Here is a 72,089-nt window from a genome sequence, read left to right on the forward strand (position 1 = left end):
TCTTATGGAGGCCGGAGTCCCAGCCTCAGGACATGATTGGGGGTTGAAACTTCATCCCCCAGTACACACAATGGAGCTGTCGGTGCCAGCCGTCAGTCAGCACGTACTCAGTAGAATCAGCTGTGCCAGATGGAAGAAAGAAGTCCCGGCTGCGGCACAGTAACTATGGACACCACCGATATGCCCCTATCAACCAGCCGGGCAGGTTGTCAAGGACGCCATCAGCACGTCTAGGAGGCGCGCAGCCCTACTCATGACAGTTGGTCTGGGTTTCCCTCTATGTACTAAGCAGAACATACTGTATATAACTCCTTTCCTACCCACTAGACTTATAACTGTAACCAAACAGTGTAACAAACAAAGAAAATAAGCTATTTATAATGACTCTTAATGTAAGCAGCAAAGCTTTTGCTTACTGACAAGCAGGGCCAGACCGGGACCAAAATTTATCCCTGGCATTGAAAGGCACAAAGGCCCACTTGCTGCCTGTTTTATGTTAAAAATATTTAAAGGGGTACGCACAGAATTCCCTCAAGAGTCCATCAAGTTCAACATACATAACGTCTACTGTGTTGATCCAGAGGAAGGCAAAAACCCCTATGAGGCAGATGACAATAGCCCTATCACAGGGAGAAAATTCCTTTCTAATTCCAGATGGCAATTAGAATAATCCCTTGATGAACATTCTATCACATGAAATCTAATGCCCATAATCCAACTTATTTACTAAATCAGCCATGACAACATCATGTGCCAGAGAGTTCCATAGTCTCATTGCTCTTACTGTAAAGACTTTGCACCTGTTCTGGTGGTGAAATATTTTCTCTGTAGAGAAGGTGAGGCCTGCTGGGCACCTGTAGAGGAGAAATATCAGGGCTGGATACAGTGTGATGGCTGCTCTTACCCTGCAATGTCCTGTCTCCACTACACAGCTAGTGATTTACTAGGCTGTGAAGTGCAGGGAGCATTGTGCAGGGGAAGAGAGGAAAGGCCCACTCAGCACAGCTTTCCCTCTGGCATTTACCCGAACTGCCAGATAGCTAGTCCGGCCCTGCTGACAACAGACACAGATTTTAAAATGGGAGGGTTTGAGACACAAAGTAGATTAGAAAGTTGCATAACTAAGGGGATAGTAATTTCTCAAAAGGTAAGATATGATACCTCTATTTTGCTTCTCTCACTGAGAACAATAAGGCTATGTTCACACACGTAATTATGAGGTGAAAATACAGCATGTATAAAAAATACATGTATTTTCAGTGTACTAATGCGCTCCATTGAAGTCAATGGGAAACTGACCATGGCTATGTTCCCACAATGTTTTTTCTTGTCCATCATTTTGAGTTCAAAATTACGTCTATTATTTTGCTGTTCGGCTGCCCGTCAGTACAGTGACGGCTGTTGGTACATTATTCTAGTTTAGGTGTGTCTTTAATTGAAAAATCCATTAGATTTAATACTAAGGCCAGTGAAAGGACGGTCTGTGAACAATTGAAAATAAAGTCCGTTGTATGAAAAAAAGTCTGAAAATAATTGTCATGATCATTATTTGATGTTCATCTCAAAAGACATCTCATTACTGTCCTACATCTGCTTGTAACTTTTTTTCTGTGCCCCATGGCACATGTTTGTATTATTATTTTTGTCTTAAAAAATTTATAAAACCCAGATTTGACAAAAAAAAGACATCCATCATTCCATACACTGTGTGCAGATGATTATCCGTTATTCCATAGACTTCAATGCATTTCAATGGAGTAAATTATACTGTTCTAATAACAGACTTTTTTTGTTTTGTTTAAATACCTGAGCATAGTAACAGAATGTTATTTCTGGATTAAAGGGGTAGTGCGGCGTTTAACTTTTATTAACTAAATAACACACATTACAAAGTTATACAACTTTGTAATGTGTGTTATGTAAGTGTATGGCCCCCTTCCCTGTGTTCCCCCCCACCCCGAAAGTGTTGGTGCATTATACTTGCGTGTTCGCTTTCGACCCCGGCCGCCATCTTGTGTCGATGTCTTGGGTCGACAGCGAATACGTAAGTATAACGCACCACACTTCCGGGGTGGGGGGAAAACGGGGAAGGGGGTCATTAACTTAAATAACACACATTACAAAGTTGTTTAACTTTGTAATGTGTGTTATTTAGTGAATAAAAGTTAAACGCTGCACTACCCCTTTAATGTTTTGCAAGGAACATCTGATTGTCAATCGAAATCTTTACATCATATGTAGATTAACCTCAAGATGAATGGCATCATATTACTTTGTTTTGTGTTGTTTTCTCACTGAAACAGCTGCTTCTTTTTTCTATAGGAGTCTGATGAGTTTTTACAATTGGTAAGAGGAAGAGAACAGTTTTGACCCATACTATCACTGGGATGAACATCTCCAAACACAGAACAGTTGAAGAATTCATTCTCCTTGGGCTGACCAGCCAGAGGAACATTCAGATAGTGTTATTCGTTGTATTTTTATTCTGTTACATTGTATCACTAACTGGTAACATAATCATTATTACTCTCAGCAGAATAAGCTCCCGGCTTCAGACTCCTATGTATTTCTTCTTGAGTAATCTGTCTTTTTTGGACATCTGGTTCACATCCAGTATTGTCCCTCAAATGCTCAAAAATTTCTTGTCGGTGAAGAAAAGCATATCTTTTACTGGTTGTGTGGCTCAGATGTTCATTGCTCTCTCTTTAGGAGGGACAGAGTGCTGTCTCTTAATGTCAATGGCCTATGATCGATATGTAGCTATATGTTCTCCATTACATTACACTAGTATTATGCATCCTGTCTTGTGCACTAAGATGGCAATAGGCTCATGGGTCGGAGGTCTAATAAACTCACTTATACACACAGTCTTTGCAATGCAATTGCCTTATTGTGGTCCTAATGTAATAAATGACTTTTTCTGTGAGGTCCCATCAGTGTTGGAGCTGGCCTGTACAGATATATCTCTTAATAAGACTATTGTTTTCTTCTTTACTATAATAGTGGTAATGGGTCCATTTTCCCTTATCCTCATCACATATGGTTACATAATTTCTAGCATACTGAGGATCAGCACATCTGTGGGGAGGAGGAAGGCCTTCTCCACCTGTGCTTCACATATTATAGTTGTATCCCTGTTCTATGGCACCATCATATTCATGTACATGAGGCCACCATCAGTCCATGTAGCCAACCAAGACAAAATGGCCACTTTGTTCTACAGTGTTATAACGCCAATGCTCAATCCCTTGATATATACTTTGAGGAACAAGGATGTAACAGGAGCATTCATAGACATCACAAGGAAAAAGATTGCAACAGACAAAGGATATGGACATTGATATCACAAGCATTGTATTATTTTACTAAGATTTTTTTTTATTACCTTCTTCAACAGGTACATTAATAAAAGAAAAGAAAATACCTTGTTAGCTTCGGGAAATGTCAATCTCTGTTGTCTTTCTAGTCAGTCCGGCTTTGCATATTTTTATACTTTTACAGCTAATGAAACCTTTGTATCAGAAATTTCCAATAAATCAAGCAACAAATTCATTTTCAGTTTTGGCTATTTTTGGCAATCATCATTTTACTTACGGTTTACACTTGATCCTTTCATGATGCTCCGGGACGGTAGTGTAATAATGTGGGGATTTAGTGTTAGCCATTCTACAGGCTAGCACTAAGTCCCAGCTTAAAAACTGATGCGGTCTATCAGACAATCTCTACTACTAAAGTAAAGAGACCACAAAGAAAAAAAACCACACCAAAAAGAAAAAAAAATGCAGTAAATTTCTCCCAGTCGCCACTTACCACCTCTTTCTGGATATTCAAAAATACCTAAACAGGCCGGGCTACCTTTTTGAATGGTGCATGTGCCGAATTAGCAGCCCGTCTCCATACATACACATGCGCAAAAAAGACCGACCTGAAGTAGACGTGAGCATCGGAGACAGCGGGCAGAATGGTGCACTGGGGGGGAGGGTATGGGAATCAAGGGACGCTTCCAGTGCACCAAAGGAACTAGTTTACATATTTTTGTTGAAAGAGGAGGTAGGCAGCTCTCCTGGGAGATATGAGCAGGTTAATTCCCCTTCAACACTAAAAGCCCTATTTCACCAACAGATCTGACGACAGATTATCTGCTAAAGATTTGAAGCCAAACCCAGGAACAGACTATAATCAGAGAACAGGTCATAGAGGAAAGACTGGATTTCTCCTCTTTTCAAATCCACTCCTGGGTTTGGCTTCAAATCTTTGGCAGATAATCTGTCGTCAGATCTGTTGGTGGAATAGGGCCTTTACAAAATGTAGAAACACCTAGCCTAATATTTACCTCTCCCTGCTCCTGTCTGTATTGCATCTTCCTCTGCATGGCAGCCTCTAATTATTTCATTTTCATTTAGCATAGTGGGTGGGTGGCACTGCACCCAACCCAGCGAGGAAAAGGGTCAAGCGGCTCAATCTCTTCCTAGCTGGATCAAGCGCTCAGCACAGCAGGTAGGGGACTGTATGGCTCCAAAAGGATTGAATAAGTTAAGTGCAATCACTTCCCTGCAAACTGGTCATCTCCATGCAAGCTATTTAGTATACAAAACAAAATCACGCAGCACTCTTGGAAAATATTGAAGGTTTGGTGCCAGCCGCCTCACCGTGATCCTCTGGTGTGTATTCAGACAATCGATAAACGACCGTACAAAACATCCGTGGATACAAGCTTGTATCCACGGATGTTTAGTTGAATAAACTTCTTCACTAGTTTACTTCATCTTCATCTAAGTGCTGCGGTCGTTTATCAATTATCATGCAAGCTATTTAACTATTAAGATGCTGATGTCAAACCTGACAGTGGCATTTAAATGGCCTTACAACATTACATTGCTGGTGCAATAGTCAGGATAGGCACCTTGAATCAAGATCGTGGGGAGCCAATCCATTGTCAGGGTAGCCAGAGGCTGCTACTTGGCCTCCCGTGCCTCCAGTGCTCTGTGTCCCTCAGTGCCCCTCTGCCATCCTCCTCTCCAGCAGCCACAGCCCGCACAGCTCAGGGAGTCAGGTCCCCATTGACATCCCCATTTCATCCAGGAAGTAAAGCCCTGATGCAGTAGTAAGTACAGGGGAAAAGCACTTTATAAGCATTTCCCGTAATAAGTGTGTGTTGGTGATTTATATAACTTTGGAGGGCAATACAATATTTTAATAAAAATTTTCACCGAACTTCTTCTTTAAGAAAGTACACTGCCCGCGCCATGTTTATCTACCCCTCTATCAAGAGAACAATAGAGCTGTCACTCTGACATTCTAATCCCCACTAGTGATGAGCAAAGACGCACATCCGAGCTTGGTACTTGGTTCGAGTATTAGGGTACTCGATGGTACTCGTTACTCGGACGAGCATCTCGCTATACTCAAGAAAATCTCATCATTCGTTTCCTGTAAGTTTGGGCGCAATTTCTCAGCCAATAAACATGTAGGAGACTCTTTGGTACATCCTGCGATCACGTGGGACCCATACATGTCGGTAGCAGCGATTGGTTGGCCAGATCAGATGACCCTGCCATATAAAAAATCACAGCCGGTAGTGCTCGCTTCAGACGTATGCAGGAAGAGATCAGGGACAGAGCTGCTGCTGGTCAGGGAGAGTGTCAGTGTAGGATTTAGCATTCCAGTAGGCAGGGAATACTAGAGAAACAACCAAACAGCCCTTGTAAGGGCTTCAAATCATTTTTAATTTGTATTACTACAGACTGCTGGCTGGGACTACCACGATTTCAGCAGCACATTGTGGTGATCGGCTGCTGGCAGAAAGGGGATGTTAGGTGTTGCATACAGACCCTTAAGAAGTGCTCAGTACTCTTTTATTATTTTGTGGCTGGTGGTGCTGCTGCCGTACATTGAATTGCTGTGATTTGTAGTACACCTGCATAGAACTTCACTGCTCATTGTCCTGTGTAACAGGTGCCATAGACCACCCACTTATCCACCACCCAGTCTTCCATGCAGTCCACCCAAGGGAGTGGAACCCTTGCTCCAGAAGCTCAGCCTCCTTCTCCACAGCCTGGCCCCTCTAGGGAAAGGAGGGATTCAGAATTGGAGGAAGGGCTGGTGGATGAGGACGAGATGAGTGACCCTAGCTGGGTGGGTAAGCCTAGTGATAGTGCTTCCGAGGGGAAGTCAAGTTCAGCCACAGGACAGGTTGGAAGTGCACAGAGGGAGAAGCAGGGCCAGAGCAAGTAGATCAGCAACTGTTTTACGGAGTCAAACTCCCGTGGGCAGGCCTAGATGTTTGCAAGTCTGGAGGTTCTTTAAAGAAACTGCGGGTGACCGACAGACTGTAGTGTGCGATCAGTGCCACGCCAGGATCGGCAGGGGAGCCACCACTACCAGCCTAACCACCTCCAGCATGCGCAGGCATATGAGTGCTAAACACCCCACTCAGTGGAACCAAGGCCGTTCATTTAGTTAGGGCTCCTTCCCCTGTGTCACATGCTGGCTCTGTCAGTCCTGCCACCAAGGCCCCAGGCACGAGTGCCTCCCACCCTACACTCCCACCCTACACTCACCCCTTCACCTCCAATATGCTCAAAGTCAAACTCAAAGTCAGACTCCAGACTGCTGGCTGGGACATGCAGTGCAGCTACCAAGATTTTAGCAGCACACTGTGGTGATCGGCTGCTGGCAGAAAGGGGACAGCAGGTGTTGCATACAGACCCCTAAGAAGTCATCAGTACTATTATATTATTACTATTATATAGTATATACCACCATCTTTCACAGGGCAATTAGCAGTGAGCTTTGATGTGACCGCAGTCATAAATGAAGAAATAAGAAAATATACCGATTGCACTAGTTTCTGGAGGTTGTCGTATACAATCTGTGGGTAACTGCAGCTATATAGTTTATGCCACCATCTTTCACAGGGCAATTAGCAGTGAGCTTGGATGTCACTCACCACTTCTCCCCACCACTGATTTGATTTTGAGTTTGACTTCCCCATTGACTTCAATGGGGTTCGTTACTCGAAACGAGCACTCGAGTATCGGGAAATATTCGTCTTGATTAACGAGCAACCCAACATTTTAGTACTTGCTCATCACTAATCCCCACCCATTATTACAGTATCTCAGTAAGTACACCCCTACCATTTTTGTAAAAATTTTATTACATCTTTACATGGGCCACAACTGAAGATATGACCCTGGGATACAATGTAAAGTTGTCAAAAACAAGACCAAAACACTTTTTTTTCACATTTTTGACCGTAACTTTGCATCCAAGTGTCAAAGAGGAGTACTGGTGAGGCATTTGTGCCGCACTTCAGCACGCCTCACCACCACTTCCTCCTCCCTGTTTGCCGCCCCGGCCTTCTGCTTCCTGTTGATTTGCTGGCTAAGGCCGCGCGCCGACCTGCCAGTTTGCACATGCACTCTGGATCTGCCGGGTCATGCGTGCTTCTCGGGACCAGCCAAGGTGCTAACAGATTCCCTTTAAGCTGTCATTAACTCACCCCACTGTCTGCTGAATCTGTCCCAGTCTGCAGAGCAAAGCAGACAAGCAAGCTGTAGAACTGGGAAAATGCCAGCTTATTGTGCCTACACTAGTGCTCAGTGTGAAATTCACAATACTTCAATATTTTTAAACCTTAGTGAACAGTGGCCATACAAAATAGCCTGTGCACACAATGTAAAGTATGGCTCCTGGCCATCCTTTACATTGTGCAGGTACACCCGAATGTGCTCATACATCAATATGCAATGTACATATAAGAACTTTTTAAGAAGGTCATATCATTATTAATTCTATTCATCTCTGACAATGTTCATTTGAAAATAAAATAACAAAAAATAAAGTTTACTTTTAATTTTGTCACCCAATCTCTTAATTCATCAGAGACAAAAAGTACAAAGCCTTCAGGGAGAGCAGAAGTGTTACAAATGGTGCCTGTACAAACCCTGTTCTGCTTCTACCAACATCATCATGGCTGGGGAAGGACCTGCTTCAAGCTCTGATACCACAATACTTGGCCGGACTCTATTCCTGTACAGCTCTACTAAGATATAGAAACTAGATTACTGATTTTACGTCAAATGTTACTAAAGTAAAAGGTGAGTATAATCGTCTGTGTCTGGGGAACCATTGCTTGAGCAACTGTGGAAGCAAAATCTGTTCAGTATCAGTTCTTTTATTGTGCTAGTTTGGTTCCTTTCACCTGCAACATATTGATGCACCAAGAATGTGTTTCATATCAACACAAGTTCACAAATAGCAGATGTGTGTTGGCTTGGAGAGATTTATAATAAGGAGAAGAAGAAGGAAGAAGCGCTATGGCTCTTAGAAGGCGGGGAGGAACGTTGCATTAATTTGACCATCAATGGGCTCAGTCTTGAAGGGGTTAATAAATATGGATTACAGACACCATGTATTAAAACAAATATAAGTATTATAGCCACAACACTAAGGACTCTCAATACTGCAGTATTGTGGTCTGTATTTGGTATCAGTATTTGTAAGCCAAAAACTAGGAATGGATCCAAAATATGGTAGAGATGCAGATCCTTTCATTATATCTTCCCTGTGTGTTTATTCCTCTCCTGATTTTGGCTTACAGATATTGCTGCTAAATACTGACATGTAAAAGAGGCCTTAAAATAGTGCCTGTCATTGATCCATCATGGTTTCTGCTGACTTCACAGCAAGAACAGTACTTCATACCAAAATTCTTATTGACAGTACCTTCAACTTAAGTGTGCTTATTGTCCCAAAGTAATAACTTTTATTAGTATTTACATACATTTATGCCTATATATAGAAGAATCAAACACACACATCAGTATATATAAATAAAGGATAAAAACTTGTAGAAGGAACATGCCATAGTAATAGAGAAATGTAAATTACATATTGGAGTGTAGAATAAAAATATAAACATATGTCTGCACTAACTAACAATAGTCCCCCAGTCGCTGCAGCTGTTTGCTTACTCTGCTATTAATGCTTAAATAATTAATTTATCTTGCAGAAGATTGTCACAGTATAGGGTGCCTTTACACACACAGATTTATCTGACAGATTTTTGAAGCCAAAGCCAAGAAAGGATTTGAAAAGAGGAGAAATCTCAGTCTTTCCTTTATGACCTGTTCTCTGTTTATCGTCTGTTCCTGCCTTTGGCTTCAAAAATCTTTCAAATAGATCTATCTGTGTAAGGGTATGTTCACACGTACCGTATCCGCAGCGGATTTTACGCTGCAGGTTAGCAGCTAAATTGGCTGCGGATACTTGCCTTTTCACTTCAGTGGGCTGACATACCGTTGTCATCCCGCTGCGAGTACGTCAAACGCAGCGCCATTAACCCCCCCAGCCCAGAAACATACTGTACTGGGTCCCCGCTCCGGCTTGCTTTTTACTTGCAGCATAAAATCTGCTGCGGATATGGTACGTGTGAACGTGCCCTAAAGGCATCCTTTGTTCACACATCATAATATAGCATCAAACTACGGCCACCGTATTACATGTTTCTGCGGCTGACACTGCCATACTGGCTCCAGGAACATTGGGAGTAGAATTGTCTTAGTTGCCCCTAGCAACCAATCAGATCCCACCTTTCATATTCCAAAGAATTTGTGAGGAATGAAAAGTGGAATCTGGTTGGTTTCTACGGGCAACTAAGACAATTCTACTTTACACCAGTTTGATAACTCTCCCCCATTATCTTTTTCTCATTTGGTTTGCGGGAACCTTTGCGTGTGTCCACAATCTAATTAAGCATTGAACACAATGTAAAGCATGGCCCGCAGCCATACTTAATATTGTGTGCACAACTATTTTCTACAGCTGCTGTTGCCAAACATAAACATAGAAAATAGACCTTAAGCCCAACAAAGACCCGCTCCTTCCGTCCTCCTATAGACCTATCTCACTCCTGAATATAGACGTGAAAATCCTGGCCAAAGTCCTTGCCACTAGACTTAATGGGGTAATTCAATCAATTGTCCTCCCGGACCAGACGGGTTTCATGCCAGGGAGGGCCACAGATATTAATTTGTCTCGGCTGTATCTGAATATTACGGCCAGTAAAGATGATCCTGTTCCCGGCTGTGTGCTCAGCTTGGACATACAAAAAGCCTTCGACTCGGTTGAATGGCAGTATCTCTGGTCCCTCCTTGGCAGACTCCGCTTTGGGACGGTCTTTCGGGCCTGGGTACGTCTCCTTTACACTACTCCTACTGCTAAAATCCGTACTAATCTGGACATATCAGCCTCCTTTCCGCTTGGTAGGGGAACGAGGCAGGGGTTTCCACTTTCACCCCTCCTCTTTGCTTTCGCCATTGAACCGCTGGCGGCGGCCGTGCGTGCCTCCTCCTCGGTGGTGGGTATCTCTCGAGGGTCCCTGGTGGAGAAAGTCTCCTTATACGCTGATGACACCCTGGTCTACCTGGCTGATGCTGGCCCCTTCCTCCAGTCCCTTATGGAGCTTATAGGCCGTTTGGGGTCTTTTTCAGGATTGGTGGTCAATTGGTCTAAATCTGTTTTGATGCCCCTGGACTTCTCCCTCCCCCTGCCATGTAACCTGCCAGGGCAAGTGTCAGCGGCACGGCAATTTAGGTACTTGGGTGCTGAGGTCACAGCCTCTGTAGAGGACTATATGTCTCTTAACCTGACCCCTCTCCTGACGTCTGTGGAACGGAGTCTCCGCAAATGGGAAACGCTCCCACTCTCTCTCCTGGGCAGGATTAATATTTTTAAATTGATCTTCCTTCCTAAATTCCTCTATCTTTTTCATGTCTCCCCAGTGTTTCCCCCTAGGGGATTCTTTGCACATTTGGACGGGTTACTGAGATCCTTTTACTGGCAAGGCAAGTCTCCTCGAATAAGTCTTTTCTCTCTTCAAGCACCCAAGCATCGGGGAGGCCTGGCAGTCCCAAACATGTACCAATATTTTTTGGCCTCCCAGTTAGTATATGCGCACTGGTGGCTTGACTTGGACCTGGGTAACACTGCGGTTGCTCTGGCGGGAGCCTTGCTGGGGTCTTATGAAGGCCTTGTCAATGCTCCGTACAGATTTACACCTTCCTCTCGTTGGCTAACCCCTATCCGTACAGTTCTCAGAGTTTGGTCGGTGGTGCACAGGCTTCTTCCTTCCCCTCTACCCTCCCCTAGAACTCCCCTGTGGCTTAACCCGTGTCTTCCCTATCTGTTGAATTTACCGGGTGCGGTGCTGTGGGGTAAGCATGGTGTTCGTTACCTAGCTCATCTTTTTTCCCCTGATTTTGAGTTTTATTCCTTTGACATGTTACAGGATAAATATGACATCCCCCGTACAGCCTTTTTCCACTACCTTCAGTTACGCCATGCAATTAAAGCCCAATTTGGGAACCTAAATGTCCCGCAAAAATTTTCCCCTGCTGAGGAGCTCCTGGGCACCACCGACCTCTCTAAGCCCCTGACCCAGGGTTATTTATTGTTAAACCCGCAAGAAGGTTCTTTCCAAAAGGCATTCCTCCAATGGGTGAAGGACATCCCGTCTCTATCGGAGGAAAGATGGAAGGAGGTGGTCCACACGTATTACCCCACGGTGGTTAGTGCCAGAGACCACCTTATCCAATTTAGGTATCTGCAGAGAACCTATTACACCCCAGAACGGCTCAGGAAAATGCGTGTGTTGCCTTTAGACTCCTGCTTTAGATGCCAGGAAACGGTGGGAACATTTATGCACGCCGTCTGGGATTGTCCTAGGATCCAGCCCTTTTGGCGTTCAGTTCTCCGCTTCCTGTCTGACAAGTTTGACTTCCCATTAGTTTGTACCCCGGCAGTGTGCCTGTTAGGTCTAATTAATGACATTACACAGAATAAGTATTATAGGATGTTTATTCGGTTTCTCCTCTTTTGTGCCAAAAAAATAGTGGTTATGGAATGGAAGAGCGCGGAGCCCCCTGCCTTGAGCAGGTGGATTCAATTGGTCAACACCTACGTTCCCCTATGCCAAATAATGTATGAAAGTCGTAAATGCCCAAAGAAACTTAAAAAAATATGGATACACTGGTTGATGCTGGATGCCACAACAGATTGAGTGCCTAGGTGGTTGGTGCTGGGGGGTAGGGGGGGGTGTGCGGTGGTATGAATGTGTGGGTGCCTGTGTGTGTCGTTTGTCCTATGTTTGTTTTTTCACTGGCTGGGATACAGCGTCTTCTTGTAAGTCTGTTCCGGACGGACTTGTGCGCATAGACTGCCCCTTATACTGATGCTCACTTACAAGACTCCTGTGTTGATTTGATGTTCCTGGTACAATGTCAATTGTTTACCTTCCCAGCTTGTGCATGTCTATGGTCTCTGTTCTTTCTATGCAAAAGTTGAAAAATAAAATCTTTAAAAAAAAACAAAAAAACATAGAAAATAGACATGCTCATTATTTTCTGCGGCCACAGTTAAACAACATCTATATCCATATTTTTAAGGCAGCCTTAGGACTGCATCAAACTTCTTCAGACACCAATAACCAAATGCCAAGACTTCTGGGTTTGGACAAACAGCATGCTCGAGTTGTGCTCATCTCTACTACTAAATAATGGCGGTAAAAAGATATAGGGAAAGGTAAAGGTGCCCATTATAGGTATTTGCCTTTTATATAAGATCAAAGTAATATACGTATAACATGTTCTCATAGTGATGTTCTTTCCGCTGACAGAATATACAATTTTGCTTGGTAAAATGATCAAAAGTAATTTCACCACCGTGGAAGACTTTATCCTTGTGGGACTAACCGACAAGGAGGACATGCAGATAGTACTATTTCTTATATTTCTTATATGCTATATTATTTCTTTGTTTGGGAATCTAGTTATCATTTGGATCAGTAACACACACCCGCGACTTAACACTCCAATGTACTTCTTTCTGAGGAATCTCTCTTTGTTGGACATCTGGTACACATCAAGTGTTGTTCCCAAAATGCTCCTAAACCTCTTATCCGTGAGGAAAACCATTTCATTTGATGCTTGCTTCGTGCAGTTGTTCATCCATCTTTCTCTAGGAGGAGCAGAGTGCTACCTACTGCTGACAATGGCCTATGACCGCTATGTGGCTATATGCAGCCCCTTACACTACACTACTGTTATGCATCCTGTCTTGTGTATTAAGATGGCAACTGCATCTTGGGTTGGTGGGATAGCAAACTCAATATTACAAACACTTAATACGTTAAAGCTTCCCTTCTGTGGTCCCAATGTCATTAACCATTTCTTCTGTGAGGCTCCCATATTATTAGAGTTAGCCTGCACGGATACATCTTTTAATAAAATGATCATTTTTCTATGTGCAGTAGTGATTGCCGTGATCCCTTTTTTCTTCATTCTTATCACATATGTTAATATCATTTCCAGCATCATAAAGATTCGGACAACCACAGGACGCAGGAAAGCATTTTCTACTTGTGCTTCCCATGTTCTTGTGGTGACATTATTTTATGGTACCATTTTCATCATATATTTGAGACCCGGGAGCGTCCATGTCACTAACCAAGACAAAATGGCCACCTTGTTCTACAGTGTTATCACCCCGATGCTCAATCCTCTCATCTACACCTTGAGAAATAAAGATGTAAAAATTGCTCTAAGGGAGATCACAAGGATGAAGATTCTAAAATAGTATTTGTTAAGATGATATTAAAGTGATATTGTCACCTGTGTTTGCAGGGGTGACAGTCACAGTGGCAGACACTTTTTTTTTTTTCCATCCTTTGTGTCACCGGGATGACAGTGTCATCTTCTGCTTCTCTGCAGTTGAACTCACTTTTTCCTTCCTGGTCTGGTGCTGTAATCCAAGACCAACCTCTCCCTAGGCAATCCTAGTAAAGCAAGCGCCAGACTGAGGCGGGGAGAGGGGGCTCAGTGGCAGAGAATCCCCCCTCGAAGTCATCCTGGTGGCACCGATGGTTAAAAACCAAAAAAAACACACACAACGCTAATAAATTTACAATGTGGCCATTTTTTCACAGCTGCTGCTGTCACTATCAACTGTGCAGTAGCACTTTAAGGCCATGTTCACACAACATATATTTTTGTAAAAGTACTTTTTACGAAAATATACGTTGCCTTGCCTTATATGGAATCCCAGCCGGAGCATATACATATAGTATACGCTCCGGCCAGGATCTCTCGCGGCGCCGTAGAAAGCTGACATGTCAGTTTTCTGCGGCCACTGTCAGTGGGGAGTTCTGATGCGGGCACGCACAGATCGCCCGCATCAGAACTCTGCGGCGCTAAAGATCATCCGGCCGGTACTGCAGAACTAGTCAGAATGATTTTTCCTGAGACTGGCCGTCTCTTACTTAGTGTGAACATAGGCTAATGGTGTTTGTATTAATTCCTTTACACCATTCACACAAAAACGGTGGAAAAGAGATGTTATTTCAAGTGAAACCCACGTCGTGATCGCTGCTTGAAATTCTGCCTTTCCCATTGTTTCAATGGAATCTCATGCAACAAGAAATCTCATTGAAACAATGGGACAGACAGAATTTCAAGCAGCGATTGCTCCGATTGCAATTCCGCCCTTTTTTGCTCAGTGTGAATGAGCCCAAAGGCTATGAATTGGCTCTTGCTTATATGTGTATGTATGTGAGACAGAGGAACTAGTTATAGGTGATAGCTGATGTACTGAATCTACTGTATTTACAGATCCTTAGAGTATATAGGCATAATGTAACTAGTAACCAAATAAATAAACCTGTACAACCTATTGGGACGTTTAACTGCACAGTTTTATAATGTGATAAATTTGTATTTCTGATGGAAATGGTATGAATGGTAAGAAACTTTGGAGGACTCCAGTTGCTGATGTTTGAAGATCACTATTTTTGGCAGAGGTGTAACTTGAAGCTCCTCATTCCTACTGCAAAATCTGTAACCCCTAGCTGCCACAAACCCTTTTTAACATTGGCACCTTTGTACGTGACACAGGAGCCTTTTGCATCCTTTTTGAAACAGCAAAAATGGGATGGCTTCTCCTCACTAGAGAAGAGCGAACAAGCTTGTTCATGCTCGCTATTCGCTCGAGTATTGGGGTACACGGAAGTACTCAAAACTTGAACGAATACTCGTGGTGCTCAAATAAAATTGATAGTCTCCTTCCCGCATGTTGGGGAACTTTTATTAGGCAATAAACATGCAGGAGAGGGTCTCCTGATGCTCGATTCACTTTAGGTCTGTTAGCTGATAGGGAGAGCTACTGGAGCAGGGAAAAAGGTAGTAGGCTTATGCTAAGTTTACACGAGGCGATTATTGGCCCGATCGTACGATTAACGATTTCAAAGTAACGATTTTTTTTTATAACGATCAGCGTTTAGACGGTACGATATATCGTACGGAAAAATCGTTTTGCGATTGCGCGCCCGCAGCCCAGCCCGCCCGCAGCCCGCCCCCCACACCTCCCTGATCGCCACCCCCGCCGCTCCGATCGCCCCCCCCGCCGCCGCTCCGATCGCCCCCCGCCGCCGTTCCGATCACCCCCCCTGCTCCGATCGCCGCTGCTCCGATCGCCCCCGCCGCCCCGCCAAAGAGCATACGTTACCTGCCCCCGTAGCAGGTCTTCAAATCCCCGACTCCACTCTTCAGCGCATTGATTGGCTGAAGAGATGAGCCGGAAATTTCAAACGGCTCCTCTTCAGCCAATCAGTGCTCCTCTTCAGCACTGATTGGCTGAAGGAGAGCCGTTTGAAATTCCCAGCTCCCCTCTTCAGCCAATCAATGCACGGCAGCACTGATTGGCTGAAGGGGAGCCGTTTGAAATTCCCGACTCCCCTCTTCAGCCAATCAATGCAAGGCAGCACTGATTGGCTGAAGGGGAGCCGTTTTAAATTCCCAGCTCCCCTCTTCAGCCAATTAGTGCTGCCGTTCGGCGATCGGAGCGGTGGCGGGGGGGCGATCGGAGCGACGATGGCGGGTTGGGGTGGCGATCGGAGCGGGGGCGGCGGGGGTGCCGATCGAGCCGGCGCAGGGGGTGGCGATCGAGCCGGCGCAGGGGGATGCGGATGAGCGGGGGGCCAGGCTGCGAGCGGGGGGCCGGGCGGCGGGCGGGGGGCCGGGGGCGGGGCTGCGGGCGGCCGGACTATCGCGCGACGACTGTTTACACTGAACGATCAGTGAATTTTTTGCGAACTACGAACGACAATTTGTGAACATGTTAAAAGATCAAAATGAACGATTTTTAGATTGTTCGCCGCGTTTACATGTACGATTAACAAAGCCAGGAATGGATTTAAAAAAGGAGAAATCGCAGTGTTTCCTTTATGAAATGTTCATTGTTTATAGTCTGTTCCTGGCTTTGGCTTCAAAGATCTGTCAGATAAATCTCTCTATGTAAACACACCATTAGTGTGGTTAGTCAGGCAGGCGATAAGGTTCTCCAAACACCCAACAGTCCTTTTCAGGACTAGTAGTCTGTGGAAAAAAGCTATCTCTGTACCAACACTGCCAGTGACTTCCTGGCATTCTAGCTGTGCTCAGCTTCTTCTAAGCTTCAATGCTCAGGGTTGCAGTTATTTATTTATCCTCTGTTGTGGCGTAGGTTATCTTAAACTTGTTTCAATCAACTTGTTTTACATCTATATAAGTTATATAAATTTGAATTTTTTTATTTTTTTTTAAATCTCAGGTCTTCCCATACTAATCAGCTGCTGTATGTCCTGCAGGAAGTGGTGTTTTCTTTTCAGTCTGACACAGTGCTCTCTGCTTCCACCTCTGTCCGAGACAGGAACTGTCCAGAGTAGGAGAGCTTATCTATGGGAATTTGCTGCTGTTCTGGACAGTTCCCATCTCTGACAGAGATGTCAGAAAGGACTAAAAGGAAAACACCATTTCCTGCAAGACATAGAGCAGCTGATAAGTATGGAAAAACTTAAGATTTTTAAAAAGAAGTAAATTACAAATCTATATAACTTTCTGAAACCAGTTTATTTGAAATAAAATCACAGAAAATGGGTCATTTAGTTCAATATGTGAACAGAATTAAGTCAGTATTAAAAATTGTTTTGTTTTGTTTTTTAGAGAGATTATTATTACTTTAAGGGGAAAAAAGAAGGGTTGCTATTACTTTGTGAGGGCCTAAAAGATAGATTAATATTTTGGAGGCCACTATTAGGGTATGTTCATACCATGGAATCAGCGACGGACTCTGCTTGAAATTCCTTGCCGTTTCCGTAGTGTGAACATACTATACTTACTATATCAAAGAAACAAAGTAGAGCAGAAAGAATCGTACTATCTTTCAGCACACAATGACACAAATGATTTGTGGGGGATTATACTTACAGTCTGGGGGCACAAAAAATGATACCAAGGATCCTGTAAAAATAGACAGGGAGCCATGGAGATAGCCGAATACTTCAGAATGGAAATGAACATAGAGAAGGAATGGGGCGGCAACACGCATGCATTTCCCGCCTCTACATTCTGATAGGAAACTCTGGTCCCCATTCTCAGAAATGGTGGGCGTCCCAGTGGTTGGATAAGCTGAGAAGGGAATTCCCCATTGACTAATAATGACAAAATATATTATTGTATAATGTAAAAATGACATCATATACAGGTAAGGTTAAGAAGATCTCAGAAGGTCACTGTAAGCAGTAATCTCTGATACTCTTTCAAAGGAAGCCAGTTTGATAGAAATGACTGGGAATCCTGCAGACTTGCTGTCAAATATCCCATATACACCAGATTATTGACCTTCTATATCTACAAAGCTTCTAAAGGCGGTTCCTTATTTTTGTAAAGCAATGGAATTCAGGCTTGGGCTGCCATAATCAGGAATCTAGGAAGAGATTGTAAACCTTTAGGCAGATTTCACGGTTAGAGATAAACGCAATCAAATGCCACACGATCGGGTTCGGACAGACCTGAGCATGCTCCAGTTGCATTCTTTTCTAATCACAGTGATGGAGCAGGAAGAGGGCAGGTTCAATAGGGATTGTGACCAAACACATTACATGGGTCACTTTGGGCCAGAGAGAAGAGAGTAGGGGACAGCACCACAAAAATATATAAACTGAATCCCTCAGCCTTGCCATAAGGACAACGTTTTTGATCCAGCTGAAGCATAAATCATAGAGACGAGAAGGATCCCTATACACTCAGGATATAATCTTATATCCCTACTCCTCGAAACAGGGGATGATAAGAGGATTTATGCACAATGAGTAACATTCATGTCGTGAAGATGGGTCACCCATTGGTCACCTTGGGGTTTGGGTCACTCATGGGTCGCCTTGGGGTTTGGTCCTGTGACAGTAGGGTTGCAGGACCATTCTATGGCCCCCCTTCCCTGTTTGTGCTCACTTTGTGGGGTTAACGGTCGCTGACTGACACAGTGTTGAGTAAGTGTAGAGAGTCATGTGAACCAGGAGACCTGCACGTGGTACATGAGACAATATGGTTTGAACAAATTATATACCAACATCCTGGCATTTTTAAAAGGCTCTAGTGTCAGCCATAGGTGTGAGGTGCAGTGCTCCTTTCTCTTTTTGTCCATATTTTACGTTTCTCTCTTTTCTGAGTGTTAGCACTTCTCCTGGTAAGACCCATGTGACCCCAATTAGCAGGAAGTACCTGTGCACATATGACAAGTACCTCCTAGTTTTCCCATTCTATCTGAAGGAGCACTGGTGAGTAGTAAGGCCACCAAGATTGTGTTGCTTGGTGGCCTCTTTCTCCGCCGGCGGTGCCTGCTGGGTTTTGGGGGGCTTGGGGTTTGGTGCTGTGACAGCGGGGTTGCAAGGCCATTCTATGGCCCCCCTTCCCTGTTTGTGCTCGCTTTGTGGGGTTAGCAGTCGCTGACTGACACAGTGTTGAGTTAGTGTAGGGACTCATGTGAACCAGGGGACCAGCACGTCGTATATGAGGCAATATGGTTTGATCAAATTATATACCAACATCTTGGCGTTGGTTTTTGAATGTAGCCGAGAGGCTCTAGTGTCAGCTATATGTGTGAGGTGCAGCGCTCCTTTCTCTTTTTGTCTGTAATTTTATAATAAAGATGTAACTGTTGTCTTCCTTAATAATAAAATTATTGATCTCTACATTACAGGAAATGTTGGCCTATCTTGCAGTTTTAGCAATCAGTGTGAAAACTGCAATATATGGCTATGTTCACACATCTCGATTCTGCAGCTGTCATTGCCGACGGCTGTCAAAAAGACATCCGATATTTACCTATGGTGGCTGTCTATAATGATCATAAACAAATTTCTGACATATTTTTGACGGTCGTCAGCAATGAAAAATTCCATAACGTGAACACCAGTGTATTTTATATTATTGGTGACAAAAAAATAAATAAGTAAAAAAAATGTTGAAGAAGAGTATAAACTTTATTTAAACTTATTTAAACAAAAAGTAATTTTCTAATAAATAGTCTTTAATACAAGTTCACAAACTTTTAATGACTTCCTTAAATTTGATGTCTAATCCCTCAGCTCGATAAAGTGATAAACAAATAGAAAAAAAAAGAAAGACATCTCCAGGGAGGAGCAAGTAATTACGCATGATGGTTCCCTAAGCAGATAAAAGAATCGCTGTTTGGAAGTGTTGTACTAGAATACAGAGAGAGAGGAGAGAGTATAAAACATTGATTGGCTGTTTGACCTTTGCTTCCTTTAGTAATTCAGAATAGGTACAGTAATATGACGATTGTGTTTAGTTAAATGCTATGAAAGTAACAGGTAAGGAATCGAATATCTGTTTTTGTTTTTTGTTTTTACAGTTTTATGCCTGATGCAAATATAAACTTTGTCCATTTGTGTAAGCACATTTTTGAAGCTATGTTCCCACAGTGCATTTTTGCTATGTTTTTCCAAAAATTTCATAGAAAATGGCCATTTTTTTCCTCATCTTGCAATATCACACTGCGTGAACACAGCTTCAAAGATCCAGCCAACCAAAGACCCATATCAATCTGGGAATCGTAGATTCACAACAAAGAGACAATGGTTGTTTGATGGGGAAGAGACAGATGAAAAGTTATCTGGGTAGGCTCAGTGAAAAGATTTCAGGATTAGTTTATAATATCCATAATATGGAAATGGAAAGTTAGATAAAGCATGACCAAAAATTCTTAAAATCTTTAACATAAAATATTTTTAACATAAAAACTTAAACATTCCTTTTAATTTGCCTTTTTTTCTTAGGGTCTATTCACACATCAGTATATTTTCCAATCCGCAATTTTGAATCTGTAAGCAATCCGCAAATTTTCATCCGTATTGCATCCGTATTGCATCCATATTGCATCCGTATTGCATCCGTAAAATATGGACCCCATAGAGTTGTATTGGGTGTGTCAGTTACTGTCTGTACTAAGGCCTGTCCTTTTTTTTTTGCGGAACAGATGTGTGTATGGGTCCATTGAAATACATTGGTCCTATTTTTTTGCGGATCCGCAATTGCAGACAGGAACAGGATTGGGAGCACAATGATAACAGAGGCGGATGTGATTACTACCTGAAAGGAGGCTACATGATATTTTTTTGGCCTCTGTCAGATAATAGGCATCTGTGAATACATTTATCTAGTAAACCAAGATATCTCCTACCCCCATCCATTCCAACTGCTAATACAGCGTTAAAACTGCCTTAGGCTATGTTCACACAACATACTTTTTTGGAAAACAACAGCCGTTCTAACTTGTTTACAAGCTTTTTTTCAACCTCCCTTTGCATTAAAGTGAATGGACTTTTTATTTTAAGACACACCAAAAAGGGGCAGCAGTCAATGTTGAACTAAAATAATGTTCCTACAGCTGAGATTGCAATGTCAGCTGTAGGAACTTGCTAAACAACGGCCATTTATTAGTATGTTGTGTGAACATATCCTTAAACTGTATAAATTATTTCGGTTTTACTATTACTGTATAGTAAAGTAGGGAAATTCCAACCTAAATGTTTTTTTTTATTCATACAGAATTGAAGCTTAAGATCCTGGAATCAGAATGAAAAAAATTAGTATATTGGTTTAGTAATGACTAGTGTTGTGATGGTCGCATGGAATTCAACCAGCGTTGAAGAGTTCATCCTTCTGGGACTAACTAACAAGCAGCACCTGCAGATAGTACTATTCATAGTATTTCTTTTATGTTACATTATTTCCCTGATAGGTAATATAGTGATTATCGGTGTTAGTATTACAAACCCTCGCCTCAATACCCCAATGTACTTCTTTCTGAGAAATCTCTCCTTCCTGGATATCTGGTATACATCGAGCATAATTCCAAAAATGCTGAACAATTTCTTATCAGTAAAGAAATCCATATCATTCGTTGCTTGTTTCACCCAAATGTTCATCCACCTGTCTCTGGGAGGAGCAGAGTGCTTCCTGTTGTTGATGATGGCCTATGACCGATACGCAGCTATATGCAGCCCCTTACACTACACTACTATTATGCGTCCTGTCCTGTGCATTAGGATGGCAATCCTATCGTGGGGTGGAGGCATAGCCAACTCGATATTCCAAACAATCCTTACATTACAATTACCTTTCTGTGGTCCACATGTTATTAACCATTTTATCTGTGAGGAGCCCATCTTGTTGGAGCTAGCCTGCATAGATACATCACTTAATAAGCTTCTTATTTTTATCTGTGCCATAGTGATAGCTGTGATCCCTTTTTTCCTTATTCTTATTACATACTTTTATATCATTTCCAGCATCATGAAGATCAGCACATCAAGCGGACGTGGAAAAGCATTTTCCACCTGTGCTTCACATGTTATTGTGGTCACATTATTTTATGGAACCATTTTCTCAATGTATTTAAGACCTGGAGCAATTCACGTTGCTAACCAGGACAAGATGGCCACCTTATTCTATAGTGTGATCACACCGATGTTAAACCCACTCATCTATACTTTAAGAAACAAAGATGTAAAAGAATCATTGAAAGAAACATTAAGGAAGAAGAATGGGTAACTTGCTGCAAACAAGTGACATGCAGGGTTTTGAGAAGTCAAACGCTGTTGTGGATGCAGAAAATCAGCGTACTTCTGCATCCAAAACAATCTGTGTATCTAAACATACCCTAAGAGTAAGCTCTACTGTGCTAAGTGTGGCCCATTTATATATATGGTCAATCTTTAAATAACCAGCCAATAATACTTGGATGGCTAAATCAAGCTTTCTGTGGTGATAACAGCCATGTAAAACCACAGTAAATAAATGCCACTCTTTACTGCACTGTGTGAACAGTGTCCAATAAATGCCTAGTCCCAGTATAGAAAAATCCAATAATAATAAATATAGGACACATGGGGGTAGATTTATCAAACATGGTGTCAAGTATAATTGGTCAGATTCCACCTTTCATTCCTCACAGACTCTTTGGAAAATGAGTTTCACTTTACACCATGTTTGATAAATCTCCCCCATGGTTTCTATGGAAAAACCATTGTATAAGAAAACACACACCAACGATATGCGTCACATATTTTTTCAACTTTTAACTTTAACTTTTAAGGATACAAATACAAAGGTATATGCACCCAATTTGGGCTCAATAAAGTCCCGATGCTGTATGAGATGAAAATAGTCCTTTTTAGCTCAGGTGAAAGTGGAAGGTGAAATGATGTCTGCGACGTTTCGCGGATCACTCTACTTTCTCAAGCAAAGACTTCTTTGTTAGAACAAATACCAATGCAGACAGTTCATCAAATTCATAATATAGGTATATAACATCACTCAAGTGCAAAGGATGGCGGACCAGGTCTTCACCCTGCAACTGCAGTGCTCTTTATGTCCTATGGTCCACGGAGACTCTAAATCTCCTGGAGAAACTTGAAAGGGGGAGCTTACCCAGAAACACAATGTGTTCTCACTTCCTTGTTTCTCCAGGAGAGTGAGAGTCTCCATGGACGATAGGACTTGAAGAGCGCTGCGGCGTGAAGACCTGGTCCATCATCCTTTGCACTTGGGTGCTGTTAAATACCTGTGTTATGAATTTGATAAACTGTCTACTTTGGCATTTGTTCTAACAAAAAAGTTTTTGCAAAGAAGTCATGTGTCCCATATTTTTTACTATCGGAGGATAAGAGACATGCGTCAAGGCTTCTAGGAGTCATACCTATCGCAAATGACTGATTACAGAGGTGTATTTTTTTAAGAGAAGGCTTGATGAGACAACCCTCAATAGATGAGTATGTAGAAGAGAAATACACTACACTGTCTATTATCTGACACAGTGCTCTCTGCTGCCACCTCTGTCCATGTTAGGAACTGCGCAGAGTAGTAGCAAATCCCCATAGCAAACATCTGCTGCACAGGACAGCATCTCCATGTTCTGCCCCCTATTTTATTCACCCATGAAGCTGTGTGATGGCTCATTTCTTGCACTACTATCTTTACTTGTTGTTGGTACTGTATTTGCAAAGATATCATTTTTTGATCACTTTTTATTCCATTTTTCCTGTGGTGTGATGCAATTTTTTACCTTTACATCATTAACCATGCAGGGTCATTAATTTATTGATTAGAACAATTCAACAAGTAGCAATACCAAGTAATTAGACTTTTTGACGGGGGGGGGGTATCTTTTTTTACATTTAATAAATATATTTTTACTTTTTTTAACAATATTTTTGCCTCCCAGGGGCTTATTATTAGCAACCATTCGCTTTCTTCCATGGAACTGTTCTCTGCTGGTAAAGTCATAGGCAGATTCTATCAGCAGAGACGTCCCAGCAACCCTGATAGGGCCACTGTGCCACCAATGACATCTGTCAAAACTGTTTAGATGCCACAATTGCTATTGATAGCAGCATCTGAACAGTTAAATGACAGACATCGGAGTGACCACATGTCATGGGTTGGAAAGCTGTTAAATATAACACAAAAAAATACACTCACCGGCCACTTTATTAGGTACACCATGCTAGTAACGGGTTGGACCCCCTTTTGCCTTCAGAACTGCCTCAATTCTTGGTGGCATAGATACAACAAGGTGCTGGAAGCATTCCTTAGAGATTTTGGTCCATATTGACATGATGGCATCACACAGTTGCCGCAGATTTGTCGGCTGCACATCCATGATGCGAATCTCCCGTTCCACCACATCCCAAAGATGCTCTATTGGATTGAGATCTGGTGACTGTGGAGGCCAATGGAGTACAGTGAACTCATTGTCATGTTCAAGAAACCAGTCTGAGATGATTCTAGCTTTATGACATGGCGCATTATCCTGCTGAAAGTAGCCATCAGATGTTGGGTACATTGTGGTCATAAAGGGATGGACATGGTCAGCAACAATACTCAGGTAGGCTGTGGCGTTGCAACGATGCTCAATTGGTACCAAGGGGCCCAAAGAGTGCCAAGAAAATATTCCCCACACCATGACACCACCACCACCAGCCTGAACTGTTGATGCAAGGCAGGATGGATCCATGCTTTCATGTTGTTGACGCCAAATTCTGACCCTACCATCCGAATGTCGCAGCAGAAATCGAGACTCATCAGACCAGGCAACGTTTTTCCAATCTTCTACTGTCCAATTTCGATGAGCTTGTGCAAATTGTAGCCTCAGTTTCCTGTTCTTAGCTGAGCGGAGTGGCACCCGGTGTGGTCTTCTGCTGCTGTAGCCCATCTGCCTCAAAGTTGGAGGTACTGTGCGTTCAGAGATGCTCTTCTGCCTACCTTGGTTGTAACGGTTGGCTATTTAAGTCACTGTTGCCTTTCTATCAGCTCGAACCAGTCTGCCCATTCTCCTCTGACCTCTGGCATCAACAAGGCATTTCCGCCCACAGAACTGCCGCTCCCTGGATGTTTTTTCTTTTTCGGACCATTCTCTGTAAACCCTAGAGATGGTTGTGCGTGAAAATCCCAGTAGATCAGCAGTTTCTGAAATACTCAGACAAACCCTTCTGGCACCAACAACCATGCCACGTTCAAAGGCACTCAAATCACCTTTCTTCCCCATACTGATGCTCGGTTTGAACTGCAGGAGATTGTCTTGACCATGTCTACATGCCTAAATGCACTAAGTTGCCGCCATGTGATTGGCTGATTAGAAATTAAGTGGTAACGTGCAGTTGGACAGGTGTACCTAATAAAGTGTCCGGTGAGTGTATATAGGTGTGCTTTACATGAATCTGTAGTGGTCTGCTGTGATCCATGCACTGATAAAGCTGGCCTAAAGCATACCTGTCATAGGACAATCTTTGAAACTTCCACATGCAGATGCAGCTTTGAACAGGAGTTTGGATTGGCGTAGAGTTCCATGCACCAGTCATGTTTCAAAGATAACAATCAGGGTTATTGTAGACCTGTACTGATGCTCCTCTTACAATGGTCTTGTCCTCCATGTTCTGAATATTTAGGCTATAGGTTTTATATCTTTCATATGTATTTTAATTATTCAGATATCATATAGTAAACACCATTGACGTAGACCTACAGCCCTTGGGTAAAAACACCCCTTATGCATGGTTCTTATATCACTATATAAAACTTACTGGCTATAATAGAATGGTAAGCCTTAGCAACGCAAACACCTAGGCCACAGTTGTGTAATATATGTTGAAAATAATACTTTGATATCAGGGGCGTAGCTAGGGGTTCAGCCTAGGGGGGGGCGAGTGAGTCTCAGTGGGCCCCCAACCAATTATGTTACCCATATGGAACCTCAGCAAATGATACTGCTTTTCGAATAATAAAGGGTATTTTCTACTACATTATTCATAGTGAACAGGGACTGAGAACAGTGGAAAAGACTTTCTACATTTCATATATAACCATGTTTAATAATTAAAGTGATAATCCAGCATTGCAAAAACATAGCTGTCTTTCTCCAGAAACAGCACCACTCTCCTCCAAAGTTTGAGTGTGGTAGTGCAGATCAGTAGAGATGATCGAACAGCGTAAAATCTTAGGTTCTATAGAACTCAAACCTTGTTGAACCTTCCGCATTTGATTCCCAATGCCTTCCCGGTCTGTGGGGAAGGAAGAGATAGCCCGGGTACCTCCTAGAATCCTGGAATTCCAGGCGGTACCCGGGCTGTTTCCTACTTCCCCCTGGACCAGGAGGGCATCAGGATTCAAAAGCGGAAGGTCCGACAAGGTTCGAGTTCTATAGAACCTAAGATGTTCTAATGTTTGATCATCTCTACAGCTCAGTTGCACTAAAAGAAAATGGAACCAAGTTGTAATACCACAAACAACATAGGAGCAGCTATGGCGCTGTTTCTGTTTACGAATTAGCCATCCATCCATCCATTCTTCTATCTCTTTATCTCTGATCTATCTGTCTTATATCTATTGGGCAGCATGAGGACTACACCATAGCTGATGGTCACTGACTAAATAGGCAACACCAGAAGGGGATACCCACAGTACCAATAGAGTTAATGTATAGTACAAATGCTGGGTAATAACAATAAATAGTCCCATGCAGTTCAAGGCCACTATACTTAATAACCTGTATACAAAAAAGCCAGACTACTGTAACATAACTAAATGCTAATAATTATTTTATAATATCTATTTACTATAGATTATTTACCATAGCGGATGGGCCTAGCATGGCGCACACACAACAGCTAAAGGCTACAGCAAATTTTAGGATGTGTAAAAGATAATATATATATATATATATATATATATATATATATATATATATATATATATTGTTAACATAAGACAACTTTATGAGTAATACCTTAACACCATAACACCATGACTTCTATCATCATCACAACCTAATGACTAATACCAGGGGTGTCAAACTCATGGCCCTCCAGATTTTTCAAAACTACAATACCCATCATGCACATGTATAGAGAAGGCTAGCGGCACTATAGGTATAACATGTGGGTATAGCCAACAATGTATATCGGTTCGGATTTGGCCACAACAATTTTTACCATTTATGCAGCAATATACCCGTTTTGTAGACGACATATTCGTCGTATGGACTAGCACACAGGAGGAGTTTGAAAATGTTGTCACCTGGCTAAATGGATGCAATGACATGAATATGCTATTTACCCATAAGGTTAGTTCAGACCAACTTGATTTTCTAGACCTAATTATACATAAAAAAGGTACTATGATTGAAACCTCTGGGTACAGAAAACCTACTTCATCCAATACATTATGAGAGCTACCATACGGAATCCACCAAGAAGGCTGTTCCGTATGGTCAGTTTCTCAGATTACGCCATATAAATAGTAATCTAGAGCTATTTGAACAACAAGCAGATAATTTGTATCTTTGTCTACTACATAGGGGTTATCCCGCGGAACTTCTAAAGGAAGCTAGGGCAAAAGCAGCCAATAAAGATCGTATTACACTACTTAAATCTAATAAACAGAAGAGTAGAAATGAAAATAAACGATTTGCTTTTGCTTTTAAATTATCCGCTATGGCAGTACCAATCCGTAAAGCTATTGCTAAACATTGGTATCTGTTACAAGGAGATACAGATCTAGATGAGTGGACAAAAGAAAAACCCTATGAAGCCTTCAGACGTAGCTCAAATCTAAGAGACATTTTAGTTCATACTAAGTTTACATCCAAAGAAAAAAATAAAAATAAAACATGGTTAAGTAATGATCTTAAAGGGAATTATCAATGCGGTTCCTGCAACTGGTGTAAACATGTACAAAAAGCTTCCTCTCTAACATTAAACGGAACAGATATATCTATAAAAGATTTTATTTGTTGCAAAACACGTTCAGTCGTTTATTCCATCTTTTGCTCGTGCGGCCGTTTTTATATCGGCCAAACTAAAAGACCCCTATGTACACGCTTCAGAGAACATGTTTATTCTCTGAAAACTGGAGTAGGCGCCCCACGTTTGATTGAGCATATGAGAGATGCTCATGGAGGCGATTCATCAGTAGCTGGTATTGAAAGAGTGCATAGTAAAAGGGGACAAGATAACCATCGTATGTTACTAAAAACAGAATTATAGTGGATAATAAAAACGGGTGCAGAAGGAGCGGGAGGCCTTAATGAGCGTGTTGATAGGAATTATTTGTTATAAATTTTATTATACTCATTACTGTATTGTTTTTAACTTTATGTGTACCTCACTATATGTTCACTTCACATGCCCCGTTACGTCATCATCTGACTAGGCTATTTGAATAGCGTGTTGACGTAACAGAAGGAGGAGGTCCGTAGAAGCGCCGTGAGCGTGAAACAGACTGTCACCACTCCTTTCACTGAATGCCTGCTCACCATATGCCCGCACCATGTCCGCAGAAGACAACTTCGGTGAGTGCAATTGGCTTTCATTCTCTCCATTTCCACAATACCCATCATGCTTGGACAGACAAAGCATGAATTGTGACGTGTTTGCTAGGTGGTTTACTTATCTTTCCTCTATCTGGCTCAGCCATCATGAAGACTTCTCCTGGCGATGCCTCATCTCTGCCAGACAAACATTTAAGGCATGTGACTAAGGCACCATCCCTATGTGTATTGCTCCACACTGTTGCCTACTTTATGCCCTCATGTAGTATTTAGACCCAGTTTTAGCCCTCATATAGAACGCAGGGTCCCTCTATGCTCACATATAGTAAAAAGGTCACCATCTATACCCTAAAATAGTAGATTATCAACCCCTTTACCTCTATATAAAAGACAGATCCTCCCTGTGCGCTGCCCCATATAGTAGTCAGGCCCCTTTGTACCTTCATATTGAAGTTCAACTTCTCTGTGCATCTGTGGTAACCCCCGGTGGTGTTGTGTCGGAGGAGCGGCTGGTCACTTGCTAGGTGGTAAGGTGTGACGCCACTCCGGTGGTGGTTGACCGAGATACAGCCGGACCTTAAGATGTTATTTGGTGACGCCAATGCCGGTTGAGCCCACAGGTGTGATGGCACGCCTGCTTTTAGTTTAGAAGGCCGGTTGTACCTTGTTCCCCTGTGGACAGTGTCCTGCCGGGTTGCTACGGGGTCCCTTGGGTTAGTGTAGTCACAGTTGGCCGGAGTGGTGTAGTGATCCTCCCAGACTATAGGAACTGCCACCCACAGAAAGGGGAAATGTCCCAAGGCTGTAGTGTACACTGTGTTGGTGTGAGGTGAAGAATCACAGAGTCTCTTTATCATAGAGAAGCTTGTTTTTACTTGAAAAGTACTTGTGTGCAGCAAGTTATACAGCTTTGCTTTGACAGGGTGCAATACACTTGATAAATCCCGTAATGAAGCACTTGATAAGACACTTGAAAATACAGCAACCAGATCTGTGAAAGGAATACAGTGAGGAGTACAGTTGTGCTGAGTAGCGTGTTGAGGGATACAAAGAATCAGAGTAGCAGAGATTCTAAATACTCCAGCATTACTTATGCTGATGAAGGAACTTTTTGGACAGGTGTATGAAATACAAAAAGAAAAGAAAAAGAACCACCGAGGTGTGACACCACATATCCATATAGTAGTTAGGCCATCTGTTCCCCAATATAGTAATTATTTCCCTCTGTTTCCATGTAGTAGTAGTTAGACTTTCCTCTGTGCATCTATATAGTATTTAGACCTCTCTGGACAGGCAACTCTCTCTCTCTCCCCCCCAAAGGTACTTTAGTATCCTCCATGTAGGCATCCCCTCAAGCAGCATGTCATGTAGGTAATCCCCCTGGCATGTATTCCCCATGCAGCCACCCCCTTTCCCAGCAATAATCTCCCTGGTAATCCTCCTGGTGGTTAGACACCCCACCACCAGCACCACTGTGAGTAGACTCTACCTCCAAATTAGGTACCGCCTTTTCAGTTAGCCAGCACATCCCATACCCCAACTCCCATAGATAACATCCTTCCCAGGAGTTAGCCCCACCCACCCACACAGGTCTCCTCCTCTATAACTAAGAAAACACAATCCATACTTACCTGCTGTGCAGCTGCAGTACTGTAGTCTTCTCATGTCAACTCTCTCCCTGCTCTGTGAGCACACGAGTGACATCACTCATGTCCCACAGCTCTAAGGGAGGGAACGGCCTCTTGTGGCCATAACAGTGATTGGCAGGGTGGAGAGCCTTCTTAATCACCCTGCCACATTCAACCGTATATTCTCCTTGCACAGCATTTGTTAGCCAACTACAGCCAATAGACATTTGTTAGGTCTGTCTGCAAAGCAATAGCTTTTGCGGACAGCATTAACTGGTGAAATCTTCAGTGGGACCCTGCCTGTGTGGGCCCGGGAGCGGCCGCCCCCCTCTGCCAACACCAAATTATGCTACTGTTAAACATATATCTAATGTGTATATCCATCCATAAATGTCTTGCAGCAGTCCAGAAAACTGGACATATGCTATGTCTCATGGCAAGTTCTACAACTGTACCACCAATAGGAAACAAGTCCCAGCCCTAACTGCAAAGTCCTGTGGAGAGGGTGCTCAGTGTTACGCTATGCTGAGTTCTTATTTCTAAAAGTTTCTGAAAGCCAGGCTATGGTCTGCTTAAGTTAAAAGTGGTTAACTACCACAGGCGAGGGGATCACACATGACCATATTGAGTGGGATTGTTGCACTCTAGTTTTCCAAAGTGCTACAAGTGTGAACAAGGATGTATTCTAAGCAGTTGAAAAAAATGCTATTTGCTGACATGCCCCACTGTTTTCTTGCTCAGTTTTCTCAGCATAAGTTGAGGCGCTAGCTCTGGTCAGTCATGCAAACCTGGGACCCCTACTACTGGACCTGCCACTCTGTGTACTTGGTCAGCATCGATGGATCAGTCATAGCTGTGAGTATGGGTTTTTCTCTATGTCTAAAGTTTATGGCAACTGTAGCCAATGTTGTCAGAATCCCCCAGGAGAGTGCTGTGTGTATATGGGCAGGTCACCTCCAGGTAGTTACCTCACAAGTACAAGTCTTCCACTAAAGGACACAGAGACTTTGCAAAACCTAAGTATTATCTATTTACAGGCTAAACTGTTAAAGGGAAGCTGTCACCCGGCATTCTGACACTGAGCCTGCTCGACCCCCGATGCAGCCCCTGGATACTTACCCTTTGCTGCAAGTCCCACTCCTGGAGCCAGTCCCGGAATGGAGATATCGCCAAGTCATTCTGTATGGGCATCGGACTCATCTAATGTAATTTGCATACAGCGCGTGCTCACCTGCTGACGCCAATATCTCTGTCCGAGGACCGGGTCCAGGAGCGGGAGTTGCAGCAGAGGGTAAGTATCCGGGGGCTGCACCGAGGGGTCAGGCGGGCTCAGCGTCGGAATGCCGGGTGACAGATTCCCTTTAAAGCAAAATTCACCCAAAACCTCTTAAAGGGTGCTCCCTGACAAAACTACCTCTGAAGCAGAACGGGAACTTGTGTACACAGTCATTGGAAAACACTGTACTGTATCTTTAAGAGACTGCCAAATAAAGGCTACCATTGTTTAAGTAATTCTGGAGTCTACAGGGGAGATTTATCAAACATGGTGTAAAGTGAAACTGGCTCAGTTGCCCCTAGCAACCAATCAGATTCCACCTTTCATTCCTCACAGACTTTACACCATGTTTGATTAATCTCTCTATGTGTTTCTGTATTGCACCACCAAATTAAAGATGGAATACCAGAGACACCTTTAACAGGTGTTTGTTGGTATCCAAGGGGAACTACTACCACTCCGAGCCCAATGACAAGTGCCACAGTGATACCGCAACATTAGCTCCTGCAGTTGACACCTTACACCCCTGGGTCACCATGGGTGCTCACCCCTCTTTGTTGGCTCTCCATTGTCCAACTTTTGTGTTTCTAAGCTCCAGTAGTCAGCTTGCATTAAATAGGAAAATCAGCCTATGAATATTGGCCTCTTCTCCCCCACCCTTCTTGTGGATGGGTATAACATTGGCCATTCTTCAATCATCAGGAACATCTCCTGTTAGGGCAGAGTGGTTATACAGATCCATGGGGGGGGGCAGCAATCACAAACCAGAGCTCTTTAAGAAGACAGTTTTCTTACCTTCATCCTCAGCCCTGTTGTTGTTAAATCCTCCATTTTATTAATATGTGCACGGTTTGGTGCACTGCGGGCCACATGGGAACATACCAATAGATAAGAGGCTTCTAATCTGCTGTTAGTTTCTTTTTAATAATTAGACCCACAGTCTTCTGTAAAAATTGTACACCCCTGCAGCTGACGCCTAGTATCAACTGGGGGAAGTACTCTTTTTTCACTCAAGGGTAACTGTTTCACTCACCCAAGGGTAACTGTTTCTCTGCCACACAGGGACTCTTCAATTTTTAGGTGGTATTGACCATATATATATTATCATGCTGTTATCTATATTTTGATTTGCATGTATTTCTGTATACATTGTCATAGTCCCTCCTTAGCTTATTGAGCTTGTATGTGTAGCAGTGAGCAACCTCCTGCATTTTAGGAGGATGGAGTTTTGGGATTTTAATGCTTTTAATATAGTTTGTAGCTGGCAATAATAAAGCTATTTTATATTTTGCAATTACAGGTGTGCACCTTACTTTTTTATCCTATGTTCCACTTTCCCTTCTTTTTGTACATGTATTATAGTTTCATAGGGTAGTAGGTTGCACCCTACTTTTTTGGACCATCAATTATTTTTGTGGTGCCCACCTCTTTCTTCACTATTAGTCACATTCCAAGTTCTGTGACGATCTAGATCATCGTCCACATCCACACTGCTTTATGGCAGTGGCAAAATTAGCATACCTGTCGTTAGGCAGCTTCTCTGTTCTATGTTCTGTTGTGTGTGATATTACAATTCAGTTCCATTCATTTCAATGAAACTGTGCTGCATCCAAACTGAGGACAGGAGGGGTGTTATTTCTGGATGAAACTGGCAATGGTTGCCTAAGCCTGGATAACCCCTTTAAGACCTCCTCAATGATATTTAAACAATGGTAGATTCCAGGGGTAACTACAAACAGTTTATCAATAAAACAAGCAACCTCCCCCACCCCCACCCCCATCATTGGTGCCCTACGGAAGATGAGGTTCCCCTGCTCTGTCACACAGAAATACTTAAAAGGATATCATCACATCAACTTGAGTTTTTTTTTTTTTTATATCTTAGTTACGCTCTATTCCTTGCTCATTACTCTTCTTTGACATTCTCTTTTCTTTTTCTTAGCAACCCCAAGCCTTCTAACCTATTCAATGTGGAGTAGAAAGCCCATCTTTTCTTGGCCCTTGACCTGAGGATTTTTTACGTTATCCTACGGAGCGTTTCACTAAATTACTTACTAAATTAGCTTTACTCTTTACTCTTCTGAATTTACTCTGTTCTTGTTTACAGCTGTATGAAATGTTTATGTACATGTTTATTCTGTACTATATGTTCAACAGTTATTGCATTCCTGCTTTTTTTGTAAAAATTGTTAAAATAAATAAAAGTCTAATTTGAAAAAAAAAAGCCAAACTTGAATACTATGAATACTATGTGACGTGTACTGGGGCAAACTTTTGCTTTCCCTCTTTTAATTGCAGTCTGGCACATAATCCCTTAGGATCTAAAAATCCCTGAGGGAATGCAGAAGGATTATAAATGATGGTGGCATTTTGAAAGCCTGTTCTGCTTGTACTGACAGCAACTGGAGCAACGACAATGCACGCTCATAATAGTATAGATGTTAGGACGTGCTTATTCCTATATATTACAGCAAAATTATAGAAGAAGGAGGTGAAAAGTCCATTACATTATAGTTTTACCTTAACTTGTCAATTATCGATCAATAAGACTTCAAAACTATATGGCATTTTTTAAGTAATGAACTGGAAGAGGTAAGAGGATAACAATACCCATTTGCACCTGGACATTATTAGATCATTTTCAGTTATGGAACATATCCAAAAAATTCTAGTCAACTAGAGCCATAGATAGATAGTAGAGACGAGCGAACCTCGAGTATTTTTTTGAAAGAGAAATGTTTCAATGTGACAAATGGTTATACTTGGGATACATCTGGAAGGGGTCAAATATGGCTGTTCTGTATATCCCACATAAATAGACTGTCATGTAACCAAAAGTTGTATTCTTAAATTAAACTATCTACAGTACACTGTACAACCCATGATGACATCATACCTGTTGTTAGATCAGGGATATTAAGGGCCCTATTTCACCTGACGATTATCGTTCAGATTATCGTTTAATCGTTCAAATTTAAACGATAATCGTTCGGTTGAAATGCAGTTACCGATTAACGACCGAACGAGAAATCGTTGATTGCTTTATAAGACCTGGACCTATTTTTACTGTTGCTCGTTCGCAAAACGTTCACAAATCATTCGCATTGAATAAAATGTTGTTCGGTCGTTCGCAGTAGATACGAATGCAAAAGCGAAGAAATAGCGAAGAAAAAACTATCGCAAATACCATCATAAGTAACGATTATTGTTCCATGGAAATGAGTGAACGTTTTCAGGTCTTTCGCAATAGCCGTTGTTTGAGATCGTTAATCGTTAACGATTATGCAAACGATAATCGTCCGGTGGAATAGGGCCCTAAGTTGTAGGGTAGATGGATCTGATAGTTAAGCTTGTGCAATACCATGTAGTTAAGGCATTATCCACGTTTGGAAAAACATAGCAGCTCCACTCTTGTCCTCTTGTGTGTAGTAGTGCAGCTGTGTTCCATTGAATGGAGCAAAACTGTAATAATAAAATCTACTGTTTGTGCTTTACTATATCTTAATAGTGGAGTTTTTTTTTTCTTCACACAGCCCTTCAAATGCCCTGCATTCACTTATGTAAAAAGATACTGTTCTGTCTTCCTCCCATCTGCTGCATATTGTTATACAATGACACAGTATGAAACAGTATGGAGTAAGCATATATGATCCCTCTAAGTGGCAGCTGCTGGAAACCAGAATCTTATCTGTTAAAGCGACTCTGTACCCACAATCTGACCCCCCCCAAACCGCTTGTACCTTCAGATAGTGGCTTTTAATCCAAGATCTGTCCTGGGGTCCGTTCAGCAGGGGATGCAGTTATTGTCATAAAAACAACTTTTAATCCTGCAGCACTGAGTCTAACGTCCGGGGCCTACATTTGTATATGTATTAGGCTGGAACACCCTCTCTGTCCTTCCTCCCCACCCTCCTCATCATTAGGAATGCTCCAGGCAGATTGCTTCCACCTGTGTGTATAATGAACATGGGCTGGATCGTTAATACACCTGTGAAAAGCTCAAACAGCAGTAAATGTTCCTGGATCATTCCTAATAATGAGGAGGATGGGGAGGAAGGACGGAGAGGTGGTGCCAGCCTAATGCATATACAAATGTAAGCCCCGGCCGTTAGACACAGCGCTGGAGGATTAAAAGTTGTTTTTAGGAGAATAACTGCATCCCCTGCCAAACGGACCCCAGGACAGGTCTTGAATTAAAAGCAGCTATCTGAAGATACAAGTGGTTTGGGGGGGGGGTCAGATATTGGGTACAGAGTTGCTTTAAAGCATGTCTTTACAGAGGATTTGTGACTAGAGATGAGCGAGTACTAAAATGCTTGGGTGCTCGATACTCGAGACGAATATTTCCTGATGCTCGAGGGCTCGTTTCGAGTAACAAACCTCATTGAAGCCAATGGAAAACTCTAGCATTTTTGCAGGGAACCAAAGCTCTGCACAGGGAAGGTTGCGTGAAAACCTGGAAACCTCAGAAAATGATGGAAACACCACAGAAATATACAGGAAACAGCAGGGGCAGCATATATGGATGGCTCTGGGGCTGGTTAATCGCAACATTACGCCAAATTATGGGCTCCAATCTCTTTCCCCCATGTTCCTGTACCTCCTCCCTCGCTCCAACTTCTGTCCACTGTCGGGCCAGTAATCTCCTGAGTTGATTGATGTCTATCAGGGGTCAAAGTACAGTGGAAACACTGATGCAGTAGCTGTACTTCACTGATCCCTGTCTCTCTTACCACGTGCACAGGACACAGCACAGTGAGGATAGGTATAGCTGAACTACAGATCCCAGCCAGTCAAGAGAATGTCAGCAACAGGACAAATTGACTACTAACAGCAGATTTGAGGGTAGTCGTATAGATTATGTGTGTAACTGGTGCTTTTTTTAAGGCACCCGTTGCACAGGACACAGCACAGTGAGGATAGGTGTAGCTGAACTACAGATCCCAGCCAGAATGTCAGCAACAGGACAAATTGACTACTGACAGCTGCACTACAAGTCCAAGCCAGCAGCCAAGAGTAGCAAAAAAAATATATATATATTTTGAAAATTTTAAGCCCTTGGAAAGCCTGTTGGGTTCTTTGTGTCAGATTCCTGCCTAACCGCACACTAATTCCCTGCCCAACACTCTCCCTGACAGACAGCAGCTCTCTCCCTAATCTCTTCCAGCCTGCGTCTGACTCGAGCACCGCGGTACCTGATTCTTATACGCCCAGGTCATCTGATCTGGCCAGCCATTCACTGCTATCAACATGTAGGGTTCCCACGTGATAATACGAGCTCCCAAAGCCTCTCCTGCATGATGATTGACAAAAAAAAAAAGCCGCCAAACATGCAGGAAGAGGAAGATGCCACTGTCTCGAGTATCATGAGATGCTCGTCCGAGTAATGAGCACCATCCAGTACCCTAATACTCGAACGAGTACCAAGCTCTGACGAGCATGTTCGCTCGTCTCTATTTGTGACTGTGGGAGAAAAACAAAGCTCCACCTACTTGTAAGATATTTTATGAAATGAACAAGCTCAGAATTGCTAACATTATTAGATGAGAGCAGTGAACGGAGAAGTCTGAAGCACCCAGCCAAACACGCTTCTCCCGGCTCTATGTAAAGATAGGTGATAGGTTTAAAAACCCAGACACTGACTGATGAAAACTTTTCACAAGTCTGTTTGACGTCTCAAAAGCTTGTTTTTTAAAGTGACAGTAAAAGCCCTACAACACGAAGCGATTATTGGCCGTATTCAGGGAACGAAGAGCAAATGAGCGCTGACAATGCTCGTTTGCTTCTCAATATCGCCCCGTGTAATAGGGGCATGATGCTTTCATGGAGTTGTTGTACTCTGATTTGCAGTATTATATGACACACTATACAACCTTCCTTTCAGGCTTCTGCCATGGTCCCAGAGAATTCCAGCACTGTGGTGGAGTTCATCCTTGTAGGACTAACCAGCAGGCAGGATATGCAGATATTGCTCTTCATTGTATTTCTGGCATGCTACATCGCTTCCTTCATTGGTAATATGTTAATAGTTTGGCTCAGTAACACAAACCCACGACTCTATACTCCAATGTACTACTTTTTGAGAAATCTTTCCTTCTTGGACATGTGCTATACTTCATGTGTAGTTCCCATAATGCTCCTGAATTTTTTAGCAGTGAAGAAAACAATATCTTATACTGGCTGTGTTGCCCAAATGGCTATGCATATGTCTCTAGGGGGGACCGAGTGTTTTTTGTTGCTATCGATGGCCTATGACCGCTATGTGGCTATATGCAGCCCCTTACACTACACCAGTGTCATGCATCCTGTCTTGTGTATCAAGATGGCAACTGCATCCTGGCTTGGAGGCCTCATAAACTCCATAATAAATACAGTGTATACCTTACAGTTGCCTTTCTGTGGCCCAAATGTTGTCAACCATTTTTTCTGTGAGGCTCCCACATTGCTAGAGCTGGCTTGTGCAGATACATCCCGTAATAAGACAGTCCTTTTCTTCTGCGCTATGGTGGTAGCTGTAGCCCCATTTCTTGTCATCTTTTTTACATATATCAATATAGTATCCAGCATCATGAAGATTCGGACAACCACAGGACGCAGGAAAGCATTTTCCACTTGTGCTTCCCATGTTCTTGTGGTGACATTATTTTATGGTACCATTTTCTTTATGTACTTGAGACCTGGGAGCGTCCATGTCGCTAACCAAGACAAAATGGCCACCTTATTCTACAGTGTTATAACCCCGATGCTCAACCCTCTCATCTACACTTTGAAAAATAAAGATGTGAAAATAGCACTGAAGGAAACCATAGGGAAGAAGAGTGAGTTACAGAATAGCCAATGATTTCATTATATTTGCCCTATCTACAAATAAAAAACATAGTTTCCTCTACATCCTCAGTATTCAGTATCTGTGCATGCGGCATGGGAGAATTTGGGGATTATTTCATGTCCCTCACTGGTATCCCTAGGTATTGAAGAAAAACACTGGGGCCTGACCTGCAGCAATACATTTGTCACTGCAGTAGCTAGCTGCACATTCATGCTTGGTGGCAGCCTCTTTATATGTTGTCCATATTATTACTACAGTTAGGGATGAATAAACTATGGCTGTATCCATTTTTTCCAGGACTCCCTAGGGCAGCATCCAACTTCTTCACAGCCGAGAGTCAAGCTGAGTGTTGGGGTTTGGACAAACATTGTCAAATCGGAACTTTCAGCTAGTTTGCTCATCACTAATTACAATAGCAGGTTCACCGCTTGTCTAGTGCAGCAACAAATGCAGCTAGGGCTTCAACAGGATGAACTGAACCTCTATATCATAGGCGCAGTGGTGAGAGAACTCCATATGTGATATCTGACGCTTCAGACACACAGGGTAGGGTGAAATTATTGTGACTTTTTTTTTTTTTTTTTAGCACAATACATTTTGTCCACCTTACAGGGACCTTCATCAGGCATAAACACAACTGCAACATGACAGGAGATATATTTACAAATATTGTAGTCCTACAACAGTCCTAGGGGCAACTAAGACAATTCTACTTTACACCAGTTTGATAAATCTCCCCCATAGTGCTTGAAAAGAGCGCTGCTTTAACAGTGACTTCCCTTTTAGAGAAACTTTAACCCTTGATACCCTCCCTTTAAAAGCGACTTGGGTACCGTCCCTTTAAGAGCGACTTGTGCACCTGCTCTGCTACATTACTGACTCATCTCTGCTACATAGCGCGGGTGTCGGCTCTGCTACATGGCTGCCTCAGCTCTGCTGCGTAGTGCGGATATCGTCTCTGCTACATGGCTGGCTTAGCTCTGCTACTTATAATAGTAAAGATCATTGCTCGGTTACCATGACATTCTTACTCATGTCAGTGAGAAAAATATTTAAGGACCTTCCATCTTCTATTGGCCAATAGTGGACATGTGACTGTTTGGATGTTGTGAGACATTGACTGACAAGACCTTAGAATTTCTATTGGCTGCTATATTTCAGCTATTTGCATATGTGCTGTAATTGGCTGTTAGCATTTACAGTGTGGCCATTATTTTCAATGGGCCATTATTTCCCACAGGAAATTAGGGGTCTTTAAACGTAAATTTCTTAAAAACGACAAATGTGATCGGAACCAAAAATAGATAGCACACCTGTCACCGCCAAGGGCTTCGAAGTGCAGTTTGAACGGAGTCTGTGCGCAAAGCGGTTTGGGCTGTATTAATTGCAGAAGAAAGGCTGGAAGAAGAAATGGAAGAAGAAGAAGAAGAATGCGGATTACAATATAGTGCTTTTTCAAGCACTATTAAAATCCATCCCATATTAAATGTCTTAATCATCTCCTTTTTCTATTTTTAAATAAATAAAATAGACACATTTGGTATTGCCACATGCCGAATCGAATGTTATTCAGATTTGTAAATTACTTGTAATTAAAAATCTCCAGTCTTCCAATACTTATCAGCTGCTGTATGGCCTGCATAAGGTGGTGTATTCTTTTCAGTCTGACACAGTGCTCCCTGCTGCCATCTCTGTCCCTGAAAAGTACTGTCTAGAGCAGGAGGGGTTTTCTATGTGGATTTGCTACTGCTCTGGACAGTTGTTCCTGTCACTGACAGAGGTGGCAGTAGAGAGTACTGTGTCAGACTGGACAGAAAAATCTACTTCCTGCAAAGCATACAGCAGCTGATAAGTACTGAAAGACTGGAGATTTCAAATTAGAAGTAATTTACAAATTACAAAATTTCTTACACCAGCTGAGTACCCCTTTAATACCTTATAGGCAGACTTACAACAAACTTAAAGGAGTTGTCCAGCGACATTTTTTTTTTCTTTCAAATCAACTGGTATCAGAAAGTTAAATAGATTTGTAATTTACTTCTATTTAAAAATCTCAAGTCTTCCCATACTTATAAGCTACTATATATCCTGCAGGAAATGTTGTTTGTTTACATTCAGAAACAGCGCTCTCTACTGACATCTCTGGCGGAGTCAGGAACTGTCCTGAGCAGGAGAGGTTTTCTATGGGGACTTGCTGCTGCTCTAGACAGTTCCTGACTCCGCCAGAGATGTCAGTAGAGAGCACTGTTTCTGAATGTAAACAAACAACACTTCCTGCAGGAAATATAGTAGCTTATAAGTATGGGAAGACTTGAGATTTTTAAATAGAAGTCAATTACAAATCTATTTAACTTTCTGGAACCAGTTGATTTGAAAGAAAATTTTTTTTCGCTGGACAACCCCTTTAACTAAACATATCCATAGTCCCTAGATTGCAAGGCTGGATTTGGTATATTAAGAAAGGTTACTCTGAATTAGTGAACCATACCACATAGCGAATGAAGTAATAAGTAATTGCACACCATTAACACATGCTCACTTACAGATATAGCAGAGCTGACGTAGTTTTTACAGGATCTGCTAAATGACATAGTATGGGTTAAGGGGGGTTTCCCATCTTGTAAAGATATCTATTTTCAACATGATACGGAGTAGCTATCTGATCACAGGGGGTGCGACTGTTGGAGGTGCCACGCCGTCTCGATAATAGGGATCAAAGTGTGCTGATTCTCTATGCGTTCTCAGTGGGAGCCTGTGGATACTGTTTAACATTCTCAAGTTGGAAAAACCCCTTCACGTGTGAGATCTGATGCAGGTTTAATGTTGTAGAGATTTTATGCTGCAGATATCAATGTAACTAAACAGCTGAACACCGCATGAAATCTGATGCAGATCTTGTACCTGTAAATGGACCCTAGTGCTGTTTTTACACACAGCAGGTTTTTTTTTTTTTTTTTTTTTTTTTTTAACTTCCACTGCAGTTTTTATGCCAAAATCAGGTGTGGATTCAAATGGGAAGGAAAGTATAAAGGGGGAACTTGTAATTCTCTTTCCTGATGGATGCACTTCTGGTTTTGTTACAAAAACGGCCATGCGCGATTCCACATAAAGGGACAGCATAAGTACAGGTATACTTGAATGTATGGCATTATGTCGCTTCAACTATTCAGGATAAGCTGTTGTGTGTACATGCTGAGTAGCACTACTTTTAGTTATATAGCTTGTATATGGCATTTGTGCTAGGCAGGCTTAATTTCTGATTTTCAGTTGTCCCTAAGCTACTGAGAGTAGCCTAGCCTAGCAAATCCTAAATACCAGCAGAATAGGTGGCATTATACAGCAATACAGGGCAGTGTAAGCTCTGAATCAAGCACTGAGGTGAGATCTAATACTCATACTAAAACTTACACATTTTCACTGCAGCCTATTTGTATCTGGCTCTCTCACTCCACCACAACATGTAACCGTTAGTGAACTGCTAGGGAATCTGTCAGCTAAAATTAATGTACCAAAATGCTGAGTGTTAGATAGCTGTTGGGACGAGGAGACACATTGTACCTTTCATATATCTGTCTGTGCTTTGAGAATGTAGGAAAATGCTTTTAATTCTAAGCTCATGAGGTGCGGCAACCCTCCCATACCCGATCCTGCTAGGGACTTCAGGTATCAATGAAACAGGGAGAGAGGGGGCATTCTAACTATTTAGCAGCTCAAAGAAGCCTCTAGCAGGATTCACAAGTTCTGTGTTCCACACGGAACACTGACGTGGAATGCCTGTAACAGACTTCTCCCCCTGCCCGGGCAGCATCTGTGATAAGATGCTGGGAGCGGGGGATCTGTACAGATATACGCCTCGCTGTAATGATAGTGCCGCACGGTTGCTTCATTACAGCATAGCGCATATCTGTACAGTTCCCCCGCTCTCAGCATCTTATCACAGATGCTGCCCGGGCAGGGGGAGAAGTCTGTTACAGGCATTCTATGTCCGTGTTCCGTGCGGAACGTGTGAATGCAGCCTCTGACTCCTACCTGAGAACTAAAGCATTTTTCTACCCTCTGAAAGGACAGATGGATATATGAAGGGTGCCATGTGTCTCCTTGTCCTAACAGCTATCTAGCAGCTTGGAACCTAAATTAGAACTGACATTTCTTTAAAGCGACTCTCTACCCACAATCTGACCCCCCAAACCGCTTGTACCTTCAGATAGTGGATTTTAATCCAAGATCTGTCCTGGGGTCCGTTCGGCAGGGGATGCAAATATTGTCATAAAAACAACTTTTAATCCGGCAGCGCTGTGTCTAACGGATGGTGCTTACATTTGTATATGCATTAGGCTGGCACAACCTCTCTGTCCCTCCTCCCCCCCTCATTAGGAATGCTCCAGGCAGATTGCTTCCTATTCCCCACCTGTGTGTATAATGAACATTGGCTGGATCGTTAATACACCTGTGCAAAGCTCAAACAGCAGTAAATGTTCCTGGATCATTCCTAATGATGAGGAGGGTGGGGAGGAAGGATGGAGAGGTGGTGCCAGCCTAATGCATATACAAATGTAAGCCCCGGCCGTTAGACACAGCGCTGCCGGATTAAAAGTTGTTTTTATGACAATAACTGCATCCCCTGCCCAACGGACCACAGGACAGATCTTGGATTAAAAGCAGCTATCCGAAGGGACAAGTAGTTTGAGGGGGTCAGATTGTGGGAACAGAGTCGCTTTAAGTTGCTTTTGTGAGTCAGTGTTTTTTGTATTCAGATACAAGGACAAAGAAGCATTTTTCTCTAATACGATACACTTTAAAGTTTCTTATGTTGACTTTTACTACAGATTCATGGAGTTAGCTAAAAGGACAATGCCTACTTAAAATATAGATATCTTTTTTGTTGTCCAGAAACAGTGCCACTCACTCTTGCCCATGGCCTTTATCTTGAATTGCAGCAGATTATCTGCCAAAATTTGAAGCCAAAGCCAGGAATGGATTTGAAAAGAGGAGAAATCTCAGGCTTTCCTTTATGACCTGGTCTCTGTGTAGTCTGTTTCTGGCTTTGGCTTCAAATCTTTGGCAGATAATCTGTCAGATAATCTTCGTGTGTAAATGGACTCTAAATCAATCATATTTAACTTTATCACACTCTAAAAACGCTGGATCAATGTTAGTTTTTTCCCTATTTCACGGCTCGATAATGTTGTGCAAGCCCTAGTTTAAAGGGGTATTCCAGTGTTTATAGAAAATAAAAAGTTATGCTTACCTTTCTTGCTACCCCCCCCCCCCCATGTCCTCCTTCAGTGTCTCCGAGCCCCTCAATAACTGCTACTGGCACTGTCAGTGTCGCAGCCTGTGATTGGTTGAGCAGGTTGTCACTACAGAGATGGTCGGTGGTGGACCCAGAGACACAGCAGAAGGACACCAGAGTAGTGTGAATGGCAAGCATAACATCTTAATTATTTTCTAAAAAATGGAGGGTGTAGACGGCACTGTGCGGCAATAGCTCCGGTGGGTGCACAGCCCTTGTAGGAGTTAGACTGACTCCTGCTGAATTCCAAACAACGTAGCGATGAGGCGGCACTCCAGATATAGCGGCTTGTTCAGTTGTACTGGGTGAGATACCGCCTCTTTTCATTAACCCTTGATGATGCTCTGGATGAACTTTCTCATTTATTATAAGGGCTACAATGAACTGCTATAGATCAGACACTTTCTACACTGTGATTGTTATGCACAGCATATGATGTTATGAATTCACTTACTTTATTTATGCCGATATGTAATTATGATGTCACAGACTATGGGCTGAGCTTATGGACTTTAAATACCAGCCCCTTCCTTCACGTGTGTATGTGTTGCTTGAAAAAAGTTTCATTGAGAAACTGAAACGTATTGCACTTGCTTTATTCCCTATATCTGGAGTGCCGCCTCATTGCTACGTTTTTTAATCTTTTTTCTATATACCGCTTGAGTTCCCCATTAACCCTCCATCAGCCACACATCAGCTATTACACAGATTGATGCGTAGCCGGCAGCCAATGATTCATAAACATGTAGAAAGATAACAATTAGCCTTTGAGCGAATGACTGTTTGCTCCTCAGCTGATCTTTATTACATATCTGCCCGATTCGATAGATAATCGCTCCCTGTAATAGGGCCTTAAAGGTACATTGTACAATGGTAAAATAAATACATTAGATGCAAATATAGAATTTTATTTTGCTGCAATTTAATTATGAAAGGTGTAAAATGATGCATTACAAAACAAAAACTAGTTTATGAACTGCATATTTTAAATATCACTGTACAATTTTAACAAAAAACAGTAAATTGAGGGAAACCAAGAAAACTTTGCTTCCGACATGAGAAGATGAAATGGACCAGAACTATTATTACCATTGGTGGGGTACAAATACCGCATGGTACAAGGAATAAAAATGGACGTTCAATGCTTTAAGCTATTGGCACATTAAGGCATTAGTGAGGTGAGCAGCATTGACACATTCCCTGCATCTAGATAGGCCCTGTTCACATCTGCATCGTGGTTTCCTCAATAAATAGAAATCACACGGAAGTGCCAGATCCGCACCAGATGTACCCCACAGAGGGACAATAGGGTCTGTTGGGTCCCGTCTCCTGACTAAAGCCTCTATGCAGATGTTAACATACTATAGCTTACCAAGTGAACTGAGCAGACTTGCGTGACTGGTAAAGAGAAAAAAAACAAGGAAACCCATGCTGTGATAAAATGGGAATTCTAGATCTTTTCTTCATGGGCCAAAAAGGACATTACTGCGCATGTACAGTTCTGTGTTCCCAATATAAACTGGCACATTTACATTAGGATTGTATTAAAGCAGGAATACCAGACATTACATTGCATGTACCTTTATTTGTTACACCAACAAACAATAATCTGCACTAAAACAAGTCAATTTTAAGCAGATTTAACTGTGCAGTGACCGTCCAACCTTCGCTGAAATGACTGCTGATCTACTTGGGCAGGAATGGCTTCAATACACGTAGGAGCAGTAAAAGTGACAATCATCTGAATCAGCCCGATTCGGCCAATAATCGTTCTCTGTAATATAGACATTGATCAGGTGATGAAAGGTTCATCGGTTTCTTTTGGCCCTGAACTAAAATCATTGGCCGACAACTGTGCATCACTACGTTTAACAGCAATGTGCAGTCAATGGCTGACGATTGCCCAAATAGTTAATACTTTACAGGTCCTGCGCTCTGTATGCGTTCCGCCAATGCGTGCCATGACAGTCCCGGCCAGTGATTGGCTGAGTGCCTGTAAGCTCAGACAGGCTGCCAGGATGCATACATAGCGCAGGAGAAGACCAGGAGCGTGGATAGGTAAAGTATTACATTTTTGAGCAAGGACTGCCGGGATATCGCTAATGATGTCCATGCAGCCCTTGCTAAACAATAATCGGTCCGTGTAATAGGCCCAGTAAACGAGCGCAGATCTAGCAGATCGGCACTCGTTTATAATAATGATCAGGCCATCACAAGCCCTGGTAATAGGACCCTAAGGGTAAATCTCTCTTTAAATGTACACTACTGTTGGTGCTTCACAAGCACCGGCTGTAAATGTGGTAATGTTTATATTCTAGATCACACGTGTCAAACTCAGGCCCTCCAGCTGTTTCAAAACTACAATTCCCATCATGCTTGGAGAGCCAAAGCTAAAGCTGGAGGGCCTGAGTTTGACATCTCTGTTCTAGATTAGAGATGAGCGAACCGGGTTCGGGTTCGAGTCCATCCGAACACGATCATTCGGCATTTGATTAGTGGCGGCTGCTGAATTTGGATAAAGCTCTAAGGTTGTCTGGAAAATATGGATACAGCCAATGACTATATCCATGTTTTCCACATAGCCTTAGGGCTTTATCAAAGTTCAGCAGCCACCGCTATTCAAATGCCGAAAGTTCGGGTTCGGTTGGACTCGAGCGAACCTTGAGCATGCTAATCTCTATTCTAGATACATTTATAGCGTGGTCACATGATTTAGGGCAGGAATAAAGACAAAACAAAAATCACATCAAGTACAGAAAAAGTGATTGTTTTGAAAATGTCAGTTCCATTCCAGGTAAGAAAAAAAAACATGTTTTCCCAATTCTTCCATTGAAATCAATGGGAGGGTTTTTTTTTAAAGCAAAAGCAGGCAAAAACATGTGGTTTTAGGATCAAAAACCAAGGGGTATCTAATTATATATATAACAAAGTTATATGAAGGAAGAACTGATGTTCTCTCCCATATGCGTGAGATAGCTGTATAGAAACATACCTCCAGACTCCCTGATAAAAACATAAGCTCAGTTGGGTTAAGAATGCACATTGTCTCAGTAAGGGAGACACAATGAATATTCTGTGGAGCTCTCAGTGGGGTTTATTCTGAGTTTTAGTCCTATAAATTCTATATATGCTCTTGAATAGTGTGTATGTATTTGGGTCACCTTCCATGTGTGGTAATAGAATGACCCCTCTGATAGCCTTCAGTCTGCACTGAACAACCGTCAATTTACCAAACAGGAAACTGTCTATTGTCTATGTGGGCTGCGGAAATTGTTATACTTTAAACAGTAGAGTTCAGCACAATTATATATATAATATATAATATATATATATATATATATATATATATATATATATATATATATATATATATATATAACGAAATGTGGATGGAATTTTTCCTCTAAACAAAAAATAATCAATGTAGTTTATGAAGAACTGAATGGAGAACAGGCAGACCATTACACAAAAAAATTGCAAAAATACCACACTTCACATCAGTATTACACTGTACTGATACATAAAGGGGTAAATAAGCAATGAGTCAGGTCTTTTGGGATTCTTCCAATATATTATGGTAATTCAAAGGAAGCCATAACTGCCCAATGTAACAGTCATAACAGGAAAATGTCAAGGACAGTAATGTGCATGAGATATGATATAACCTACACTTGTGCTGTCACTGCACAAGGTTCACTGATTTATTTACAACTAGATACCACAGCCCTTTAATCCCTTTGGCAAAGAACTGGTTAACTCCTGACGTCTATATTAATAATATAATAAAAACATATGCATAAATAACTGTTGCGTCAAGAACTGAAGAGTAAGAATGACTGAATTCATCGCTAGACTGCGGACGTGTCTTCTACCAATAACAGAAATGTATTTTAAAGATAAATTACTACAATATCATATATTGACGACTAAACAATCTTAATTACAATACAAAATCTCTACAATAAAACATCTCTTTAAACACATCTGATAAGTGCAGCCGAAAGTGCACGTTCTCTTGTCACAACATCACAATGCCAAGCGTACGAGGAGGAGGAAGTCAGAAATCCCTTTTACCCAGATGTTGACCAGTTTGTTCTTGGTCCTAAAGGGGCCATCTTGCATATGGAAAGTGTCTGAAAATGGGCTTATCAAATGACATTAAGAAGCATATAGAAACGCAAAGACCAATGCCCCTTCGGACTATCTACTTCACATGATAAAAACAATATAAAAGCAGAATAAAAACACAGAGAACCACTGGTTGGCAGTAGAAGTATTGTATCCTACAAGCACACATAAAAATACACCTCATTTTAAAACCCCCTCCCCTCCAAAGATATCCTACATCTAATAGACATAGGTGTAGTTATTATTAGCATGCATGCCCCTTTTATCGATACAGCGCATAATAGATAAAGGGCTCTGGTTTGTGATTAACCGTTAAAGCACAACCTAGCCACTTCTGCATATAAGACTTGTACATTACAAATGATCCTTGTGGCACCACTGTCTCTGCTATGGGAATTGTATGCAATAAAGCCCCAATGTCTCTAAATGAATCCTTTAAAGCTTGGGTGGCCTGCAGGTGTAATCTCCTGTCTTCAGGCTTGGGAGCTGTCTTGCATATCTTCAAAACTATTTTGGCTACACCCAATGCTTAAGCTAAAAAGCTGTACGACTGGTGTCTGGTTAATGAATCCCTGCCCTGGAGGTGGTATAGCCCTTACTGTGTGCTGCATTACACGTAGATGAGCAGTGGGGTGGTGTAGGAAAGGCATTTTGAACATTCTCCTACTTATAGGGACCATACAAAAAAGGGACTAGAACTAACTCTGCACATGGTACCAATTGGGTCGGCATTCAGAATTAGAAATACGGTCAGTGCAACTGCTCAGGAGCAGCCAAATCTCGCTATGGCAAAGGGATCAATGTGCAATACTGCATATACACATCTATTTCATGGTTTTCCCCTTAAGGCACTACTGATAATAAGAAAGTGGGAACTGTAAAACTTCATGCTGAGAAAACCTGAGAGGTTGGGGAAACTAACTTTTATACATCACAATACTAATTTACTTGTGATAGGAAAATGAGTGCAACCTTTTTTCCTTATATAATTAAAAATATATAAAATTTTTGTGCAAATTTAAGTGATTGTAAAATTTTAATGCAAATGTATGAGCAATTAGTAAAATGTCTTGTTGTTCTCATATTGATAATGTAGCTAAGGATGAGGAAAGCCATAGCTCTCACACTAAAACTACTTGCAGTTTTAGGCCATGTGCAGACTACGTAAGAGACCGGACGCTCTGTGACCCGGTCGGGTCATGGAACGGCCGGTCTCTGAAAAGATCATCCTGGCCGGTACTGCAGTACCTGGCATATAATCTTTGCAGCCGCAGAGTTCTGATGCGGGCGCATCCGTGTGCGCCCGTACCAGAACTCCCCACTGCACACTATGGAGCGTGCGGCCGATGCTGCTCGCTTCACAGTGTGCACTGACAGGGTTTTCTGCGGCTGCCATTCAATGAATAGCAGGCGCAGAAAACTGACATGTCGGTTGTTTGCGGCGCCGCTAGGGATCCCGGCCGGAGCGTATACCATGTGTGTATGCTCCGGCCGGGATCCCATAGACGGCAGGGTAATGTATTTTTTTGTAATAATCATGGCCGTTGTTTTAGGAAAATATACGTTGTGTGAACATAGCCTAAGGGTACCTTTAGACACAGAGATTTATGTGACAGATTTTTGAAGCCAAAGCCAGGAATGGATTTGAAAACAGGAGAAATCTCAGTCTTTCCTTTATGACCTGTTCTCTGTTTATAGTCTGTTCCTGGCTTTGGCTTCCAAAATCTGTCAGATAAATCTGTCTGTGTAAAGGCACCCTAAGGCTGAGTTCACACGCTGTAAGACAGCAGACATTCTGTAAAGTTCACCCTGGCCGATATTGCAGTACTAGCCAGATGAACTTCACTTCTTTAGAATTGAAATAAGGGCACATTTGGGTGTTCCCGAGTTCCAATTAACCATTGCAGACTATATAAAGTGCGGCTGGGGCCGCACTTCCCATTGTCTGCAGCATCAATTTCGTGCGGCCGCTAGTCAATGAATAGCGTCCACACAAAATTGACATGTCAGATTTAAGTGTGGCCGCATGGAATCCTGGACGGAGTGCATACACTCTGGCCGGGATTCCATAGGAAATAATGTCATTTAATATTCAAAATAAATAGCGTCTGTTGTTGCAAACTGCAACAACAGCCGTTATTTATTGAAAAACTATGTTGTGTGAACGTGGCCTAAAAGAAGTGGACTGCATGGTCATAGCAAAGACCCCCATACTAAAACCATAGTGATATGCCGCAGCTTTGGTGGGTTCTCATGACATGGCAGGTAACCTTGTACAATTCTCTTCATCTAAATAAATTCATGGGGCACCGTAATGTTTAGCCAAGACGTATGCTCATATTTCTGCATAATGAAAATTTCTTCTGATCAGGCCTCATCTTAATGATATATTTTATATACAACAATGTAGTAAGTATACCTTAATAGTTGATGTAAAGACATCATATTTCAGGACATTAAGGGTACAGTCACACATATTGTATCTGCTGTGAATTTGATGCTGCGTTCAACTTTTTTTTTATATCGATTTACACAGCATAAAACCTGCAGTGCGTATGGGATGTGTGAAAGTACCATAAAATTTAAGGGCCCTATTACATCGGGCCAATTATTGCTCCGTGTAATAGAGACAACGATCAGCCGATGAAACGATCATCAGCTGATCGTTGGTTTAGGTCTGGGACTAAAACTGTTGGGCGCCGACCGCACATTGCTACGTGTAATAGCAATGCATGGCTGACGACTGACAATTGCCTAAACACCTGATACCTAGCCTCTCCCCACTACCAGTCTTTTCTCCTGTGCTCTGCAGCTTTCCAGTCGTGGCGACTGCCCTGTCTGAGCGGTTTGTCGACCGACAGGCTGCTCAGCCGCTGCTGCCGCCGAGAAGCTGTGGAGCATAGGAGAGAAGACCGGGAGTGGGACCGAGAGTGGGGAGAGGTAAGGTATCAGGTGTTTTGGCAAGGGCTGCATGAACATTGCTAACAATGTCCATGCAGCCCTTACTGCCCGATTATCGGGTTGTCTCATAGGTCCAGTAAATAAGGGGCAATCATTTACTAAAATGATCGGGCCATAGTCCGTCCTTGTAACAGGACCCTAAGGCCCCGTTCCCACTGAGCAAAACTAGCGGAATTCCGCTAGTTTTGCTCAGTGGAAACGGGGCCTAAGGGTGGATTTACATGGTCACATTTCTTCTATATACTTTTTGCCAAACCAAACTGAATCCAGAAAACGTGCGGAATAGAAATAAGCAGAAATAACATGCTTATCTCTAGTTGGAAAAGCTTCCTACTGCTCTACCAAGACCTCAAGAGAACACCAGCTGTAGTTTCGGCAGTGTACATAAACCCTTACACACCACTGTCACGAGGGCTGGTATCTCACGGTCACAGACAAAGATGAGCACACCTGACATAATGCTTCAAGTCCTGCTCAGCAAGATGCAGGCACAGCCCATAGCCCTCGAGACAATGATGTTTATTACTATAAATTAATGTGACAATTCATATTCTGTTTCTATAATGAAGTCCATTATTAGATACAGTGGTCAGATGATTTGTGTAATGTTTGATTACAATTGATAGTGCAATAAACAGTTTGCATTGTTTATATTAGGTACAGTTTTTGAAAAGGGTATTTTTTCCTTAAAAAATTGAAATAAAATGAATTCTAAAGCAATTCCAAGTCCAAATTATAGGTTTATATTGTACTTCTCGCTTCTCGGTCCAATTCAGAGTTTTAACTGTAAGAATAAGTGCACCAGCAACTGTAAGCAGACTCTTCCCAGTGAAAGGAGTTTTATATAAATAGTTGGAAAACTGCCCCCCAAAAAGTACATTACTCCTGGATCTGCTACATACCCCACATAGTGCACGCTAAAATCGGAGGTTCTGGAAGTTTAGAAATGTTATATGTATATAAAATATATATATTTTATGTTCTATTAATCTAGGGCCCTTAGGGATAAAAAAAAAAAAAAAAAACAATCAGGGTGTTTTAGTAGTGATAGAAAATGGGTTCTCACTTCAACTGTGTTCTTTCCTGTCCCATATACTAGAAATCTTCAAGCTGCCTCAAGGCCCTTCATTACAATGCCTGAGACTAATCATTGGCCTTTCACCACTGAGCCCGAGTCATTACATTTGCCTACAGACTCCACATCCCTGCATGTTGCTCACCAAATTACGTGAATTGCTAACATGTAAAGCTATACTTCCCATGCATTTGTGATTCAACCCCATCTATGGGCGATAGGTTTTTAACAATAATTTAAAAAAAATCTGAAGGTGTCCTGTGGTATCTGGAATAAGACATTAGCAGCCAATGTAGGTTCCAAGTTGTGGCCTCTATGGGAGCAGCACATCCACAGATGCTTGATATAAGTGATATCTGGGGAACTGCCCAGCCAACACCTTGAACTGCCATTCCTCAAACCATGCCTGAACAACTATCACACCACTCAGAACCTATACTACCTATCTGGGCTGCAGTGTGATCAGTATTACCAAGCTTCAGCAGAATGTTTATAATAAAGAACGACTGGTGCTAAATCAAGTTTTGACAGCTGCTGGTTACCAAGCCCAATCTAAAAAATGCACTTTTTTTTCCAATGTGTTTTCTCAAACACAAATGCAAAAAAACAGCTTTTATTCTTAGAGCTGATGAGTTAAAGTCCCCATACACCCTGTACTTTTGTTGGCTGTATTCTCCAGACACGTATAAATGTGTACGCGACTCTGCCGATCGGCCACCGACAGATGTCTCGGTGGAGACAAGGGTTGGGCATGATGGAAAATCACCTCCCAACCCCTTTGTTCTGAGAGAGATAAGCAGTGGCCAAAAGAGATACTAAAGGGCAAACAATCGTTCCAGCTTCAGTTATTGAAGGTGTATAGCCACCTTTAGAAGCTAAAAGTTGGGCAAGTGAAAGTATCAGAATGACCTTTGTGGTAGCCTCTTTCAGCTGAAAGATTGCAAAAGATGTTCAGGAATAGTTTGAGAAACCTGATAAAGTATTCAAGGTGCTGCATCCAGATTCCCAAGATTTCAATCCAAACACCTGCATTTTCATGGTGTGCCAGCGTGTCCATTAGAGATGACAGCAGCTCAAGTTAGATCACTCGGCATTTGAATACCGGTGGCTGATGAAGTTGGATGCAGCCCTATAATGTCCTGGAAAACATGAGCTATGGCTGTATCCATGTTTTCGAGGACTCCATAGGGCTGCATAGTAAAGCTAGCCCAAAAATGTGCTTGTTCGTGGGTATCGTTTTAAAATTTAACAAAGTCTATTAAAAAAAGCCTGAATACTCCCTGGGCTTTATGCATATTTGTTTTTTCAGTTTACTAGGAATAAAATGCCTCAGAGTGAACATTGAATCCGGTGACTAGACAAGCCTCGAAAGCTTAAAATAAAGAAATAAATGGGGCAGCAAACAAGAGGAGCATACACTGTGTATCAGGAATCGATACCCAAAGCATCTAGGACTAAGGCACTATTGCATTATTAGCTCACTACATGTAGGATTTGTTACCATTTAGACCAGATCTTACTTAAGTTTGGCAAAAAGTTCAAAGCAGGATGAACATTTACAAGTGACAAATATCCATCAGCAAATCTTGAGGTCAGTGGTTCCAGACTGTACAACATGGAATCTCCAGCATAGTCTGCATTTGTATCACTGGTTTTACCCATTTAGAAAATGTTTTTGCTTTTTTTTTTTTTAACGTTTTAATCCTTCGTCATTTCAGCAGAGTGAAATAAATTCTGCTGACGGCTGCGAGCATGAAAGGGTAGAAAACTGTAAGGCAATGGTGCATCACCATACAAAAAAGCAGAAAGGCAGTTCTTATACAGGGAACATTTCACAGAGAATCTTGTGTGCTTATCTACAAGACAAGAATTACTGGCTTGGGTTAAAGCAGTATTTTAGTATTTCTACTTGACCAGACATTCAGATGTCAAAAATCCTTAAGTAATTACTGCTCAGTATCCAGATAATAGTGAACAAGCCTGGAACAAAGCAATTTGTTCTCAGTTGCAGCCAGAACAGGATTTCTTCTCTGTTCTTCGATGAAAAGACTGAAGCAGTCAATGCTCCAAAAGAAAGTCTGGATCACAGCTTGTCAGAACGGAAGGTGTCCTCTATGGTAGGGTCTGGCAGGACCATTTCAGGGTCACTTAACATACTTAGATTATCCAAGCTCAAAGGTCCAAGTTTCAGCTCATCATCCAACTGAAATGTATTATCTGTATCAAAGCCCAGCTCGGAAACTCCTGCCACTGCATTGCCAATGTCCTTTGATAAGCTGTTGTTTGAGTCATCTAAAAAGAGAAAATGCCAGGCATAAAAGTTGGTTCAATGGTAGCCAACCTAATTCACATTTCATGCAAATACCCTACATGTGGTTAGTATACATTAAAATTGTAATCAGACAATATAAGTCCCTCTGAAAGTTTGTTAAAGGGGTTATCTGGAATGCAGAAAAGTTCCTACTGGTTCTGCTCTTCAGCGCTCCACTTTCTCCCTCTGACAGTCTTGGATGGTAACTTCAGGAGATTAAAGTAAGGCGTAAGCATGTTGTGGGCAATGCTCAATAGCTGCCCAATGTTTATGATGTTGCCGCAAGATCGTGCACCTGCCCCCTTGTCTTGGAAGTCATCATCCGAGACAACCCGAAAGAGGAGCACCGGAGAGCAGAACAGGTAGGACCTTTCATTCTCTCCGGATAACCCCCTTTAAGAAAATAAGAATTTGTGAATGAAGCCTTAAATATGTGATTACTCGTCTTTACAAGCAAGTTCCATTTTCATCTACTATTGGTTATTTTAATCATTGTGAAGCTGACCTGTTAGGATAATGTTTGGAACGCTCCCACCACAATTGGAATACAAGTAGCTTGTCCTTAGCTGAAAAGGGTCTTGAAGATTTCCATGGCTCCCTCCTAGTCCCATCATGGCTGCCTGAGAGTACTGGAGGTTCATGTTGGGATCGAAGAAATTATTGTTGGGAAGGGAACTGGTAGGACTCCCATACATGTCATACTGTTCTTGCTGAAAAGAAACACAAATATTTCAACCCACTCACTGCAAGTAGTTACTACATCTGTGCTTACATTTAATGCAATACAAGTATTGTCTACCACTTTCACCGGTACATTACAGACCCATCTGTCTTAGAATACTTGTGTTCCCTGTAAAATCATTATTCTGGAACACATTTTCTCATAGCTCTGTGCTGTGTCATTAATCTGCTATCCTTAGTAGACTTGTATGACTAGCCAGCTGGAGGGGTGTTCCTGCATTGCCTGACACGGCCAGCTCTGGCTAGTTGGTCAGAGACAGTGTAGAAATATGAAAAGCAAGTAGATCTTGTTGCTTCTAACCCACGGTGCAATAAGTGATATAAAAATTGTCAGTAAATGACCCACACACTCTGTCTCTGCAAAACCAGGACATGTACTGTCGTATTCACAATGTTAAAATGATTTAGGGAGGAGTTTTATCGAAACAAGATTTTATTTTGGAAAGTAGATTGAATTTGATACTTCAGAACTAGCATTGCTGGCATTATTAAAGGGGTTGTCCAAACAGTAACACTTATCCCCTATCCACAGTATTGAACAAAAGTACATTACTGCGGGGAGGACTGCTTGGACCTATCAACAATCTTAAAAGGGTTATCCAGCGCTACAAAAACATGGCCACTTTTCCCCCTACTGTTGTCTCCAGTTCAGGTGCGGTTTGCAATTAAGCTCCATTTACTTCAATGGAACTGAGTTTCAAAACCCCACCCAAACTGGAGACAACCGTAGGGGGAAAGTGGCCATGTTTTTGTAGCGCTGGATAACCCCTTTAAGAACAGGATTCTAAGGGCTGATGCGTAGTGTAAGCAAGCATCAATCTACTAAATTTGTGCTTGCTTACAGAGTATTACACGGCTTAATTATCACGCGGCAAGGGCTGCACCGACATCGTTGCAGACCTTGCTTTTAGAAGAAAATAATAAAGTTGTTACTTACCTGTCCGGGACTCCCCAATGTCCTGCTGCCTTTCCCCTCCTTTTCGCAGCAGCTGCTGAAGCTTCTGAGCCCGTCTCTTAAGTGACAGTCTGCTCAGGCAATCACTGACCAAGAGGGGACAGTGCTGTGGCAAGTGATTGGCTGAAAACGGTGAAAAGGACAGCAGGAGACCGGGAGCGTGGACAGGCAAGTTTAATGTTTATTATTTTCCTTACAGTGTCATCAGCTGCCAGCAACACATCACTATTACACGTAGTCATGCGCTGTCGGCAACCATTGATTTTTTTAAGTATTGAAAGACAACGATTGGCAGATGATCGACTCTTCGCTGTTTTTATTACACAGAGTGATATCTGCCCCAACCGGCCTGATTTGGCAGACAATCGCTCCGTGTAATAGGGCCCGTAAGTCTCCCTTAGGAATGGTGTCACACATGTACACTTGCAATCCATTTAATGGATATAAGAGCTGCCAGAAATTGCCAAGATTAGTGATCAGACTATCTCAATCAGCTCCCAGACATTAAAGGACAAGTGCCATGAAAAACTTTTTCCCAGTAATTGAAGCACATTACAAAGTTATATAACTCTGTAATATGCTTCAATCACCTATCTGCCTCCCTTCACTGTCTTTTCCCCCCTCCACCCCCCACCAGGAAGTGTCCTAACTCACACAGACCTAATTACTGTGGTCACCATCACCAAGCTCTTCTCTCAGCTCCTTCTCCTGTTACAGCAGCGTCCCCCCCCCTCCCCTGCCTTGTCAGGTGACTCAGCTTGCTCAGCTCCCATTGGCTGAACAACTGCAAGCCATCACTTGGACTGGGGAGGGGGGGCTGCTGTAACAGGACCTAGAGCAGCCCTCCTGCTGATGACTCATCCTAGAAGGAACTGCCTGGTGACGGTGACGACAGTCATTAGGTCTGTGTGAGTTAAGACACTTCCTGGTGGGGGATGGAGGGGGGAAAAGACAGTGAAGGGAGGCAGATAGGTGATTGAAGCATATTACACAGTTATATAACTTTGTAATGTGCTTCAATTACTGGAAAAAAGTTTTTCATGGCACTTGTCCTTTAAATGGCAAGTACACTAAAGGCTACCTCACCATTCCTACAGTATATTCAGTATACCACATACTTGACACTACTGGGGCTGCCCCGGCAGCTGGACCCACACAATCACACTTTTTTTTTTCTATTTGGTGCGTCCCTACATTACAGATTGTTGTAACATAAACATGGAAATTTTGACAGAAAATAGAATAAGATGTAACTAGCCATAATGTTTTCCAACCAGCAGCCTTGGCTACATATGTGGCTCTGGGCTTCTGCATGAAGTTACCCCTCCAGCTACAAAGTTTATTGAAATTAAATATGGAGAACATGCAGCAGTAAGACTCACCTGCTGCCACAGGCACTTCCCCTGTCTCATGGGCTGTTGCTGATCAAAGAAGGGATCTGAGAAGAAGCCGCTAAGGGTGCTCTAAAGGAAAAAAATAAAAAGGCCACACATGACGTAAATGTTAGATAATGCAGAAAGCAATAAAGATAAATATAATTCCTTTAAGAGCATACTCTAGTCATACATATAGGCATCAGACAGATTAATAGGTTTTGAAGATTAACTCCTAGTGTTATATGGCAGCAATGATTCAATAGCTAAACCATACTATAAGTCACCACTAACCTTTAACAGTGATCCGATACTAGTGTGTACACCCACTAAAGTGCTGAAATAAACTGTAACACCTATGCTACTGTGCCCTTTCCTTTTCCTTTCCTCATCATTTCACAACACAAAGATGCCTCGTGCCAGTGGATCCCTGTGCTGTACACCTGATATAAACTACCTTCTAACACGACCCCTCTGGGGTCTTACACCTGAACAATTCAGTGTTCATAGTCTACAATTTTTATTAGCTTCTATTACTTTAAAGCGAATGTACCACTTCATGGCCGGTAATAAGATTTACATACCACCCTGGGGTATGCCTGCTCTGATGACGGGGAGAGAGGAGAGATCTTTATATTGCTTGCACCAGGCTGACCTCCAGTGCACAACAGCCCTGATTAGCATATTGGATAATGGTGCGTTTACACGGAACGATTATCATTCGGATTTTAACAATAACATTTGAGCGATAACCGGCTTGTGTAAACACAGCGAATGATCAAGCGACGAGCGAGAAATTATTCATTTTGATCTTTCAACATGTTCTCACATCGTCGTTGGTCATTCGCTAAAAATTCGCAGATCGCTTCGTGTAAACAGTCTTTCACCGATTCACCCTATGTGTGAGATGGGCTTAAGCGATCTTAAAACGATCGCAATAATGATTTTTCCAAACACTGATTGTTATAAAAAAAAACACATTATTTTGAAATTGTTCATCGTTCGATTGGGCGAATTATTGCTCCATGTAAACGCAGCATTACAGGCAAATATATTGGGAACCAGGTGGCAGATTCAAAAAAAGCTCCACACCAGCCGGTTGACTGCAGTGGCGCTGACAGCATGGTACGGAAATCTTATTACAGGCCATGAGGTGGTGCATTTGCTTTAGAATTTTTACAATGTCAGTCTAATGGACCTATGAACAAAGAGTATGATACCAGCAGTGTACACAATTCTATGAAAAGAAAAGAATATAAATAGCTGGAGATACCACCCTAGAACTGTACTCACATTAGCCAAATTTAAGTCCAAAGGAGGACATGGTACAGGTGAAGGAGGCTGAAAGTTTGGAGACTCTGTAGATTCGTGCATATGTTGCGGTGTATGCTGAAGTGAGTGAGGAGACTGATCTTGGTATAAAGGATAAGGTGGAGGAGGTTCTAGTGGCGGAAGAGAGAGTGGGCTCCTGTCCATACTTAAGCCCTAGAAAAATAAATGGATGCAGTGACTAAAATATACAGTTCAGTATGCACAGTTACATGACAAACATTTGTTAGTGGCTCATCCATTTTCCATGCTATGTCATATGGTCTCAAAGTAAAATATATCCTTAACAACACTTCATTTTAGGGTTTACACTGATCATAGTAATGGGGGTCCTGAGCCTATGTAATAGTGAATATTAGAAGTAGCTGTGTAGGTGGTGTCTTACCTGTGAATTAGGTGGAATATTCAATGGGCTGGTGGGAGAAAACTGCCCGCTAATACATCGATTTGACTCACTGCCTGGAGTCAAGGTTAGTGGGCTGACAGGAGTATGCCTTCGCCTTGGAGAACTGCCAAGTGTGGCTGTTGAAAGAGAAGGGTTGCTGAGGGATGCCAGGCGGAGAGACGGGTGAAGTGATGGGTTAGAGCGGCCAGCCGGGGGTCCATGGTTGTTTACAGGAGAAGCCATGGAACTATTGTTGAGCGTTGCTTGTATGGATGGATTACTACGAGTGTTCTGCAAACCTGTATTGAAAGAATTAAATAATCAATAAACCTAAAAGAAAAAAAAAAAAACTCTTCTCAGTGCCACAGGCCTTGCACAATGCCATGCAGCCATCCAGGAAATACATCAGGGGTAAACATCCGGAAATAGTGGGCTCATTGCCAGGGCTGTGAGAAAACACTTGAAAGCAAGAAGTGTGATCAAAATTGCAGAGTAGAAGTCAGTCTCTTCTCAGTCATAACATTAAGTATCAGAATATACAAATAAATATAGAACAATTGTTTTATTACATATTTATGCACCTGTTACAAGCTACAAACTAATAATAATACCAATAAAGTGATCTCTTTACGGTTTCTCATGCAAGTCTGAAGTCCCAAAGAAATCTGTAGAGTAAGCGGCTTTAAAGAAGATAGGAATTAGACAGATCTGACTTTGCCAAACACAAGTCCCTATTCACTGGCATATAATAGCAGTATTATCAAGAACTTCTTGGTGGAACTTGAACACTTGCATATTGAAGTCAGAGAGTGGGCTGTGTGGCACAAAGACCCTATTGAAGAAAGGCAAGGCTTTCCATGAGGCTTTTTTTCTTTAATTATTATTATTTCTGGCTCACCCCCTTGTGCTGCTATAGCTCAGCACACAAGGTTTATAATAGGTATGCTATACTAGATACTACAAAGCTTAAGTGGACACTAACATTTCACACAACTTGTGAGCATCTGGTATCAGGAGAAATCTTGAATGCTTAGTTGTGCCCTAAAAAGAAGTCTACAGTTTCACCCACTAAAGTTTCTCACTTCCACTGAATTTCCAGTTAACAGCTTAATGTTAGGCTCAGCCTATATCTAGAAACAGAACAAAATGGAACACAGGGGGTGGTGTAAGGCTTTGCTAGTGCTATGAGCAGAAAGGAAGTTAAAGCTGTCTTTTTCAGAGATCCCACACTGTGCCGGAAAGGTTCCCCTAGAAAGTTCTGGGCAGGTGTCTTTTGTGTAGCTTATTACCATCAGCAGCAATACACTGCTTAGAGCACAGCAAGTATTACTATCATTTCTAAAAACGTTTGAAATTCCATGCAGAAAGGGTCAGGGTCTCACTGCTAGGGCTCCCATCTCATCTTAAATATAGGTTGGAGAGAGACGAAGCTGTGCGGTTCAATCCCTGAGTGAGCAAAGAGCTGGGGATTAAAGCACACTGCCGCATGCTTCACCTGTCTACATTTGGAGTTCTGGGAGAGGGTCTCAGCAGTCCAAACCCAATTGACCAAAACTTTACACGTCATGCAGACATGTTGAAAGTTTTTTTTATTTTTATTTTTAATTACAGTAATTCTTTAGCCCTGCAGTGGTGCTGTTGCTGTTTTGCCATCTGCACACATAGCACCTTGCAAAGCCAGTACATCAATACCACCTTCTTCCTTTGTATGATTAAATTTTAACTACTGCCTGCAATGATGCTCTTGCTGTTCATAAACCAGTTCATTAATACCCTCTGCATCCATTTATATTAATGTAATGTAAAAAAAAAAAAAAAAAAAAAAAAAGAAGAATAGTGATGGCCTTTTCGGTCTGGTGCACTTTCTCCAGCATGTCATTGCATAGCAAAAAGGAGCAGGTGCTTCTTGGCCAGAGGAGTAAGGGAAAAGAAGTCCGATGTGGTTACTTCTGGCAAATGGTCCAACTCTGGTCCCACCCCCTCAAATGGAGAGAATGAAAAATGGCTGTGGACCATAAATTGGATCTCAGGAGCTCCATAAGAGCATTAAGGGCACTAAAATAACCCTATAACACATTAAGTGATATACATTTGGCTGATGACCGGTTAATATTTTTACATAATAAATTTTCTTTTTTATCTATTATACATACAATAAAACATGACATACAGAAATATAATGTTTTGTGAGAAATACATAATTATTATTTTTTTCCTTTCTTGAGGCTTGTCAATGTAAAGCACAATATTTAATACTACTGACCTGGAGATCCACTAATGCCCAGATGAGTCATAGCAGCAGGAAGCCCGCCTGTGCAATTCTCTGCACCCATATTGGCATACGCTGTATCATCTGGGTCCAATGGTGTTGGTAGCGGAGAGGGGAAATGAAGATTTGTAAGATCTGGCAGTGATCCACCAGTGTTGAGGTTCCCCTGGAAATGTGAGAGGCCAGCATTGGGATCTGAAGACGGAAAAACTCTGAAAGGGGTAAAATATCAATTAAATAATTTTTTTTAGAAGAATTTATTTAAACATTTTCAAAACTACAATAAATAACATGACCACTCACATAAGCATTAATAGTGTACACAGATAATAAAATAAATGTTAAAATCCCTTTCAGTTTACAAAGATAAGATGGACATTAAAAGGACAAAAAACATGTTTAAGGACGTTCGTAACCATTTTTTTTTTCTGGAAAATGTATCATTGCTTTAGAAGGGGTGTAGTTACATGCATGGGGCTGAGCTGCAAGACAAGACACAGCCAAAATGACATATAGGGCATGCCACAGGTTTCAAGGGGTTTGACCATGCATACCCAGCCCAACTGATTTGAGGTCTGTTGTGGCAAGACGACTGAAAGAACAGATCAGATGTCCAGCAAGTATTGTGCATAAAACCCATTAATAAGAATGCGAACTGTGCATGATATTTGTCGGGCTTCATCAAAGTGCTGTTGCATCTCTCCATGCATGTCAGATTGAGCTGCCATGCCAAGGTTTACAGGGATCCATTAACATGAATTGGATGTGTGGATATAGTATAAAGAGATTTAATATTTTAACAATATTCAGTGTCATTGATGTGGTTTGTTTCAGTACATACTTGATGCCTGGGACTTCACAGGATCGAGGACGAGATGTCATGGACTGGACCTAATATAGGTAATGGGAGAAGAAAGACAAACTCAAGTTTAGTAAAGACAGAACATTACACAAAAACAGGATAGTAAGACATGTCTACACTAAGCTGATTTAGCTATACAAGAAGACCTGTCAGCCACTTTAACACAACTGTGAGGCAAATGTCTGATACAAAGGGAGGTCTCCACATGTGAAACTCCACATTACAAATTTATTTTAATAGTTTGTGAACTGAAAACATATTTACATGTGACATTTTGTAATATTTTATTGAAACTGAATTGTATGTTCGGTGTTTTACTTTTACATGGGGAATAAAAGGCCAAAGAAAGCAATTTACAATAGTCTATATGCTCATCGATCTTCTACAGACAATATAAAAGAAAAATTCATATTACAGAGCAGCATCACTGAGAAACGCAATGAAATAATCCCGTAACAGACATCTAACAAGACTAATGAATTACATTCTGCAAGGATTGAAATGGAAGAATCCCAGAATAGAGACATTAGGATCAAAGCACAGGAAATCTGCAGGGTCAGAAGCAAATGCGAGAACAACTCTCAGTAGCTGGTTTTAAACGATGGAAAACATACATTATAAATAGGAAAGGAAAGAAAACATTGGAGGGGCATCAGACATAACAGGTTCTGTAAATACTGGAAAGGACTATAGGAGTTCATGGGAAACAGAAGAGTAATGGACCACAAAGATGTGAATAAAATAGTATGCCAAATAAGTATATACACCATACTTCTTTTCTATAGATCACTGGCTGAAATCTGTACTATAGCACATAACTACACTTGCACCTCTAACAGCTGAGCTTGTCCTCACACCATGTACAGTATGTCAAGAATAGAGAATTCAGTGCCAAATCGCCTTTGGGTTGTGGCCTCAGCTTATAATAAAAGCCTCAATGTAGTGTGGAGTATACTGAATTTTACTTTCATAAAATCTATAAACAAACATGTCAAACTTATTTTTACAGTTTATTTAATAAGGTCTTGTAATTTAATTTTATTAAAGAAAATGTCATTTTTTTCTTTGTACATTGATGGTAGCTGTAACTGGCTGTGTCAGCAACTGCAGCGTTGTAAAATAGAATGGTATGAAATGTTAACTACCCCTAAATATGGCTTCCCGGACACCTCCAGCAGCAACAGGTTGCGGTCAGAAGTCAGAAACAGCTAAGATGGCTGACACACACATTAATAATAATGGGAATTGTGCAAATGGCGCAGCCCATGAGCTATGCTGTCTGTGTAACTCCCAGTTAAAACTTCTTAGGGCACCATTACACAGAGTGATAATCTGCTGAATCAGGACGATTAGGCAGATTATCACTCTCTGTGTAATAAAGACATCGATTAGCCAATGATGCGTAATAGCAATGCATGGCCTACGGCCGATAACTGTGTAAAGAAAATAATGAAGTATAGGTTACCTCTTCAAGCTACCCGGTGTCTTCCTGGCTTCTCCCCACAGCCACCGGTGCAACTTCAAAGCTGGTCACTGAAGTGACAGGCTCCTCAGCCAATCACTGCCTGGGACAGGACGGCTGCAGCCAGTCACTTCAGAGACCGGCTCTAAAGTTGCGCCTGTGGGGAGAGGCCAGGAGGATACCGGGGAGTGTGGAGAGGTAACATATATACTTTATTATTTTACACTTTTAAAGCAAGGGCTGCACAGACATTGCTGCACAATTATCGAGCTGTGTAATAGGCTCAGTAAACTAGCGCTGATCTAGATTTAGGGTGCCTTCACACATACAGTATCACAGCGGATTTCAAGCTGCGAATTCCGGAGCGAAATCCGCTGCAATACTGTGTACTGTTCTGCCCTGCCCCAGTTAATACATTACATGCCAGCACTTCCGCTTGCTTCTCTGGCTCACAGCTTCCTGACATCCCGCTCAGCCAATGCGCTGTCCTGCCGCAGTCACTGATTGACTGAGCGGGGCATCAGGGAGCTGGAGAAGCAGGCCGGAGCGTGGACGGGCATTGTATTAACTGGGCAGCAGTGGTTTAAGGGGGCAACGGCTACATTCACACAGTGGAATAAAAATCCACTACAAAAATGTAGTGTCATAGGGAATGACATCCTCTGCAATACTGTGTGCTTTTGCTGTGGAACTTGCTGCGTAAAATCCGCTGCGATACTGCACGTGTGAATGCTTTTCAAAAAGCATTTCAATAGGTCAAGTTCTGTACAGACAGCCAGAATCACTGGAAGATTTAAGCTCTGAAGCATACAAAATTAATAATACTGTGCTAGTCTATTATACAGGATGCTACCAGGGATTAGTTCTAGATATAAGAAAGACATGTATTTACAGTTTATATTATACTAGTCATCTTTATACAGCAAACTATTAAGCTGATGGTCAAAAATAAACATATCCTTTACTACCACCCAATGTCTAAACATAAAGTACACCCATCTACCGATGAAAGAACGGATAGTGAATCTATAGAGTACCGCACCTTTTTGGCTTCCCAGAGCTGTTTGGGCAGTGGCTTAGAAACATTCAGCATATTCTCTTCCGTCAATGAATTTGGAAATGAAAAAACTGCAAAGGAAAGAAAAAAAAAAAAGTGTTGTTAGCCATAGCTATGTCTCAGCTGGGCTGAATACAGACATTATTTTAGCCGTTCTTCACATTGGCCCCTGTCACAAGTATATACTTTTATAGGAAGCACAGGAATCACATGCAGGGCCCATTTGAAGGCCCTATCAACATTTTAATGCCATGTAATAGCACAGTGACATACAGGTATCCGAGAAATATACAGTGGGGAAAAAAAAGTATTTAGTCAGTCACCAATAGTGCAAGTTCCACCACTTAAAAAGATGAGAGGCGTCTGTAATTGACACCATATGTAGATCTCAAATATGGGAGACAAAATGAGAAAACAAATCCAGAAAATCACATTGTCTGATTTTGTGAGAATTTATTTGCAAATTATGGTGGAAAATATTTGGTCAGTAACAAAATTTCATCTCAATACTTTGTTATATATCCTTTGTTGGCAATGACAGAGGTCAAATGTTTTCTGTAAGTTTTCACAAGGTTGGCACACACGGTTGTTGATATGTTGGCCCATTCCTCCATGCAGATCTCCTCTAGAGCAGTGATGTTTTGGGGCTGTCGCTTGGCAACACGGACTTTCAACTCCCTCCAAAGGTTTTCTATAGGGTTGAGATCTGGAGACTGGTCAGGCCACTCCAGGACCTTGAAATGCTTCTTATGAAGCCCCTCCTTCGTTGCCCTGGCGGTGTGCTTTGGATCATTGACATGTTGAAAGACCCAGCCACGTTTCATCTTCAATGCCCTTGCTGATGGAAGGAGGTTTGCACTCAAAATTTCACGATACATGGCCCCATTCATTCTTTCATGTACCCGGATCAGTCGTCCTGGCCCCTTTGCAGAGAAACAGCCCCAAAGCATGATGTTTCCACCCCCATGATTTATAGTTGGTATGGTGTTTGATGGATGCAACTCAGTATTCTTTTTCCTCCAAACACGACAAGTTGTGTTTCTACCAAACAGTTCCACTTTGGTTTCATCAGACCATAGGACATTCTCCCAATACTCTTCTGGATCATCCAAATGATCTCTAGCAAACTTCCGACGGGCCCGGACATGTACTGGCTTAAGCAGTGGGACACGTCTGGCACTGCAGGATCTGAGTCCCTGGCGGCGTAGTATGGTAGGCTTTGTTACATTGGTCCCAGCTCTCTGCAGTTCATTCACTAGGTCCCCCCGCGTGGTTCTGGGATTTTTGCTCACCGTTCTTGTGATCATTTTGACCCCACGGGGTGAGATTTTGAGTGGAGCCCCAGATCGAGGGAGATCATCAGTGGTCTTGTATGTCTTCCATTTTCTAATTATTGCTCCCACAGTTGATTTCTTCCCTCCAAGCTTGTTGCCTATTGCAGATTCAGTCTTCCCAGCCTGGTGCAGGGCTACAATTTTGTTTCTGGTGTCCTTTGACAGCTCTTTGGTCTTCACCATAGTGGAGTTTGGAGTCTCACTGTTTGAGGGTGTGCACAGGTGTCTTTTTATACTGATAACAAGTTTAAACAGGTGCCATTACTACAGGTAATGAGTGGAGGAAAGAGGAGACTCTAAAAGAAGAAGTTACAGGTCTGTGAGATCCAGAAATCTTGATTGTTTGTAGGTGACCACAATCAGACAATGTGATTTTCGGGATTTGTTTTCTCATTTTGTCTCTCATAGTTGAGGTCTACATATGATGTAAATAACAGACGTTTCTCATCTTTTTAAGTGGGAGAACTTGCACTATTGGTGACTGACTAAATACTTTTTTCCCCCACTGTAATACATGTAAAAGATGAGACCAAAAAATACAAAATAAAACCAAAACAGTGATCAAGTTTCTTGTATTTCAGTTGTTCTATCATGGCTTCATAGACCTGTAAACTAATAACTGGAAAGGAAATGGGGACTCTGTTACAGATTACTCCTGTCACTTCACACAGCAGAACTGTAAGACGATAAGGTCATAAAACAAAAAGAATAGCGCCACAGCTTTTACCTTCTACAAAGTTATCGATTTCCCCGTCATGTAAACTTGCTGCAAAACAATAAAAAATAAAGTAAATAAAAACTCACATTCTGAAGAGAAGCACATGATTCAGTAACATTTAGAATAAATTCTATATATTATGTACTTTTTTAGTATTTCTTAACCGTAATTCAGTATGAGCTTCATGAATTCTAATACAATATACATCAGCCATATGATAGGCTAGCACTAATACTTACACCTATAACAATGGGATAAAAAAATGCTAAGAAAGTGCACACTGGTATAAACCTAACAATAAAACAGAATGGCAAAGGCACAAGAAAAGTTAGCGTCAGGATTGCCCAGATTTACTCAGGTTGTTGCATCAGAATTCTGGGTGCAAATGTGTCAGAACTGTGGACACAGAGACAGATTTATTATGGATAGTATGCCAAAAAAAGAACAAAAAGACATGCCTTGTCTGTCACTGGGTGTGGCTTATTTGAAATGGGGCATGGTATGTGGAGAAAAGGGGCATGGCTTAACCTTTGTTTACTACTAGAACAAGGGACGACTTAATTGATTTTAGGATACAGACTGTGAAGAACACAGAGTGGGTGGTTTGCTCATAACTATAGGCTCTGTATGGGCTGCATTGTCGCTCTATAGCTCTGGGCTCAAATCTAAGGATGACCTCTTCATGTAATTTGTATGTTCTCCCTGTGTTCATGTGGGTTCTTTGGAAACATTGATTTTCTCCTGCACGCAAAAAAAAAAATAATACATACCAATAGGCTAAAAGACGGTGTATAAAAATAGTCCTAATGTGTTTTTACGTACACCAACCTGCTATGGATCAATGCTGTCTGTGTGTGTAAAACAGACATTACTAAACCCAACAAGAAACAAATGAGTGACACGATTCTACTATGCATGATGACAAAACATTTGGCAAGAAATTTTTTTTTTTTCTTCCTGCAAAATTCAAAGTGAACACTAGAGGGAGTGCTTCAGACTTGGATGAATGCATTATGGAGGCGAAAGAAGAATTCATTTTAATAGAGCCTGTTCTATTCCAGAAGTCATGTGATCAGCCACAGCCACAAGTGGCACAGGCACCTTAATCAATCATTATTTTCCACCCTTGAGAATTCCTAATGCAAAAGCTGCTGGACATTGCAATACTGTCTCAGCCATACATGGGATTAAGCAAGTTATTACAGTGTGTATGGTCAGCTTTACAGGTGCATACAATGAAGTTCATAAATTAACATGTCACATATACTTGCACAAAGGCGGAATTTACAATATACATACAGTGCCTGAACCTCAAACAATATCTCATCTTTGAGGTTCTGATATCTGTTTGCCAGAGCCACTTGGCCCACACATACAGAGAACAGAGCCAGAAGCAGATAGCTCTATACACTGTGTTGTGGCTGTGCTGTGTTACCACTAAAGTGAACAGGAGCTGAGCTGCAATAACCCAGTACAGCCAAGACACAATATACAGGGCTGTCGCCTTCCAGCGCCATCTGATGTGTATGTAGGCAGTGGAGTTCTAGCACAGGAATCACAGGCAGGGGTGCTTGGTGATGGACCACCACAATCAGATACTAGTACAAAATAAAGTCCTGGAAAATCTCTTTAAAATGGCATTCCCATTGTCAATCGTTATTTCCTATCCACAGGATAGGGGCTAACAAGCTTGTGTGTGTCCTAACAACTAAAGCACAGGAAAATTGTCTTCCCAAATAAACAAAGCCCATACATTTTAAGGCTATGTTCACACTACGTAAAGGACAGCCGTTGTTGCCATCGACAACAACGGCCGTACTTTGTGTGGAGGGGAACATAGCCTATTGTTCTATGGGATCCCAGCCGGAGCGTATACACATTGTATACGCTCCGGCCGGGATTCCGTGCGGCATCGCATAGAACTGATATGTCAGTTTTCTGCGGCGGTAGGAAACCCTGTCAGTTCACACAATGAAGCGAGCAAGCGGTGTCCTATGGGGAGTTCTGATGCAGGCGCACGCTGATGCACCCGCATCAGCACACTACGGCCATAAAGATCATCCGGCCGTTACTGCAGTACCGGCCGGGATGATCTTTGCAGAGACCGGCCGTTCCGTGACCCGGCCAGGTCACGGAACGGCCGGTCTCTTACATAGTGTGAACATAGCCTAAAGAGATATGAAAACCCCTTTAAAAAAAAGTGGAGCTTTGGTTGTTATAGGTAACGCTGCCAACTGGGGGAATGGAGGGAAGTGTGAGAGAAGGAGGGAGACACAGAGATTACAACGTGTGTTTTTCCCTGGAGAGCAAATCCCACAGAGACTTTTACAAGGACTTTCACTGCAGGAAAGTGTCCGTCCTCCTATTACATGTATTACAAATATGACAACTTGATTTTTTCAGAGTTCAAGACATAAACATGTGACATTTCAGAAAGGTAATCCTGCAAAACTATGGTAAAAATGTGCATTACAAACAGAAACCATTATCTACGCTCACACTGAGACAATGCTGGCCTTGAGCTTGTGCCTACAGGCTTGTGGTTTCAGGGCAGACAATATTTAGAAGGAGACTATCAAACAATTTATCACAAAAAGAAATTACTTACAGAAGACCAATGACGATCACACACAACAAATAGAAAGCAGTATTGGCTCATAATCATACAATAAGACTATAACGCCCCAGTTACGTACACTGCCTAGCTCACCACGCTACGTAAATCCCATTAACAACAATAGGATTTACATAACTCAGCCAAGCAGGCTGGGGGGCCTATTGTTAATTCTCTTCACACCTATCGTCTCGAGATCTCGGTGCAAATCCCAGAGGTTAGACAGGCACCTATCAGACATTTCAAAGAGAAGTCCCATGATAAAAAAAAAGGCATGAAGGCAAGGGGGTGCAGGGCCATAGTAAACAAAGTACACTTGATAGTCCTCGTGCCTCCATTGCGCCTCTCCCCGATATCGCCAAAAGCCGCTGGCTGTAATTTTCGGTTGCCATCCAGGTACGTCATGTACCCGGATGTCCCAGCTGCAACGTCATTGCCTGGCTAATCAATTGCCCGCTCGGCAAGTCAGTCTGTGTCCTGCCCCAGTCACTAATTGGCTAAGCAGGCAATCGATCATTCAAGTACGTAACAGTTAAGCATTAACTAGTGACAGAAATGCTGAACATTGTGCTGTGTGACTTACAATGTTCTATTCAGCCGTTCTCTCGATATGCAGGAAAATTAGACAACCGCCAATAAATGGCCGAGGGAGCTGGTGTTCATGAATATCGAGGACTACTGAGCATACGCACATAATGAAGAGGATAAGTGTGCGATGCTCAGAGTCCTCATTATTAAGGAGGATAGCTCTGAATCAGCTACACAAAACAAAGTAATACTTCAATGCACATTTTAAACAATTATTACTTACCTCTCCACACGCCCACAAAGTGCCGTGTAGTAGGCTCCGGGACCTCCAACGGAAAGGCATTTTCCTCGACTTACAATGTTGTCATGACTCAAGGGAAAATACCTGACCTGGCTGATGGATTGTCCCATCGGCCAGTCAGTGACTGCAGCAGTGTCCTTCCTCAGTCACTGACTGGCTGAGTGGGCAGTCTACCAACTGGATTACGACGCTGCAGCCGAAGGAGATCCCAGAACGGAGAGGTAAGTAGTGATTGTTACTGCCAGCTGATACATTTTTTAAATAGTCAGGCTTCTCCTGTAAGCACTTAATTCTGTCTCATAGTGGAGAGACATAGAGAGAACACTTTACATGGTCTTCCCATACCTGCATTGATGATTTTTTTTTTTTTTTTTACATTACATCCCAAAAAAAAGTTGAATATGTGTGATACCAATAAAAAGGACAGATTATGGCACACAAAATGGGCCCTCAAATAGCCCCATAGACCAAAACAGAAAAATCTTACAGGGATCAGAATAGAAATTTTAAGCACATTTACTAGTTTTAGTTATAATTTTTTTTAAAGTAGTAAAATAAAAAAGTTACAGAATTTACAACATAGCAAACGGCATTAAAACAAATATCCCGCTAATATACTGCTGATATCCCGGAAACGGCACAGAGGATGAAGGTAAGAAAATGACCTTCATCCTCAGTGCCCTATGGAAACATATTAGCAGGTTTCCCCCCAAAACAGTCTAACTCCTTCCCTTGGGCACAATGCCTGGGGGGAAAATAGATGCAGACCCCGTTTAAAGGATAATGCATAATCTTGCATGGTAGCTATAGGAATAGCTCACAAACAAATGAAATTTGGGTTATCTTACTGTTGCGCTGAGGCGGTCTGGGGGAGCGTGTTGCATGTTGGTGTCCACCCACAAAGGGATCTTGAGTCTTGGTACTCGAGGCACTCGTGTGAAGTGCAGAATCAGAGTTCGTTCTAAGAACAGAAGTAGCACAAAACAACAATGAATAACATAGTAAGATTACTTATCTGGGCTAAAACCAGGACAGGACTAACAAGTAGCAAAGGAGAGACACCAATGAAACACTTTAAGAATAAAGACAGGCAATACATGCCAGGAGAGTCAATGATGGATGAGTAGTCTATACAAGGTACCACTCCACATACATATCCAGCTACTTTAAACAGGATTAATTTCAGGTCCCATTGCATTATAATAAAATATTAGTATCTGAAAGACAAATAATAGACAGTCTGCAAGTCTATGCAAAAATACATTAAAAATTAACGGGTTTAAAATCTTTAAAAAAATCAGAATATAAAAGCTAATGCTACCCCCCCCCCCCCCCAATAAAAAAGCTAAATAATAATCCTTCTAATGCTATAGTCAGCAATGTAATCACTTCATATTTATAGGCAGCTTTTCGCCTCTGGCAGCTGCAACCAGGCTGGAGGGAGTCCATGATCTCAAGAAAAATACAGGTCCCACCTCTGACCCCCAACCCTGTTAGACATTTATGGCATATCCATAAGATATGGAACTGTCCAGACGAGAATAACCATATACCTACTTAGACACCTACACTGTATATTTGCCATATTTCAGACTAAGAACTTCTTGAGTACCAGTAAAAGATGGTGGTTGGTGGGAGAGACACTGTGCAAAGTAAATCCCATCTCCCTCAGTTAATTATTAGCTATGTTAGCAAACGATATCATAACATGTAAATAAATCAAACTGGTTTGTCTTCCTGCGGAAGGATTATCCTAAACTCTAAATCTTTCTGGCCTCCTTCACAAGCCCTTTCCTTACACATTATCATCTTTGCAGAGCTTTGCTCTCTTTGTGGTCAGTGTTAGTGTACTGGCTGTTTTATTGGGCAGATTTGTGACAATGTAGGTGGATTTATTCTCAACAATGCCCAGCGCACATTCTTCATTATGCCGAATTCCTGCAGATATCCTTCGGCACACATACAAAGACTGGCAAAGAATTTGCTTCATCATAGAAGTCGGATAAGAAGACGGTCAATAAAATGTTGAGAACAATAAGGTAAAATTTTTTCTCTGTTGAATCTTTAGGTGAAAAACCAAATGTACCTACATTGCATTTTATATTATGTATGCAAACAGCAAACATGCAAAAGAAAAATGCAGCACATATTACCCTGGCACCTAATGCAAATTGCAAACACCATATGTGTTGCATGAACATTACTTGCCAGCATGTTTGAGGGAATAATGGTAGATTTCTCTGTCTATCAATGCCATTCCTCTTTTGTGACAACCTCTTTACACCCATTTAGGGCATAAGAAGGTCAAAATTAAAACTCAAATATCTGTTGCCTCCACAAAAACAACAGGGATGAGATAAACATGTCTGTTAATGGGAGGAACCTATCATCCCAATTGAACCGAGAAAGATTTTTAGGCCAATAATTATTTTAGGCCTA

General features: G+C 42.0%; 5 protein-coding genes across 6 annotated transcripts in view; 4 read left to right on the forward strand and 1 right to left on the reverse strand.

Annotated features, from left to right (window-relative positions):
- Positions 1-2,387: 2,387 nt before the first annotated feature.
- On the forward strand, positions 2,388-3,341 carry LOC138783641 (olfactory receptor 2G3-like). The gene has a single exon (XM_069958594.1). It carries the CDS (start codon positions 2,388-2,390, stop codon positions 3,339-3,341), a length of 954 nt encoding a protein of 317 aa, XP_069814695.1.
- Positions 3,342-12,702: 9,361 nt separating this feature from the next.
- On the forward strand, positions 12,703-13,638 carry LOC138783647 (putative olfactory receptor 2B8). The gene has a single exon (XM_069958607.1). The coding sequence runs from the start codon at positions 12,703-12,705 to the stop codon at positions 13,636-13,638; it is 936 nt and encodes a 311-aa protein (XP_069814708.1).
- Positions 13,639-20,999: 7,361 nt separating this feature from the next.
- On the forward strand, positions 21,000-21,947 carry LOC138783651 (olfactory receptor 2G3-like). The gene has a single exon (XM_069958620.1). It carries the CDS (start codon positions 21,000-21,002, stop codon positions 21,945-21,947), a length of 948 nt encoding a protein of 315 aa, XP_069814721.1.
- Positions 21,948-37,018: 15,071 nt separating this feature from the next.
- On the forward strand, positions 37,019-37,966 carry LOC138783656 (putative olfactory receptor 2B8). Its single transcript, XM_069958634.1, has one exon. The coding sequence runs from the start codon at positions 37,019-37,021 to the stop codon at positions 37,964-37,966; it is 948 nt and encodes a 315-aa protein (XP_069814735.1).
- Positions 37,967-50,532: 12,566 nt separating this feature from the next.
- The window catches only part of CRTC3 (CREB regulated transcription coactivator 3), a 79,864-nt gene continuing 58,307 nt past the window's right edge, over positions 50,533-72,089 (reverse strand). For both annotated transcript variants that reach the window (XM_069983815.1, XM_069983824.1), the window contains 10 exons: positions 70,499-70,611; positions 66,217-66,255; positions 64,141-64,226; positions 61,616-61,665; positions 60,769-60,986; positions 58,506-58,804; positions 58,085-58,276; positions 56,801-56,881; positions 54,228-54,432; positions 50,533-53,703 (listed from right to left, as the gene is read on the reverse strand). In XM_069983815.1, coding sequence (XP_069839916.1) covers positions 53,495-53,703; positions 54,228-54,432; positions 56,801-56,881; positions 58,085-58,276; positions 58,506-58,804; positions 60,769-60,986; positions 61,616-61,665; positions 64,141-64,226; positions 66,217-66,255; positions 70,499-70,611 — 1,492 coding nt within the window. In that variant the 3' untranslated portion in view covers positions 50,533-53,494. The remainder of the gene's footprint in view (positions 53,704-54,227; positions 54,433-56,800; positions 56,882-58,084; positions 58,277-58,505; positions 58,805-60,768; positions 60,987-61,615; positions 61,666-64,140; positions 64,227-66,216; positions 66,256-70,498; positions 70,612-72,089) is intronic.

The sequence above is a fragment of the Dendropsophus ebraccatus genome, chromosome 1, assembly GCF_027789765.1.
Source record: "Dendropsophus ebraccatus isolate aDenEbr1 chromosome 1, aDenEbr1.pat, whole genome shotgun sequence".
Lineage (NCBI taxonomy): Eukaryota > Metazoa > Chordata > Amphibia > Anura > Hylidae > Dendropsophus > Dendropsophus ebraccatus.

Excerpts from the sequence above, each read along its gene's own strand:
- LOC138783656 (XM_069958634.1), top strand. The coding sequence starts at position 37,019 with ATGGTCCCAGAGAATTCCAGCACTGTGGTGGAGTTCATCCTTGTAGGA.
- LOC138783641 (XM_069958594.1), top strand. The coding sequence starts at position 2,388 with ATGAACATCTCCAAACACAGAACAGTTGAAGAATTCATTCTCCTTGGG.
- LOC138783647 (XM_069958607.1), top strand. The coding sequence starts at position 12,703 with ATGATCAAAAGTAATTTCACCACCGTGGAAGACTTTATCCTTGTGGGA.
- LOC138783651 (XM_069958620.1), top strand. The coding sequence starts at position 21,000 with ATGACTAGTGTTGTGATGGTCGCATGGAATTCAACCAGCGTTGAAGAG.